Genomic DNA, 63,138 nt, shown 5'->3' with positions numbered 1-63,138 from the left:
GGTCACGCACTCGTCGTCAAACTCTGGAATTTTATAAGTCATAAGGAGAACAATTTAATCATAGAAACAACGTTTTCCGCTGCAGGTGTCGTAAGCGACGAATGCCTTTTCCATTTTCACCGGTTCTTCCTGAGAAACGATTTCTATCTGCTGCAACGTCGCTATCGCGTTCAAAGCACCCAGGTCAAACTTTAATAAAAATAAGTGCAGTTTAAAAGATTCATCAGCATTTCCTGGACAATAATATCATACCATTCCAACCTCAACTCCGACACATTTCAAGAAGCACTAAATTTATAAATGTTATAATAAATTAAAAAGTATTGAGATGAATTACTCAAAAACCTTCAAATTAAGCGAGATTTTCGCAGTTGGAGAGAGAAACGCGCTCACATTCAACAGCATATCGATTTCCTCTGATTTAAAATCAGATAATTTTATAGGATTCAATTCAATTAAATCATAAAACCAGTAGAAATATCCCAAATTTCCGCACATTCGGCCTGCATGGCCTTTTGAAACGTGTTGTTCTTTCTCACTTCGCAGAGAAAATCTTTCTTCTCGGTGCAGTTGGCGGAGGCGAGCAGCACGGATCCGTTTCGAACCTCGAGGTAAACGCAGTCCAAACCGTCTTTCGGGTGTCCAGCCTTCCATTTCAGCTCAGGGTCGATGAAATTCTTGCTTAGCGAGCACCATCGGAAGGTGGAAGGACAATCCTTGTCTGTGCCTGAGAGCCAGAAGTCTCCATATGTCGGAGTTCGAAACCCTTGATTTAAAAACTATACGTGACTCACAATTAAGAATATTTTTATCATACTGGACACGATTTTTGAATAGCAACTTGCTTTTCCCGCCGACTCCATGGACATCAGGGTCAAGCCGACCTTGCAGCACCAATCCCATGCATTTGCCCAGTTTGACTTTAAATTAATAGAACTCGTTTTTATAATAGCTGTGACTTTGGGTGCAACAAATTTGAAAATTATATACCTGGCTTGTTGTAAATATAAGAATGTTCCTGCCACATCCATCATACCAGTTGCCGTATTTGAAATAGTCTAGAATTTTTATTACTGATTATATAATGATTCTAAAATCTTTAATACGTTATAGAAATACCTTTAAGTTCATAACCGTTGAAGAGCGCGAGCTTTTAAATATTTTAATAATTTTAATAAAAATCCAACAGAATTACGAATGATGCAGACATTTCGGTCGCAATTCTTGGTCGGACACGAAGCAACGCACGGCTTTGCAGTTGTACTGATTGGACCCTGAAGAAATATTTAATCAGAGTTACAAAAATTGACTTGATAATTAATCCACCTTGCATGCAAATATGTATTTATTGGCGCAATTCCTATCGGTCATGATGGTGCCTGTTGAATTCAATACGAACCGGAAGTGGACGCAGCTCTCGTTGCTGCCCGCGTTGTCCGGCTGTCCCTTTTCCCAAACCAAATCACCGGAGAGAACGGAGGGACCGCTGGGTTTGCACCACGAAAACTGATTCGGAGGAGCGCCTTTCCACGTGCCGGAAGTCCAGTAATTGTAATTCGCTTTCCAGTTTGCTAGAAATGAAAATTTCGTAAGGGCAAATTACACCATAATGCATCAAACTTGTATTAAAGGCGAGAGAAAATGTTTTCAGGCCTTTTTGCTCGGCCAGGTTTTCAATGTTGAGCGTCTCCATTCCTAAAGCGCAGCAACGGAGGTAGTTGGACAGCCAAGACATCTGTCCAAAAATTATTTAAAAATATAGAATTTAAGGGTGAATTTTTAAAAATACCGGCTTGTTTCCCAGGAGATAAGTATAGTTGCCGATATTGATCCAAATTCCATAGGAAGTTTTATCTAAAGATAAGAAAATTCATAAAAAAGCCAGAGTGTATGATGTCTCTCTATCTACTTATTAAATTTCCAGCCGGGTCAAATAAGGAAACCTTTTAAAAAGGATAAATTGAGTCGTTTTCTTAAGTTCGAACATACATCTTTATCGCATAATTTTGGACAGTCGACGTTGAACTGGCAGATGAAGGGCAGCGCTTCGTCACATTTTCTCAGCGTCATCCCGCTCGCTGCGGCGGCGGAATTTACGACTGCCAGACAGCTTTCGTCGACGGAAGGAGCTTTGGTGGTCGGAAGGAAATATTTGGGCGCAGAAAGAAGCATTTCCGAGACATTGAACCCCGTTGAACACCACCCGAAACTCTCGTCACAGCTTGGATTTCCCTTCGAACCACTCGTCCAAAATGTCCCGGCTTGAATTTAAATCGAAAATTTAAAATTCAGGAAACAAAAATGAGTCGAAACCTTGCAAACTGCTGAGACAGGTCAGTTCCTCAACAGAAGGAACGGTCAGGAGGGACATGTCCATCGCTTTGCACCGCAGTCCTGCTTCATTTCTCGTCACCTTTGAGATTAAAAAAATGAAATAAAAATGGTCGCCCCTATCTAGAAATCTCTACTTTAGCTGTTGAAACGTAATATTGCCTGTTGCCACACTTTGCAGATTTTAGAATTGAGCCATCCGCTAAAATGCAAATTATATTTTTGTTTAAAATGATAGAGGTTTGATGTACTAGGAGATGGTTTTGATGTTGGAGTAGCCTATATAGAAAATTGAACACAATCAGAGATATTTAAATCAAATTTGCATTACCAATAAGAAGTCGTCAAAATCTTTACACGGCAATCGACATGGGATAGGCTAAATTTTTATTTTTCATTTTATTTTACTCAAATTAATTATAATAAAAGCGCCCAATTTACTGTGGTTGTTGTGATTGTTGTTGTCGTGATGGTTGAAGACGTTGGAGCAGGGTTTAATGCTAAAGTTGTTGTTCCAACTGGCGGCACACTTGGTAAAGTTATTGAAGCTGGCAAATTGTTAAGGGATGAGGGCAATAGAGTTGAAGTTATTCCTGATGGTAAATTCAAAGATAATTTTGTTGTGCTTGACGGGATTGGCGGTGTTGGTCCTGGCGTATTTGCTATTCCTCCTGAGGATGAAGACACGGACAAAGAATTTCCCGCAGATCCTGCCGTTAACGGGTCGGCATTGGCGCCACCAGTTGAGGATAAATCAGCTCCTGCCGCCGCTGTCGTTTCAGCACCGTCTGGAATGTTCCCTTGATTGGTGACGTCACTCATTAATGTTGTGACGTCAGTAGGCGCATTATTTGTCCCTTGAAAAGTGCTGCTGACTGCGTTTTCTTGAGGATTCCCGCTCGTATCTTGATAATCTTGAGCTGCTGTTTCCCATATTTTAATAAAATGTTATTAATTTTTCATTTCTACTCACTCGTTTCACTATTTTCTGCCGCATTTTCCTCGTTTGCGTCAGTAGAACTTCCTGTCGCAATGGCCGCTTTTTCCAGAATCGTGGTCGCCAGCACATCGTCATCATTCGCAGAGAGCGTAGATGGGGAATAATTAGAAATGTTTTTGGGTTTGGTCCCGTTTTTAGCTTTGCCCATGCATTTCTTGAAGCCGCAACACTTGATTATATTTTTCCTTCGAACATTCTTCCGCAGATATATTTTAATAGGACCTTAAACAGTATCATTTAATCTATTAAAACATATATGTATAACTAAATTAAACCAAATTAACATTTTTGGCCACTGCGTGTCAGTTTTAGGGTTTTAATTTTAATAATCAATTAAATTTACCAGAATTTCCGTTGATCCGCACTGCCTTAATGATCTTCTTCTTTTCCTAATTAATTTTACAGTGTTCAAATACACATATTATTGAGAAAAAAACGTCACTCACTTGTTTTGCTTGCGAGAGGCTGATCACAACAATCATAAGTGCCAAGAGGATGATTGCACGGATGGAAGCCATTGTTGCTAAAAAGAATTTTGTTGACTAGAGCCGCGTGTCCATATGTCTGCTTTAACAGAAGCAGAATAAAAGCGCAGGCGATTGATCACGCACGCGCAGTGTGTGCTCATATCGTATAGCTCTGTGAATTTTTCACGCTCTACCGGAGCCTGCATCCTGCAACGGTTGACGTATGCGCGGTTTCAGAGATAATTATTTTTCCAACAATTTCCACTGCCTAGTTCAGCAGCGAATATTGAACAGCGGAAAATTGTGGAATTCTTGCTGGTCGACCTAATTGAATATGAAAATTGCCTTTTGAAAGCTGCGAAACATTCAACTATTGAGTAACTCCAAACGTCAAGGAATTCATCTAAAGGAAATTTTTGACTGCACAATTTGACACTCGCCGAAAATGGCTAATGTAGACATGGCCAAATAAAAATCGATTTTTAATATTGATACTTTTTCTGACGATATTTATCGATTTTTATCGATGTTTTATTGTGGCTTAACATGGGTTATATAGGACGATATTTTAACATCGGTATTTTTTCAGACGATATATATCGATAGTCTAAAACATTTTTGGTGATGTCTAGGCTAATGAGGTTGAAGATATTTTTTTTTAAATTGTCAGATGTCCCGGCGTAGCTCAATTTACTTCAAATTGAGCTGGAACGATGCATGGGATGTTTTTTTTATTGAAGATAACACTTTTTAATTAAAATTAATGTATAATATAATTATTTAAAATAAATCCTGTTTTATTTTTTTAATGAACTTTTAAAGTTTTTTTTTCTCCCTTATGACGGTGAAAAATCAATTAGTTTTATTTGCTATATCTCACAGCCCTTATTAAAATAATTTTACATAGTTTAATACGCATGGAAGTTTTATAAAATCGATTGGAATGAGTGCCTGCTAGTTTCTGATTGAATTTTACGCTCTGCTGAGCGCTGGTTGCTGCGGCATTCGTTCGTTTTTCCATGTGCGTCAGCGGTGCTTCCTGTTTAATTTTCAGAAATTTCATAGGCATTATTTTCCTTGAATCGCAATTTGCGTGTCCTCATTTTTATAATAAAATTTTCCACTCTGCTCTTCGTCAGCAGAGAGGCAAAATTTTAATTTTTGAAATCTCATTTCTGTTTTGATTTGCTGGGAGCACACAACTATATTTTAATATTAAATACATTAAGATACAAAAATTATACGTCAGTCAAATTATTCAAGGGTATGATTTTAAGATTATATAATTTCTGTATAAAATTGATTTTTATTTAATTTGAAAAAATTATTTGCATTGCTGAGAGTTGTGGTTGTTGCTTTAATATTATTAATTTTTAAAATTTTTACCATTGCTCACAACTCGCCGAGCAGGATGTTGATTTGCGTCACTGAATCATGGCGATGGAACTGAAAATGTAAACCAGTCACTGCGCCTGTTGACAAGCCGAAAGCGATGAATATCTACTGCTGGAGTCTCTTTTTGACGTTGGTTTTATCGACCGAAGAAGCCAAACATCGATCAGTGAGTCTAATTTAAAGAAAAATTTATTATTTCACGCATGAGTAATTTCCTATAGCCTAACAAAATCGGCGTGGTTAAAATGAACCGCAATATCGGTTTAAATTCTGGTAATTTTTCGAAATTTTTATAATTTATTGAAAAAACTTAGGCTTCTATAGTTCCCATCAAAATTATCGTGCGAAAAGTGCAGCGGAGAAGAATCATCGTCAAATGTTGCGGTTTGAAAAGATGTATGCCGAAGAAAAACGCGACAAAAAGCAAAACATCTTCGTCTCCAATGAACAGCAAGGAAAGCCAAGTATTAATTTCCAAGATTTTTCTATACTTTCTTCAATTAAAACCGACAATTATAATAAAGGAGACGCCAACGATTCCAATAACCTCCTTGCTCTCTGACGCGGCCACTTTTCCAGAGACAGAGGTCACCACTTCCGAAGGGGAAACCACTGAAACCAGTGTCTACATGACAACCGAGCCAGTAACAGAGACAACCACCTCAACAGGGACAACGGATACGTCTTCAACCTCCGCCATATTAACTTCAGAAACTTCTCTAATAACTTCATCAACAGCAATAACTGTCTCAGTATTGGATCCTCCAACAAAAAATACCGTTGTTGTGACAGAGCTCACTTCAATAAAAAATACTGTCTCAATACTCGAACAATCAACGAGTTCAACAACCTCAGTAAGAACCTCGACCACAACAGGAGTAGCAACAACAACTTCAATCAGTACCACAACAACTACAACCACAACAACAACCAAGGTTGGTGCACAACTTGGACGGAAGATTAAATTAATTAATTTTTTGCAGCCCATTCCATGCAAATTGAACTGTACAGCTTATAACTCGTATCAAAAGGTTATAAAATTAAAAACCATCGGATTTAAATATTAAAAAAATATCCATTTCCAGAAAAATCCTACTCCAAAACCGGCTTCAAGTATGCAATTTTTTAATTTATTCTTAAAAGATCGTCTTTGACGAAGTTTTTGAGCACATCAATCGATTCTCCAGGTTCGAATTAGGTAAATTTGATATTTTTTCCCGACCAAGAAGTGCAGCGCGACGTGCGAACTTTTTTCCCGCCAAAACAATATGAATCTTTTTGTGAGAAGTGCGCTTGCGTGAGAGCTGGCTGGATCTGAAAAAGAAGTCATTCGTACAGGCGCTCTCTCTGCAAGTGCTCAAACCTGCTCTGACGCATGCGTACTTCTCGCATTCAAATTGTTTTGGCGGGAAAAAAGTTCGCACGTCGCGCTGCACTTTTTTAACGGAAAAAACATTAACTTTACCTAATTTGACCCTCAAGAATCGATTGGTGTGCTCAAAAACTTCGTCAAAGACGATGTTTAACCGAAAAATTAAAAATTTATTTTTATACAGCGGAAGGATTCATGCAAAACGGGAATAACTGCAGCAAAAATACCCTTTATTACGTATCAAACGTGACTGTGAGTGAATCTTGAATCATCTGCAAAAACAGTTAAATAAAAGAACAACTCAAGGCTACGAGAAACGAAGCCGCACTTCAGTGCAAGGCGATGAACATGACGCTTTTGTCCGTTCCCAGCCTCGAGGCACTAGACTGCCTGAGCTCTTTGAACGCTTCAAGCACCTACTGGACAAGCGGCTCCAGCGAAGACTTAAATTGCGATTTGGAAAAACAGTACGCGTGGTGCTCGACGGGCGAGAACGTTTCTTCCGAGTTAATTTCATCTCCGAAATTCTGGCTGCCGACCACGACCGCCCCTACCACCCAAGAACGCTGTCTCGCTTTCGTCAACTCCGGCGGGAGCGGGAGCAGTGGAATGGTGCACAAAAATTGCAATGATTCTCTGCAGTACATCTGTGTGTATACCGTTGACTGTCCGAATTTGTGCACCAAGAATGTGAGTTAAATTATAATCTAAGTCGGATTAAATATTGATCTTTATCCTGAAGGATTCCTTATTTGACGCCGCTGGAAACTTGATAAGTAATTTTTGTTCAATTTTGTTCCTGCAATCGATTCCTGAGGGTCGAATTTGCTGGGGTGAATATAATAATTTAGGTTATTTAGATCGAAAACAGGTTTGTAAGGCGCGAAGCAAATCTCACGTTTTGCTTTGCGCCGTTGCTCGCACGTCGCAGAACATTTTAAACTCGAAATAATTATTTCCCCCACCTATTTCAATTCTCAGGATTCGATTAGAACTCAAGAAAATTGAAATATTTAATGTTTTAGATAAAACTTCATACGGTGTTTGGATCAATACCGGTAATTACACGTATCTCTTGGGAAACAAACCGGTATAAACGAAAGAAAATGTCAAATCTTTAAAATTTATTAATTAATTTATCAGATGACATGGTTAAATAATTACAAACAATGCTGCGCTTTGGGAATGGAACCTCTGAACATTGAGAACGCAGCCGAGCAGTTTGGCCTGACCAACCTGACCATACCCGCACAGAAAATTATATTCCAAAAATATCCGGAATAATCTTGGGCTATTCGATTTTTATCCGAAAAGATTAATCCGAAAAATTAATCCAAGATTATTCCACGATTATTCCAGGTTAGCCACAGATTATTTAAAGTTCACCCTAAAAATTAATCATCAGGAATATCCCTAGAATATTCCTGGCAGTGAAAATTGTATTAACCATGCATAAATATTCCAGGAATATTCTTTTGGATCATTCCAGGGTTAACCCAAAAAATTAATCTTATTAAATGTTCCAGAAATATTCTTTTGGATCATTCAAGGGTTAACCTAAAAAGTTAATCTTATGAATATTCCAGAAATATTCTTTTGGATCATTCAAGGGTTAACCTAAAAAATTAACCAAATGAATATTCCAGGAATATTTCTTCAAGATGCCCACTAGAATAATTAACTACTTCCCCAGATTTTTCGAGCGGTTCTTAATTATTAAAAATTAAATACACGCATTCCACGTTTTTATAGATTTATCAAACTTGTACGCGCAAAAAATATTCTCGCAAATATTTATTTATAATTTTTGGATGTAGTATTTAATTAAAATATTACGACCAAACAATTTTTTGATTATTTAACTAAAATTTATGAAGCCCCAGAGTCAAAAGTTGAAACTTTGCTTAACTTATTTACTATCACTAAAGCCAAATAAATTTTCCTAGTTAAATATAACGACAAACGGGCAAATCTAAATACAGATCTGGTCATGACGAAGGACAAAAAAGGGTTAAAAGGACGATTTTATTCTGCGCGCGGTAGCGGCGGCTGCACAAGCATGCACGCGCTTGCATGGAATGCCTTCTGCCTGCCTGTGTTATGGAGCGGGGGAGGGGGCGACGGGCAGCAGGACAGACAGGCAAGAACAAGCAGGCGACTTCCACTTCCATAATTCCTGCTTCGCTCTCTTCCCTAGTCTAACGAAAGAGTCAAGCGCAAGCGAGTCGTCAACGGCCGTTCAAAGTTTAAGTTCAAAGTGTTTTAACGGTTTTAACGGACATCGGACATCGCTAGACGCCAAAAGTGATAGTGAAGGACAATCGGACAGCCGGCGGTTCGGACGGATTGCCTGGATCGGCTGGACAAGGACGCGTCGGACGCTTATTTGCCAACGGCTGCCGCGATCCTCAGTTTTGAGTTAGGCCTCAAGATAAACGATACCGGCGTGTTAGAAAATTTTGTACATGGAAAAATTTCAGTTTCCGCCGGACTTCATTGTCACATCTCGCCAGTTCTTATGAGAATCCAACATAAAAGTATTATGGGAGTCTTGCAGGAACTGGCGAGTTGTGTAGCCCGGCGGAAACTGTAATTTTTCCATAATTTTTCGTAATATGTATGTAATTGTTTGGATAAAAATAAATTATGCTATATTTTAAGTAATAAAGATTAAAGTTTTTGCTATTTAAATCGACAATCCTAAATAAAAGCAAAAAAATAAAAATAAAATAAATAATATTCCAGGGTTATTCTCTAGGAACAATCTAGGGTTAACTTAAAAAAATAATCCAGGGATAACTTATGTCACGCTTAAAGTTGTTCAAAGAATAATCGAAAGGTTAACCAAAATATTGTTCCAAGAATAACCCAGGGTTAATCCAAGAGGCAGAAAATAATTCTTCTCCAAGGATATTCCTGGGTTATTCCAGGAATATTTTTTCTGATTAACCAAAAAGGTTAACCTTGAACAAGAAAAAGCGTGACATTAGTTAACTTTGGGACATAAAAAAGTCATTCCTGGCGGTTAATCTTTGGTGAAGATGGTATAGCCCAGGGTTAACTTTGGAACATATTTTTCTGTGCGGGTATCTTTTAAAAGTTTTTACTCTCTTCCAGGAATTCTCTTTCTTAATCATTTCTTTAGATAATTGGAAGGCGAATTTCAACTACTGGACGTCTGGGACGCGAAAGGGTTCGCCATTGATACGTTGGTCGTGGTGCACGTCCGCTGGGCCCGCCCTCTTCGCCCAGGACCTGACCTGGGAGCGCGGACAACCCGACAACAAAGGCGGGAACGAGACCTGCACGCACTTCCGGTTTAATTTCAACACCAGCAAATCCATCTTGACGGATAGAAATTGTTCTAACCTCCTCATTTTTGCTTGCGAGGTGAATTTCAAGAAATAATAGGTTTCAATTTGAATCAGAAATTTAATTTTTCAGAGGGAAATAACTAAAATAACCACCACTCCACCGCCCCTGTGCATCGCGACCTGTCCCACGAGTAACTGCACTCGGGACGTAAAAAGATATTAATTTTAATTGCAGTCAAAATGAGAAAACATGGAATTCAATGTAGGCCTCGCTTTTTGACTCAACTGGAACTGAACTGAATGGTATAAAAGAGGTTTAAAATCAATATCAAATAATTTACCAAGTCTTCGAAGACTTTTTCTCGTATGGAAACTGGTACGACGGGTGCGGTCGCAGCATTTTGACCTACACAAAAACCCCGGTAAATTTAAATTAATTTTTAACTCTCTTCAATTCCCGTTATTCAAGTCAAACTGGTCCACTGCCCGAGACAATTGCTGCAAAATCGGTCTGACCCTGGCCTCGATGGAGACGGCAGGAAAATTAAGCTGCTTCTCAAAAATCGTCACAAGTGTTAAATTATTTAGTTTAATTTGCTGAATTTTTAAATAATACAATTTGTGGCTTCAAGAATTTTCTCCAGCGACCTTAGGCGATTTCTGGATTTCTGGAACGGATCTGGGATGCGATTCCAACTTCAGGTGGTGCTCTCTTGACCGCGGATTTGTGGACGCTGAGCTCAAGTGGAAGGCCGGACACCCTCAAACAGGTTTACATTGCGTTTATCTCGAAGTTAGGAACGCATCCGTGTTGTTGGTCACCGCGAATTGCACGGAGGAAAAAGACTTTTTGTGCGAGATGCGCAAGAAAAACACCATCCAAAGGGCCATGCAGACCGAATGCGCTGAGACTTGGGATATTACACCTGGTTCGAACTCTTTTAATTGCGTGGTTGTTGAAAATTAATTCATTTTCTCGTCTAGAGCAAATTGACATTCTCTTGCAAGCGAGCCAATTTCTTACGGCAAACATCTCCATTAATATGAAGGTTCGTTATTCTATAACTGTTAAAGAGTGTCTTTGACGAAGTTTTTGAGCCCACCAATCGATTCCTGAGGGTCGAATTAGGTAAAATGGATGTTTTTTCCGTTAAAAAAGTGCAGCGCGACGTGCGAACCTTTTTCCCGCCAAAACAATATGCACCTAAATGCAAGTAATGTGCACGCGTGAGAGCTAGTTTGAGCATTTGCAGAGAGACCCCCTGTACGAATTATGTCACGTCCATCCAGCTCTCACGCATGCGCACTTCTCGCATTCATTTTGTTTTGGCGGGAAAAAGTTCGCACGTCGCGCTGCACTTTTCGGTTGGAAAAATTGATCCACTTTACCTAATTCGACCCTCAAGAAACGATCGTAGTGCTCTAAAGCTTCGTCAAAAACGGTCTTTAACCTTTTTTTATTTGACCTTTATGCATAATCTTTTATTTACAGTGCTTTTTGAAATGCATTGGAGTTGAAGTCGGATTGGTAAAGTATTCAATCATTTCTAGGGCTGGGAATTTTTCAGTAACTTAATAAATTCAGTCTGATTTGCCCCGAAGCACTGTTTAAATTTTAATTCTCACTTTCATTTTTATAATTAAAGTTCGACTACAATGCATTGGTTAGCATTGCAATGCTCCGCCAGATAGAATTCGTATCTCAAGAGGATCCTGTAAAACTGCAGCAAGGATTTGTTGCTTACGACGAGTGCAAAGATATAAGTAACAATCATTTATACTTTTTAAAAATCAATCCTATGTATTTATTTTAAAGAATATGACGATGAGTGCGTGACTGCCCACGAGACATACAGATGTGGCCAGGAAAAGGCGCCAAGTATAGTCTCCGACATAATCAAATTAAACTTTGACAATGGAACATTCGTTAGATCCTATATTAAGATTTTTGGTTTTTCAGAAATTCTTTAAATAATTCCATACAGCTTTTGCCTCCGACGCCGTGTGTTCCGTTGCGCAACTTTTGTTGGATGTCAAATTCTACTCCGTGCGAATTAAATGTATCTATAAATTTATGTACAAATATGTATAATAATTTTTTCGATACAGCAAACGGCCAGAGATTTGCTGTACGATTCTCCACAATTATCTGGTAATTTTTCATTAATCTTGATTAAAGTCTTGCGTTTATATTTTTGAAAAGACAAATTTGGATTCCTGAAAACAATGTTGAACAGGACGTATTACGTCGGAAATGTCGATAAGGGTGGAAAGATTGTAAACACGTTTATTCTTTTATCATATTTGTCAAACTTCCAGCATTTCTATATTCTAGAATCCAATTGAAGTGTACAAAATATGTTGTGAGCGCGGGTTCAAATTGTACGAGCCTTCGAGCATTGCGCAGATGAAACTGACCAGTCAAATAACCGGTAAAAAAATCCATTTCTTCATTTAAAGAGCGTCTTTGACGACGTTTCTGAGCACACCAATCGCTTCCTGAGGGTTGAATTAGGTAAAGTGCAAGTTTTTTCCCTCGAAAAAGTGCAGCGAGACGTGCGAACCTTTTTTTCCCGCCAAAACAATATGAACGTATTTGCGAGAGGTGCGCTGGTTTTGAGCACTTTTGCAGAGAGACCACCTGTACGAATGACTTCTTGTTACATCCAGCCAGCTCTGATGCATGCGTATAGTTCTGGCATTCATATTGTTTTGGTGGGAAAAAAAAGTTTGCACGCAGCGCTGGACTTTTTTGTTTGGTCAAATTTCCAATTTACCTAATTCGACCCTCAGGAATCGATTTGTGGGCTCAGAAACTTCGTCAAAGACGGTCTCGAGGAATTAAAACGATTTGAAAACAGGATCAACGAGTTTAACCGTGCCGACCGGCGACACGGATTCGATCAACCAGACGCACGAGATGTGGTGTCGCAGCCGCCAAATTCTGCCCGACTCTTTCTTCAACACTGGGCCTTCCGCCTTCCGGTACCCTTGCGCTGAAATGATGCTGGGAGTGAACAAAAACAACTTCCTGCTGCAAAGATATAAATACTCCAGCACAATGCTCTTCAACCGATTCATCTACCCCCAAAACTACACCCCTGTATCCGGATACTTTTATATTTTTTTGTGTGAAGAACCATAGTTTTGTGGGAATGATTTATCTTTACCTCTTTCAATTATTTGAGAGTGTTAATTTGTGCAAGGAAATTTATTCACATTGAAAATACATAAGTTGGAATTTTTCTTGTTATGCACAAAACACAAGACAAGATATTAACAGTTTGAAAAATTGTATGAAATTTTCTAAACGTTTATTGTTTTGTGAAATCTGCAGCTTTATAGGGACAAAATTTTCTGGCGTTTCAAAAAAAATCTCGGTGTGGGTAGGCGAAAAGATATCCTCGATTGGACAATAACCACAAGAAAATCGTTTTTTTGTGAAATAGAGTTTACTTAGTAAGCGGCTTTTTATCTTTTTATGCGAGAGTCTATTGGACAAAAAATAGAGAGACTTGTTGGTTTCATGTTTGTTTGGTTTTGTGCTGAATAATTTCTTCTTGACAAGTTGTATTGGAAATTAGAAATAAATAAATCGTTTGGTATAAAAAGAGAACTTATAATGTGTTTCATTTGGTCCAAACTGTGCTGTGAAAAATATTGATAGCAAAATTTGGGCTCTGATTGGTCAAATCACACCAAACTCGACAATTTTGGGCATTTTTTCTCAATCTGACCCTCAGGGCCATGTCAGGGTATGAACCTGAGGGTCGGAATCAACCTTCGGTGGTTCAATTTTGATTCCGACAGTGCGTTGAAGTAAACAGGACACTGAGAAATCGACTTTTTTTAAAATATCGATTTCTCTGAAAATTTTGCAAAATGTGTTCTTGACGTTTGTCTTTCAACCTTTTCAGCGTAAGGAACGTTGTTCAGGGTGAAAAACTAGGTTGTTTAATGAAAGTTTCAGAATGATATCTCAACTAACGCCCCTGATCTAAATTTTATGAACAGATATGAGACTGAAAAGCAGTCGACATTATTCATGCAGTCATGCAGGTTGCATAGAGCAAAAATTCTGCAGACGTTTTTCGCATGCCTAGCGAGCGTATGTGAATTTTTTCCGCTGTTTATGAACAGGAAAATGAGATCAGTGAAGCGATTCGAGCTAGTCATCAATTCCATCAATTCAGCAGCAGATGCGAGAGCTCAACTCGATTTTTCAGTTCAGTTTTCAAACTGAATTTCGACGAGAATGCAGTGCTCTCTCTGCTTATACTGGAGCAGTGTTTTAGTAATTATTTTTACCACCGTTGCACACGCACAAAAACAAGTACGTAATTATTTTTTTACTTGTCTTTGAATCGTGTGAAACAATTGAATGACGTGAAGCCCCAAGTGAAGATCATTGTGAAAAAAGGAAATTCTGGTCCAATCGCAATTCACGTGTCAAAGACGTTGCGGAGGAAATATATCATCAAGTGTTGTAGTGGATTTAAGTGCCTGCCGACGCCGACGGTGGATGCGACGACGACGACGATAATTAAAGGGACACCGCTAAAAAGCCAGGCAAGCAAGCAATTTTCATATACAGTCCCAGCAAGAAATTGGATATCCTCTGGTATATCCCATGGATATCTGGAGGATGTCAGTGGGCGGATATCCTCGGATATCCACTTTCTTGCTGGGTGTTTTCTATTCACTTTTATATATAATCGACTATGTATCACACCCAAGTATATTGAAAATTAATTTATCAAATGTTGTAATAACGCGCACTTTCGAGCTATACTTTTCCAAGGATATGAACATCAGCAGCACGCCAGCAACCACTACGTCAGAGAAAAATGCGGCCAGCATGGCGGCAGGAAGCGGCGGAGCAACTGATGCGCCAATTTCCATCGGCACTTCATCGGTTGTTGCACAATCAAACTCTGAACCGAGTAAAATAATTTGAATTTTATTCATCTTGCGAATAAATACGGTCCTCTATAAAATAAATTATTAAATTTCATTAAAAAATATTTGAAATTGAATTATTAATAAAACTATGGTGTCCTCTTCGTTCGCGACTTGGATTGCTTTAAAACAAAGCATTCTCGATTAAAATAAAGATCAAAATTGACCAGTTGTATAAACCCTTAGTGTTCAAAGCCGCCAACGGATGGCGCCACCGTAGACTTTCGATTTTAAGGCACTTCCGCTGCGATTTCAGACTCAATCTAGCTACCGCGCATTCTTAATTTTATATGCTTTCTTTTGAAGTGCTGAAAACCAAAATCAGAGTCCATCCATTCGCCACAGAAACGTTCGAAAAGATTTGAAATTTCAAAAAATAGCTTTTTCACGATTCTACTGCGATTGGCTAAACCGATTTTGGTTTTCAGCGCGTCAAAAGAAAGAAAATTAAGTGAAGAATGCACAGTAGAAGGTTTGAGTCTGAAATCCCAGCATAAATGACTTAAAACTAAATTTATTACGAATGTATACGGTGGCGCCATCTATTGGCGGCTTCGAACATTAAGAGCTTATGCAACTGATGAATTTTCTGTAAAGCTTTTAACTATATTATTAATTTACCCTCTCACCTTTAAATTAATTCCTTTTACATTCAAGATTTTAAAAGCACTTCAACTGCTGCTGATCAAATAATTAATACGAATGAAGCCGAAACATCCCCTTCGCCGGTTGAACTGACCTTTTCCTCCCCACTTGATGATGTCATCAGTGACACGACGGCGGAATCTGAAACCTCTTCGCTCACGACAGTCACGACCTTCATCCCTTCATTGTCAACTGACTCAACAGTTACTTCAACGCCTACACTTTTGACAGAGCAGATCAATTCAGAAACTACCACATTAACAACTTCAACTACAACTACGACGAATCCACCAGCAACCACAAAATTTGGCAATGGATCAAGCGTTAGAACATCTAAGATTTTCAACAATTCTTTAAATATTTTAATGTGTAGCTTTTGCCTCCGACGACGTGTGCTCCGTTGCGCCACTTCTGTTGGATGTCGAATTCTACTCGATGTGAAATAAATGTATAGATTTTATATAAAATAATTTTTGTGTGCAGGAATAATTTTTTTATACAGCAAACGGTCAAAGATTTGCTGTACGATTCTCCACAATTGTCTGGTAATTTTTCATGAATCTTAATTAAAGTCTCGCGTTTACATTTTTGAAAAGACAAATTTGGATACCTGAAAACAATGCAGAACAGGACTTACTACGTCGGAAATGTCGATCAAGGTGGAAGGATTGTAAACACGTTTATTAAATTTATCATATTTGTTAAGATTCCGGCATTTCTATTGTTCTAGAACCCCGTTAATGTGTACAAAATATGTTGTGAACGCGGGTTCAAAATGTACGAGCCTTCGAGCATTGCGCAGATGAAACTGACCAGTCAAATAACCGGTAAAAAAATTCAATTTCTTTTCATTTCAAGACCGTGTTTTACGAAGTTTCTGAGCTCACCAATCGATTCCTGAGGGTCGAATTAGGTAAAGTGGATGTTTTTTCCGTTAAAAAAGAGCAGCGCGACGTAAGAACTTTTTTCCCGCCAAAACAAAATGAATGCGAGAAGTGCGCATGCGTGAGAGCTGGTTTGAGCACCGCCTGTACGAATGACTTCTTTGTCAGATCCAGCCAGCTCTCACGCATGCGCACTTCTTGCATTCATATTATTTTGGCGGGAAAAAAGTTCTTACGTCGCGCTGCACTTTTTTAACGGCAAAAACATCAATTCTAACTAATTCGACCCTCAGGAATCGATTGGTGGGCTCAGAAACTCCGTCAAACACGGTCTCTATGATTTGAAAATAGGGAAAAGTACTTTAACTGTGCCGACCGGCGACACGGAGTCGATCAACCAGACGCACGAAATGTGGTGTCGCAGCCGCCAAATTCTGCCCGACTCTTTCTTCAACACTGGGCCGTCCGCCTTCCGGTACCCTTGCGTCGATGAAATGTTGATGGGAGTGAACAAAAACAACTTCCTGCTGCAAAGATATAAATACTCCAGCCCTATTCTCTACAACCGATTCCTCTACCCCAAAAATTACACACCTGTTACCAATTACTTTCTTATCTTTTTGTGTGAAGAACCATAAGGTTGAGGCAAAAATTGTATTTTTACCTCTTCAAATTGTTTGAACATGTTGATTTGTGCAAGGGTTTTCCTCACAACAAAATAGAGTTTGAAAAATTGTACCATCGCGCGGTGGAGCAGAATGGCGCGATAAAATGTCACCTGAAAATGCGCGAAAGAAAGCAAGTTTTGCTCAATATTGTGACCTAATTTGTACTAATTGCGTCTTTTCGATCGTAAAAACAAACTCTTGACACTCGTACGGCTTTTTGTTTCCCACATTCAGACGCCATCTTGCTTCTGCTTATAGTGCGAACTAATTTTATCGCAAATCTATGGCCCCCGCTGAACTGTATAAATTTTTTTAAACCTGAATTATTTTGTGAAGTGGTTGATAGTGATGGTAAAAAATAAAAATACATAATTTAAGCAGCATGATATAGTGATTATTTATAGTTTTGTTTAAATCCTTACGACGCTAATTAAAGAAACGTCGGTAACAAGCCATGCAAGCACACCTTAATTTATCTTTATTCACTTTATTCACCAATTCGATTCCAAAATTAATGCAATACCATTGTTGTAGACGTAGATAAGGGGATGGATCACGGCAAGCATTTTTAAAAAATATCTGTCGATACTGGGCGATACTTCGATATCGCGTCGTGTTAAAGGATATGGAAACATCAATATATCGCCCAGTATCAACCGATATTTTTAAATTCCGTGCCGTAGTCCGCCCCAAGGCCCTGATTGTGTTTGTTTACCCTTTTAAAAATTTTGGCCTTAATTTTTTTTGTAATCGGGCAATAATGCTTTTTAAAAAATTGCTTTCAACAAAAAATCAACTATCCAGCTGTGCTTTTCAAAGGACATGAACATCAACAGCACGCCAGCAACTGCTACGTCAGAGAAAAATACGGCCAGCATGGCGGCAGGAAGCGGCGCAACTGATGCGCCAATTTTCATCGGCACTGCATCAGTCGCAGAATCCAACTGTGGACTGACAATGAGCAAAAATTTACATTATACACATCTTTGCGAATAAATGTTTTGCATAATATATATTTTTATTGTAATGAAACGCGCGAAAGATTTATTTTTCATCTATATAAGTTCAATAATCCTGTTACGCAAAATATACTTTAAAAATAAATAATGAATTTTAATTGGTCAGTGAAAAAGTAGGGAAATAAAAAACAATTATCTGTAGTGTTATATAAAAAGCTACAATTTTCTGAGCACACCAATCGATTCTTGAGGGTTGAATTATGTAAAGTGGATATTTTTGCAACTAAAACGTTTGCAGCGATCATTTTTCCCGCCAAAAAAAATGAATGCGAGATCTGCGCATGCGTGAGAGCTGGCTGGATCTGACAAATAAGTCATTCCTACAGCTGCGGTCTCTCTGCAAGTGCCCAAACCAGCTCTGACGCATGCGCACTCCTCGCATTCATATTATTGTGGCGGGAAAAAAGTTCTTTGTCTCGCTGGACGTTTAGGTCTGAAAAACATCCACTTTGTCTAATTCGACCCTCAAGAATCGATTGGTGGGCTTAGAAACTTATTAATCAAAGACGCTCTTTAAGTTCCTGACCTGCTTATGCATTTTTTTTTATTTTAGTCGGTAAGCTGAAATTTTTAACTATGATGATGAAGTTTTACAAAATTTCTGACTATTTGTGAGCGCAAAATCATTTTTCCCATATGTCATGCCGGAAGTGCAGTCTCGCCGAACAGGATATTTAGAATACAGAGCACGAAAGCCAGAGCAAAACACTCGCACCTATCTAGCTTTTTATTTTGCTCCTGTGCAAGCAGTGATGTAGATATCAGAGTGTGGTCCATGTCCAGCCTTTTTGGTTCTTTTTAGCAATTATGACTTCCATCTGTTCAATTATCCTTTTATCGGTCATCTTGATTGCAATCACCATCTCGCAAGCTGAACAAGTAAGTCAATTTATATTTAAATGTTTAATAAAACGAACCTACTTTCGTTATTTAAATTTGTTTAATTGAAGAAGCAGATAATTAAGGCGGTGCGAATCAGCGGCAATAATGCGGGTAATCACAATAATTTTAGGATAAATAATGAAGCAAAGATTTTGGTCTAATCGGTAACATAAAAATATTTCATGTTTTTAAAAAGCCCTCAAAATTAAACTCCTATCCTATTATGTATTCATTTTAATGAACAGATATATGTTTAAAAGGTCGTGTGAAAATACGTCTCGTGAAAACACTTCGAAGACAAAATGTAATCAGGTGTTGCGGCTTCAAAAAGTGCATGGGAAAAGCTACTAAAAACGGGACAAAATACAAAACGACTACTCAAACTTTCCCACCTACGCTTCCTGTGACTGACGACGACGGTGCGATACCAACCACGGTTCTGGAAAATGCGGCCATTGCGACAGGAAGTTCTGCCATTACAAACGGGGAAAGTGCTGCTGCAAACAGTGAAATGACGAGTAAGTAGTGAAAAATGAAAATTTTATAATATTTGGTTCAAATGTTGGAAACAGCAGCTCAAGATTCTCAAGATTCGAGCGCGATTTCTACAGAAAATAACGCAGTCAGCATCACATCATCTAAAGGTATGACTATAAATGCGCCTACTGACGTCACCATTCAAGGAAATAATCCAGCTTCAGGAATAACTTCAACTTTAAAGACCTCATCATTTAGCAATTTGCCAGTTTCAATAACTTTACCACCAAGTGTGCCGCCAATTGGAACAACCACTTTGGCATTAAATCCTGCTCCAACGTCTTCAACCATCACGACAACAATTACAACAACCAAGACTTCAACAACAACTACAAGCACGACGGTATTATATTGACATAGTTCAATATTTAATTTGCGGCAAAATATTAATTAAAAAATAATTTAGCCTATCCCATGCTTATTGCCGTGCAAGGATTTTGATGAATTCTTATTGGTGACCGAAAATATTTATTCTTTAATTCTTGTTGAATGCAAGATTTTCTCCATAGGCTAATCCAACATCAAAACCATCTCAGAGTATTCATATAGCATCAATATTTATCAGTGCAACAAAAGGGTTAATTTTGTGTTTCTATAGCTGATGGCTCAATTCTAAAGTCTACAAAGTGTGGCAACAGGCAATATTACGTTTCGACAGCTAAAGTAGAAATTTCAAGATGCTAACGAGGCCTTTTTTAAATTGTTGTATTCAAAAGATGTCGAGAAATGAAGCAGGACTGCGGTGCAAAGCGATGGACATGTCTCTCCTGACCGTTACCTCGATCGAAGAACTGACCTGTCTCAGCGGTTTGCAAGGTTTTCGCACATTTTCATTTACTGCATGTATAAAAAAAGAAAATTCAATTTAATTTCCAGATGGAACGTTTTGGACGAGTGGCACAAAGGGAAACGACAATCCAAGCTGTGGCGAGATTTTCGGGTGGTGTTCAACTGGGTTCAAAGTGTTGCAAACCCTTCTTTCAGCGCCCAATTATTTCCTTCCAACCACCAAAGCCCCTTCTTCCACCGAAAGCTGTCTGGCAGTCGTCAACGCTGCAGCAGAAAGCGGGATGATTTTAAAAAGATGTGACGAAGCGCTGCGCTTCATCTGCCAGTTCAACGTCGACTGCCCGAAATTATGCGATAAAGATGTGTGTTCATTTATTCTTGGAAAACTTTTCAATTAAACTTTTTAAAAGGTTTCCTTGTTTGACCCGACTGGAAATTTATTAAGTATACAGAAATATCACACTCTGGATTATATTTTAGGAATTTGCATATCATTTAGATAAAACTTCCTACGGAATTTGGATCGGGATTGGCAACTACACTTATCTCCTGGGAAACAAGCCGGTTTTTATAAAAACTAACCCTTAATTTTTGTCTTAAATACATTTGGGTAGATGACCTGGCAGTCCAACTACCTCCGTTGCTGCGCTTTGGGAATGGAGACGCTCAGCATTGACAATTTGGCAGAGCAAATTGCCCTTAAAATGTTTTCTCTAAACTTTACTACAAGTCTGATGCAATATGGTGCAATTTTCCCTTACGAAATTTGCATTTGTAGCAAACTGGAAAGCAAATTATAATTACTGGACTTCCGGCACGTGGAAAGGCGCTCCTCCGAATCAGTTTTCTTGGTGCAAACCCAGCGGGCCGTCCGTTCTCGCCGGCGATTTGGTTTGGGAAAAGGGACAGCCGGACAACGCGGGCAGCAACGAGAGCTGCGTCCACTTCCGCTTCGTTTTGAATTCCACAGGCACCATCATGACCGATAGAAACTGCACAAATAAATACATATTCGCTTGCAAGGTGGATTAATTAATAAGTTAATTTTTGTAAATTTGATTAAATATTCCTTCAGGGTCCTAGAAGTACAACCCCAAAACCATGTGTTGCTTCGTGTCCGATTGAATGCAAGCGAAATGTAGGAATCTCGCTTTATTTAATGATTTTATACTAAAATAATATTAAAATAAAATACATAGCAAACGCTCTTCAATGCTAATAATGAGCTTCTTGGTATTTCTAACGAAAAAATATTTATATTGAGTATTTTGATACATATAAACCTCTAGAAATATTTTCGTACGGCAACTGGTACGATGGGTGTGGCAGGAACATTTTAACTTTTACAACTAAACCGGTAAATTACTTTACAATCATTTCAACTGATGTATTTGAACCTGAAATACGAAACCTTGTAAAATTATTTAACTTTAAGTCGAGCTGGGAAAATGCATGGGATTGGTGCTGCCAGGTCAGCTTGACCCTGATGTCAATGGAGTCGGCGGGAAAAGCGAGTTGCTTTTCAAAAATGTCCAGAGTATGTGGCCAAAGTGTCAATTAAAAACTTTTATTGACATTCTGGTTTTATTTTAGCTAAAGGGTTTCCAGCGTACATACTTGGAGACTTCTGGCTTTCAGGGACGGACCAGGGCTGTCCTTCCACCTTCCGATGGTGTTCCCTGAGCAAGAATTTCATCAACCCTGAGCTGAAATGGAAGGCTGGACATCCGAAAGACGGTTTAAATTGTGTTTATCTCGAGGTTAGAAACGGATCCGTGCTGCTCGCCTCCGCCAACTGCGCCGAGAAGAAAGATTTTCTCTGCGAAGTGAGGAAGAAGGCGACCAGCCAGAAGGCCACGCAGACCGAATGTGCAGAAATTTGGGATGTTTCGAATGGTTTTAATCGGGATTTGTGTTTGTTGAAAATTAATTAATTTTGTTCCCCCAGAACAAATCGACATGCTCTTGAACGCGAGCCAATTTCTTACGTCAAACATCTCTATTAATCAGAAGGTCGTTATTATATAAGTTTGAAGCTTTTTTATTTGACCAAACGTTATATTATTTAGTGCTTTTTGAAATGCATTGGAGTGGAAAATGGATTGGTATAGTATTCAATCATTTGTAGGGCTGGGAGTTTTATTTCAGTTATTAAACTGATTAAAATTTATTCTTAATATTTCGTTTTTATATTTTAAGTTCGACTTCAATGGATTGGATAGCATTGCAATGCTCCGCCAGATAGAATTCGTATCTCAAGAGGATCCCGCAAAACTGCAGCAAGGATTTGGTGCTTACGACGAGTGCAAAGATATGAGTAACAATCATTTATACTGTTTAAAAACCAATCCCAGTATAATATTTTATAGAAAATGACGATGAATGTTCGACTGCCTACGAGAATTACAAATGTGGCCAGGAAAAGGTGCCAAGTTTAGTCTCCGATATAGTCAAAATAAACAATAACGATGGAACATTCGCAACCCAGGTAGCAAAAGAGATTGGGGGGTTTCAAAACATCTTGGCGAACCTATAAGATTCTCCTTGAGATTTTCAGAAATTCTTTTTAAATATTCTATAGGTTTTGCCTCCGACGCCGTGTATTCCGTTACGCAAATTTTGTTGGATGTCAAATTCTACTCCATGCGAAATAAATGTAAATAGAAAATTAATTCTTAATACGGCGTATATAATAATTTTTCGATACAGCAAACGGCCAAAGATTTGCTGTACAATTCTTCAACTTTATCTGGTAATTTTTCATGAATATTTTATTAAAGTCATGCGTTCACATATTTTTGAAAAGACAAATATGGATCCATGAAAACATTGCTGAACAGGACGTATTACGTCGGAAATGTCGATCTTTCTGGAGCGATTGTATAAACGTTTATTATTTTATACATTTGACACATATATCCAGAATTTCTATATATATTCCAGAATCCCGTTAATGTGTACAAAATATGCTGTGAACGTGGGTTCAAAATCTACGAGCCTTCGAGCGTTGCGCAGTTGAAACTGACCAACACAATAACCGGTGAAAATTCCCTTTCTTCTTTTAAAAACCATCTTAGACGAAATTTGGAAATTTCTGAGCACACCAATCGATTCTTGAGGGTCAAATTAGTTAATATTCATTTTTTCCTAACAAAAACTGCAGCGCTACACGTGCGAACTTTTCCCGCCAAAATAATAAGTGCGCATGCGTGAGAGCTGGTTATTTGAGCACTTGCAGAGACCCCATTACATCTTTCTCAAATCCAGCCAGCTCTGACGCAGCTCTCAAATTGTTTTGGCGGGAAAAAATGTTTGATTTGGAATAAATAGGGGACCCTGGTACGACGGTGCCAACCGGCGACACGGAGTCGATCAACCAGACGCACGAGGTGTGGTGTCGCAGCCGCCAAATTCTGCACGACTCTTTCTTCAACACGGCGCCGTCCGCCTTCCGGTACCCTTGCGTTGAAACGCTGATGGGAGTGAGCAAATACAACTTCCTGCTGGAAAGATATGAATACTACAGCCCAATCCTCTTCAACCGATACCTCTACCCCCAAAATTACACACCTGTTACCGGATACTTTTATATCTTTTTGTGTGAAGAACCATAAGGATGAGGGAATAATTGTATTTTTATTGTGTGAAAATGTTATTTTGTGCAGAGGATTTATTTTCACATCTAAAATACAGTTAAAATTTCCCGCGTTTTTCATGTTATGGACGAAACACCAAATCAGTTGGCTTTAAAAAATATTTTTTTATGTATTTAGCGGTATTTAGTTTGGATTCGGGCTGAATAATTGTTTAGGATAATTTTGACATGGATTTTTAACGAGATTAATTGAAAATTGAAATAAAATTGATTGGTAAAAAACAGCAGATTGTGTTTCATTGAATCATTTGGTCTAAACTCTCAAGTTCTTTGACGTCTAATCAAAATTCTTTGCGTATACAACGGAGTTTTTAGCTTTTTATAAACGCGATGGCATAAATTCTTCAAACCACGCACCCATGCTCAATGGGGAAGATGATTTTGTTAGATTTCCAGCGATAGTTTGCCTCAGAAATCACGAAAAACGTTAAAAACATTGTATTTTTCGTTCAACTGAGGGGGAACAGGGAGGGAGTAACAAAAAGAGCGCGCTTCAACGCCGAAAAACTCCAACTCCCGGCTGCAACTAATGAGCTGCCGAGTAGCATTCACGTGCAGCCAATGAAACGGAGGGATCTGCGCGTTCGCGGGCCAATCAGCGGCGCGATTTAGTGGGCGTCGGCTATTTACCTCTCTCGGCATTTTCAGCAGTCATCTGTGAATTTGTGTGTTTGCCTGGTTGACAGAGAGGCGGTGCAGAAATGCAGACAATTAATTGAACGGATGCATTTACGCCGATTAATTCGCAACGAGTGTAGAGATTCTTTTGCCACGATTCCCCGCGTAAAATGTCCAAATCAATCCCGTTTCAATGGTGAGTGCAAATTTACAAATTATTCCGCGCAGATTATGTCATACATAATTTGACTGTGCACAATTCAGGACGCCGAGAAAACGAGACTTTGTGTTGGAGAAGAGATTCTTGCGCAGCCAACGAGACGACGTGATGGACCACCCTCTGAGGCCGTTAATCGGACCAGTATTATTGTTTTAATCCGTCCTGATTAATTAATCTCCGCGGCTTTGTTTTGAAGGTGACCGAGAGCAAATCAATCAGCAGGAAAGTGAGCAGCGCCGGCAGCAGCACGAACTCGTCGACGCCCGGCACGCCGCAGCCGCGCAGAAACGTGACGGCGGTGCTGGCGGACCCTCTGGGCGCGGCCCTCGACGGCACCGACCCGCTGAGCCAGTTCGCCAAAGAGGAGCTCGATCCTCTTTCTAAAATCGCCGTGGAGGAGGCGAATGTGGGTTTAATTCACGTCCTGAGAAGAATAAAAATTGAAGAATTTGTTTTTTAAATCAGTGGGAGCAGCCGGAGCGGCGGAAAATCTCGGACAGTTTCGAGGACGACGTTCTGCAGGAGTGGTCGGCGAGGAAGGCGGCCATCCTCACGCGGTTCACCACCTCCGAAAGGCTGTCCATCATGACCAGCTTCTTGTCCGGCGGAGATAAAGTTGTAGCGCGGCCGCAGGCTGTCGGTCCGCCGCAAAACGCGGTCATCGAGAAGGTGAAAAACCGGCTGGAGCAGCTGGACGAGTTCGAAGAGGGCTCGGTGAAGGAGGAGGGCGACCTGACGCAAGGCGAGTACGTCGCCAGGATAGAACAACTCAATTCCGAGCTGAAACAGGCCTGGAATACGGACCAAAGGGTTAAAGCCTTGAAAATCGCCATTCAGGTTTGATTTTTCAAGAGTTTAAATTAATTTTTTATTACTTTCCATTTGCAGTGCTCAAAATTGCTTGCCGACACGAACGTGACCCAGTTTTACCCGAGCAAATTTGTCCTCATCACGGACATTCTGGACATTTTCGGACAGCTCGTTCACGACAGGTTGAGATCCAAGGCTGAAGGGAACAGAGTGTAAGCTTTAAAATGAAATATGTGAATTTAATTAATTATTTCCTGCCAGGAGGGGCAAGCTGCCGGTCGATTTCACGCCCGACATGGTTCCCGAGGCAGCCAAAGAGACGTGCCGCAATTGGTTCTTCAAAATCGCCTCAATTAGAGAATTGGTGCCCAGATTCTACGTCGAAATAGCCATCCTCAGATCCTACAGTTTCCTCACATCCAGGTGAGAAATTATTGAGGAAAAAAAAGCCGCCGAGACCGAAATTAATTAATTTGGCGCCGGAAAAACCGCATTAAATTTCTCAGGTCGCGTGACCTGAAACCTGAGGCAGGTCGGTCCCAGGAAAAGGTGAATAATCATCGCCAAATATGCCTGAAAATTCTGAAAAAGCATAAAAAATGATTTCTGAGTCGATCTCAGGTCGCGGTACCCTGAAAAAGGTCGTTAGGGTACCCCAGGTTGAAGCTCTCTCCAAAACCTGTCCAATGAGGGCTCGTAGTGGAAGATCAGACAAACGGCAGAATTTAAAGAAAAATACAACCATTTTCGTCCCGCACAGAAGAAAAAAAAGGAAAAAATTAATTTTAATTTTTCTATGGGCGCGAAAATTCTGAAAATCGGTTTCCAGACCGGCAGTGGTCCTGCACATGCGATGAACTTGGTAAAACTCTTTAAGTTTCCTCCGTTTTGAGATAAAAAATTAATTTCCCCTGCATTAAGTGCAAAAACACGTTTTTTTCAAAATCCTGCTAGTACTAGGATTTTGATCTAATTGGCTCGTAATTGGTCTCAACGACTTTGATAACCTTTCACGGATCTTGCTCCATCTACTTTCTGCGGAAAATCCGGGAAAATCCATGTCAGTATTTTTTTTTTAAATTTGACTTTTTCAAAAATTAAGACGAAAAAAATCGTAAAAATTCCAAAAATTGTCCGAATTTGAAAAATTAAACACAAACGGATGCGCCCCACCAAGGCGCATCGATTAGTACCAGAATCGGCGCCGACCGGCCCACAGGGGCCCACCTGGGCCCCAAAATCAAAAGTTCGAAATGTCACAAATCGCGTTTTTTGGCTTTAAAAATAAATAACTCAGCTCCTATGGGTCGTAAATTGAAAACTAAAATTATTCAGACTCGCCGTACATTTGTGCGTCTTTTAGGCTCTTTCATGACTTAAAAATTTAACTTTCCTTCGTCCTTTTTAGCGAATTCACTCAAGCGCTTCTGCGGCTGACACGAATGATCCGCGGAATCGGCGATCCTTTGGTCGCGGCCTACGCCAGGTGCTACCTGTGCAGGGTGGGTCTGTCCATCACCAGGGACCGCTCCTTCATCCACGAGAACCTCTACGACTTCCTCGCCGCGCACAAACAAGTAAAATCATAATTATTATTTATTCAGAGAGGAATTTGAATTTTTCTGTCTGCTTACAATTAGCTGTACAGCAGAAGCGTCAGGGCGGAGCTGCTGAGGCAGAAGGTGGACCTGGGCAGCTACCTCACCCTCTACACGCCGGCCCTCGACTGGATTTTGCAGCTGGCCGCCCACCCTGGCACCGAGCAGCAGTTGCTCGACGTTCTCACCATTTGCAAAAATCTCAATGTCAAGAGGTGGGCATTTTTTTGTTTTTAATGCAATGTTTATCTGAAAGACTCGCTTAATTTAATTTATGGTCGTGTACCCTGAATACCCTGATCATCCTGAAGGCTTTAAAAGGGTCAAATCGTACATATTCGGAAAGCTCTTGACTTGGGCAGTCCAACGGTGTGAAAATCTTGCTCATCAGATTAATCCAGAGCCCGTCAGGCGTCGTTAAAGTGGCTTGAAATGGGAATTTTATGTTTTTGACTGATCGAGGGCTACCCTGACGCCAGGGTTCGAGTTCTTGACTGTTCTGATGGTATTTTCTGACCTCAGGAATGATCCCCCAAGTTGTACCGAGGGTAAAAGTCAACCAATTATGATTTTTTTATTTTCTCAAAATTCCCCTGAACCCGAAAATTCATTTTTTCACCGCCTTTGACCCTTTCTATCTCAAAAACTAAAGGTTTCACCATCCTGATTTTTTCTAGGCATGTTACACCCACTAAGATCAACATTTAGACCAAAGTTTGATTTCTTAGCTTTATTTAGTCTTAATTTTGCAAGCTCCAAAAGTCCCGGAAACTCAATAAATAAAATAAAATTCAAACAATGTTACTAAATAATTTGGTAACTGTCCTCAGTGGTTTGGTGCTCAACTCTGTGATGGTTGGCTTCAAGGCCGTGTACATCGCGGCCAGGGCAACGCATTTTGTAGATTTAATTACCGCCTGTGATGATGACGGTAATTGATCATCTGATTTCCGCTCTGGGACAGCCCATTAATTACGAAAATTTGGACAGGATTTCCTCAGTACATCCTGTTCCGGACGCTTGGGCTGTGCGTGGTGGCGGCCGAGCCGCCGCGGGAGCAGCACCACGCGCTGCTCAACGTCGTCTGGAAGGTGGTCAGCCGCCTCTCGGACGTCGGCCACTACGCTGCCTGCGCCGAGGTCTGGATCGAGTTCGCCGCCAAATATTTCGGGGTAGGCAATTCGCTGTTTTATGTTCAAGGGAAAATGATTTTTAATGTTTGTTTTTTTGGCAGAAAAACGAGGTGAATGCGATTCTGCACGACATGATCCGCCACCTGACGCCAAACAGAGCTTACGAGCAGCATTACCCGCAGCTGCAGTCCGTTGTCAGCATCCTCCTCAGAAACACGCAGGACCCGGAAATCCTGTTTGGAATGGTGGGTTTCAATATTATAAGTGTTCCTGTTAGTTACGCCCCCTTGAAAGACCGATTTTGTACCAGAAAAATTCTTAATTAGCCCGGAATTTAGGTTAAATTTATTTTGTTAACGCTTTTTTTCATTTTTCTCTGACAATTAAGCCAGGAGATTTAAATATTGCGTGTTGTAGGCATAAAATACAAAATTTAAATTACGGAAACAGATTAGCGTTCATATCAATTTTAAAAAATATATTTATCGAGGCGGTGAAATTGACCAAAACACCAAAATATGAGTAAATGCACCGGCAAAAAACCAATCTGGGGCCTGGCCTCAGGTCGTGCGTGACCTGAGGAAGGTCAGTGAAAGGCAAGGTTCACAAATCTTCTCCAAGTATCGCCAAATGTGCTTGAAATTAGTGAAAAAAGCATAAAAATTAACCTCGGAGCGGATCTCAGGTCGCGAGGTACCCTGAAAAAGGTCGTTAAGGTACCGGAGGTTAAAGCCCATGCTAAGACCTGTCCAATAAGGGGTCGTGGTCGAGAATCAGATGAACGGCTGAATTTAAATAAAAATAAAACCATTTTCACCCGTGCGCGAACGGAAAAAATTATTTATAATTTTTCTATGGGCGCGAAAAATTGGAAAATCGGTTTTTAGACTGGCGGCGGTCTTAAGCATGCGTTGGAGTCGGTTAAACTCTCGCAGTTTCCTCCGTTTGGAAAAATCACTAATTTTCAAGTTCCCATGTTACGGAGAGAGTAAAAAGTCCCGTTTATCACATTTAAAAATCAGGATTTTGATTGGATCGGCTCGCATTTGGTCTCAAAATGACCCTTGATGAATTTCGCGTCGATTGAAGTTCCAATTTGTTTTCGAAATTTAACCCTGGACCGGAAATGATTGAAAATTTCGACTTTTTCAAAATTTGGACCGAAAAAAATTCTTAAAAATTCTAAAAATGGTCTGAATTTGGAAAACTGCACACTAGCGAACGCGTCTCACTAAGGGGCATCGATTGGTACCCGAATCAGCGCCGTCGGAGCCATAGGGCCCCATCTGGGCCAAAAAAACAAAAGTTTGAAATGTCGCAAATCGCGTTTTTAACTTTTTAAAATTAATAACTTGGCTCCTATGGGTCGTATGGTAAAAAACCAAAGTTTATCAGACTCACCGTTAAATTCTACATCTTTTAGGCCATTTTGCCACCCCCGCCTACCCCCAAAACCATTTAACAATGGGTCAGATTTGGTTTCAGACTTGGAAATAATTTTTTTTGCGTTTCAGGACAAATTTCTGACGTTCATCGACATGTTCCAAAAAGAAGTGGTGAAAGTGGAGGTGTGCAAGCTGATAATGGAGGCGTACTGCAGACAGAAGCAGGACGCGGTGCGCGATCCGGTCGTCATCAACGGCGTCATGTTCCTCTGCAGGGTCCTCCACGACTCCGTCAAGTACATTTAAAGCTTCATTGCAAAGATCATCTGTGTTTAATTTAAATAATTTCAGCGCGATGACGGTGGACGACGAGAAGCGGCAAATTGCTCAACTCATCTGCGGATTTTTAAAATCGGTCGATTTCGGCAGAGATTTCGAGCAGCAGCTCGGCTTTTACGTTGACGCCAGGGCTGCGTTTACCAATCTCGACTACATCCACCTCCAACTCGTCCAGGTATTTCTCCCAGGGCATTTTCCAAGACATGGAACTAAAAAAATAGAAAAAATAACCTTTTTTCGATATTTTTGGTTTTTTGTGCCTTGATATCTCGAGTTCTAACCATTAGAAATGCAAAAATTACCCACCGTTAGACTCGTCTCGACCTCCCCTTACAAGCTTAAGGGTGTAGGGGGTGCTCACCCCCTTCACCTTTCAACCCAATCGCTTTAAATTTAATAAAAAAATTTAATAACGCTTCCACTGGGCTTAAAAACACTTTTTCGAGGGGGTTGATGAAGTATAGCATCTTAGGGGTGGAGGGTTAACACCCCTAAACCCTCCAGCTGGTCAGAGGAGGTCGAGACGAGTCCAACGGTAGTTAATTTTTGCAATTCTGATGAATTTGATATTAAATTTAATAGTTAAGCCGTGAGAATGAAGGTAAAAAATAGGAATGTTATTTTAAAAAGAAAATTTATTTCATTTTTAGAGTGTGAATCGGCTGGCCGTGGAGACGAGGAAGATCGTGGGCGGGCACCACACGCGGAAAACGGCGTCGTTCGTGCGCGCGTGCGCGGCCTACTGCTTCATCAGCGTGCCTTCCATCTCGAGTGTGATATTCCGTCTGCAACTGTACCTGCTCTCCGGACAGGTGGCGCTTTCCAACCAGTGCCTGGGCCAAGGCGAGTCGCAAATCAACCGCAATAAAATTAATTAATAAAAAAGAACAACCTGAAATTGCAGCTGACGCGTGCTTCAAGGCTGCGCTGAATCTGATTCCGGACTTTCCGAAAACGATCGAGGTGGACGGCAAGCCGAAGAGCTCCGACTTTTTCCTCGCCACATATCTGTCTAATTTTATGTCCACGTTGCTAATTGTGCCAGTAAGTATATAGTGATTAGCCCTTTTAAAATCGTGTTTAAAACGTTTTTCGCAGGATCCGCCAGAGCAAGGTGTTCTGTTCCTCACGAGAGGGCTGCTCAACTGCATCAAAAATCGCCAGTGGGACGCTGCATTTTCCAAAACGAATCTCTACTTGCAAGTTCTTTGCCTCTTGGCTGCCTCGGCTCAGGAATCCTATCCTTACCACATCGAAAAAGGTTTAAAAATTTGTTTTTTAATTAAAGAAGCTCAAAATTCGGAATTTTTTGAAGATAGCCGCGCAAAGATGGCGGCCTAAAGTGTCTATAAGGCTTTATAAATATTTTTGTTTATTGGTGCACAGATATAAATAGCCTTTAAGCGAAATCAGCGTCAAAAACTATGGAAAAATGAAAATGCAATCCTTGGATCGAGATTTTAAAACTTGGAAAAAGTATTTTAAATCATTTAATTGGTCGGACGCTATTTGACGCCATCTCGATTGATTCTTCGCATGCCATAATGACTGAATTTGATTTTAAAATCATTTTTCTGAGCAAAGATGGCGGCCGCAAGTGTCCAAGAGACGAGAAAACTTCCCTTTGATCAGAAAATTCATAATTTTGAAATAAATATAATTGAATTTATTGCTTGGACGCTATTCAACGCCATCGTGATTGATTCTGCGCAGACCAAAATGACTGCCCATTGATTTTTAAGTCATTTTTCTGCGCAAAGATGGCGGCCGAAAGCGTCCAGCAGATGAAAAAAGGTCGCATTGATTAGAAAATTAGTAAATTTAATTTAATATATTACTTGGACGCTCACCAACGCCATCTTTAATTATCCTGCGCAGACCAAAAGGACTGCCCTTGATACTAAACAATAAATTTTATTTTCAGTTGACTCGAACGACGCTCTGTACGGCTCGGACCCAAAGTTCATTGCCGAGGTGAACCGCTTGGGCGGCGTCGTGGTCGAAGAGATTTTCACGCAACTGCGCGCATTCGACGACACCACAACCCACGACAAACAAGTGAGTGGTTTTTTATTTTAACTACGTTTTGGACTAAAATGATGCTGTTGAAATTGGCAGGCTAGTCTCTCGTTAGAGCTTTTAAACCGACTCGTCAGCCTCGCGGACCTGAGCCAGCCTTCGTCGTTCAAGTACGCAGGAAAACTGTGGGATTTGTGCCACAGGCACGGAAAACAGGATAGCAAAGTCGTCGTAAGTACATTTTATCTTTTATTGGTTAAAAAATAAATTATTTGTTTTAATTTTATTTCAGGAGAGGACGGTTTGGTATTTGCAGCAGAGGGCTGCCTTGCCAGGCGGAGAAAAGTGCAAAGAACTGCTGGCGCGAATCCAGCAGCCGAGTTGACTACTCTCGTCGGCGTCGGACCAATGAACTAAAGTCAAGTGCCATTCATTCCATCGTTATTTTGGCGACCAATTTTCGTTAATCACCAAAACGCAATAAGCCTAGCTATTTTTGTAGGTGTCTCATTACTCGTGTTTTATTTCATTCAGCGCTCCATTGTTAATATTTTATTATTGTCCACAAATAAATTTATGGCTGTACTCATTTTCAACTGCAGAGTATTTTAATTCTCAAATAAATACGGATGCCAAGCAGGGTGTTTTCCTGATTCAGGTATAAACTACCCTTACAGCTGGTGGTGATTTTAAGGTTGCCAAACCCCCACATGTACAGTTTAGCCAGAGATTATTTTTTTTCATGTTTAAACGACAAATTTTCGTAAATTAGAATTATTTAGAACAAATTAGCGTTCTACTCGCTCATTTAAGTTAAATAAAACGCATCAAAGATAAAGGAAAGTTTTGATTTGGTCGAGTAGAGGCCTGCACGGGTGTAAAAGTGGGAGTTTAAACCCGCGGTTAACCGCACCGTGGGGTGGGGGTGAAAAAAATCCACCCGTGCAGAGCTCTACTTCAAACAAGCGCCAAACAACAACAAGTTTCTCCCGTGTGTCATGAGAGTCAAGCGCTGGCTGATCGTTTTCTCGGCAGACGTCAGCTGTGACGGACGACCAGGGGAGTTTTTCTTGGTAAATAATTCCCAAAAATTGGATATTTCGAATTTTTCAACCTTTATTTGTGTGAGATTACTGCGGAACAAGCTCTCGCAGACGCATATAATTTTATTTCTAGGCCTCGAATTGAACTAAAAAACAGTCAGATAGAATTATACCAGAGCTGGCGTGTTTTTTTATTTCTAGAGACTGATCGATGAAGGCATCTGCTTAAAAATGTGACCCAAAGGAGATTTCACTCTATTCCTTTTTTTGTTTGTTGGGAAAACAATTACATTCCACATTATTTTTTCCTTTTTCCATTTAGTGAAAGACTGACGAGAGATGAAGACTGTTTCGACTCTGAAAAACCTAACGATTGAAGTATTCGTCGATAACATCGGGACCTACGGACCTTTGATTAAAATGATAACTGGTAACAATTATGACGAAAGTCTTTTATTTTATAATCACAAAAGAGATGTGGCGCCACCGTGCATTTATAAAATTACATTGCGTTTTCAGGGTCAATATCATGGCTTTAAAGAATTATTTATCGCATGCCGATCACGGTCAAATCTTTTTTGAAATAAAAAAATATTTCTTGGTGCCGATCATATGGTGTGCAAGTGCAAAAAATCGTAAATTAAAGATTTTTAACTTTTGTTTTGGCGTCTACACAGCTAATCTATCGATTTATCATCGCAGAAACTCATTAAAAGTTGATTGAAGTCGAAAAAGCGGCAAAAATTCTTTGCTCGAAAAATCCTCAAGCTGATTGGCTGACGTACGCGCATGACTGAATCTTCCCGCGTGTTTTTTAGAAGCTTCTGACATTCAGCCAATCAACGTTGAGAATTTCTCCAGCTGAAGAATTCTTCGCTGATTTAATTGAGAACGAAAACGCGAAAATATCTTACGAGTAGCAATAAAATAATTAGAATTCTTTTTGCTTGAAGAATCCTCGACGCTGATTGGCTTACGCCGCTCACTCGTGTCATCAACTGCCGCACGATTTGCTAAAAACAAAAGACCTGTTGCTAGGCAACCGCTATGCAGCTGCTGACGTGCGCGATGCGCTCAGCCAATCAGCGTCGAGAATTCCTTCAGCCAAGAATTCTTGCTTTCTCTTGATATTCGTGTTTTGATTCGCAATTTAACCAATTACGTGAATTTAAAATGACAGAATGTTGATTTTACAATTTCAGAGCCATGTTTAAAAGAGTTGGTGTTTGAAAAAGCGATGGAGCGGATACAACGTTTAGGAACAAAGCAGGTTTGGTCCATGGTTCCACACTTTCTGCTTGGAAACCAAATAACCGAAATATTCAGTTCGAATAAAGTGGCGCGGCTTTTCGGACCAAAAATCAAGCCCTCGGATCGAATCCTTAAAATGACAGACGTAAAATTAATATTCTTCTATTTTTCAATATTTTATTTTGCTCATCGCAGCTCCTGGAATTCTTGCGTTTGAACGCCCCCGAACTGAGGTATCTGGAGATTGTGAATCCTGATCAGTCGTCGACCATTCGAACAATCACCAGCCTGGGGCCACGAGATGAACTGATGATCTGCCAATTGCGAAAACTGACTCACCTCGACATTGTTGAAATCATCATCAGCCTGACGGGCTTCTTGTGCATCTGCAACAGCAGCGGAAGCTTGCAGAAAATCTTTGCAGATTCAGTCTTGATCGACATCGAACCAAAATGTATGAGGCGCCATTTGGACTCGTTCAAAGACGTATTTCACATCCAAAGCTACTTCCATTTGGAAATCGACATGCGTAAAATAAAGAACATCGGCATTCAATTTGAAAAAGAAACAGACAACGCCGAAGAAGCATCACGTACTTTGTATTACAGTCAGGATTTCGTCCCTAATTTCGACATCTGCAAGTCGCTGCCAGATTTAACAGATGTATCGGTACGTAATTCAATGTTAAATTATGCCTCTCTTATTTTGAGCCGGTTTATCATTTTAAATTCGTTATATAATTGCGGATGGAAACACGCAAATAGAAGAAAAGCAGCAATCATTCTTCAGTACGAAGAATTCTCGACGCTGATTGGCTGAGCGCAACGCGCACGTCAGCAGCTCCGCGGTTGCCAATAGCAACAGCTCTTTTGTTTAGCAAATTGCGCGGCAGTTGATGACGCAAGCGACCGGCGTAAGCCAATCAGCATCGAGGATTCTTCAAACAAAAAGAATTCGTGTTACTGATACGTCAGATTTTCGCAAAGTTGAAAGTAATTCATCGAATGTAAACACGCAAATTGCAAGAATTCTTCAGCTCTACGCTGATTGGTTGAACGCAACGCGAATGTCGGCAACTACGGTGGTTGGTTGCCTAGCAACAGATGTAATGTTTTGCAAATCGCGCGGCAGTTGATGACGTAAGCGGCGTAAGCCAATCAGCGTTGCTGCTTCTTAAACTTAATTCATATTCGACGGAATAACTCTTTTTCGCTCCATTATAAGAAGTGTTGCTTTTATTTTTTCAGATTGGATTCTTCACGTTCACTGAGAGGGGCGTGCTCAGACCTACCAGAATACAATCCAAAGTTCTCTTGTACATTTTGGAGAAAACTGGATCACATTTAAAGAGCCTTTCTCTCAACGGACTGATGAAAAAAGCGAACGTTACGTTCAACCAAATCTTCGAGCGTTGCAGAAGTCTGGAATCGCTCACATTAGATGATTCGTACGTGCACGGTCATAGTAAGACTCGGCATTCCATTGACCAATTGCGAAACTTCAAATGGAGAAACTAGTAAGAGTAAATTGCAACTTTTAAATTATTTAAAACTAATTTGCCATCTTTATAGTCGAGATTGGAACGGGAATGTTGTCACCAAGAACTTGATTGCGCCGTTTTGTTGACCTTGAGGTCGAGAAATTTTAAAAATGTCGAATTATATTTTTAAAAATTCAGACTTGGTCTGAAAATATCGATTTGCAATAAAGGACATGAAATTTACTCTAAATACATACGTATATTGATTGGTTTTGTTTTTTAACTATTTAAAAATAATTGATAAAACGCTATCAGACGCCATTTTGCCATATTGAATGATTCTGCGCAGACAAAAAATTCAAACAGGTTTTACAAAACACCGAATTTTGTCTAAAAATTCGGATTTACTTTATTTAAATTTGAAACAATGCATTTTGCGATTTTTATTATTGAAAAATTAAATAGAATCTGTACTTGTTAGGAACTAGCGGCCAGCAGCTCGTTATTTCTGGCCACGATTTCCTCCAATTTTTCTGAGAGTTTGACGTAGCTGTCGGCCACTTCTTTGTGCAATTCCTTTGTCACGGCGTCTTCGTGTTCCATCTAAAAATATTTAATTGATTATGCATTTTAGAAGAATAAATTAATTAGCTTAAAACTGACTTTGATTTTGGTCTGCATCGATTTCATCGCAAGCCTTGGCGATGCGAGGATTTTCACGCAGTCTGCAGGCGACGAATAGTTGCCGCATAAATCCAAACATGCTGAAAAATTAAATTGGTATCAAATTTTAAAAAAATAATGCTTTAAAATACCACAATTATTGGGAAATTTATAAAAACAATTCAAGTTTTTTGGTCTTTTTCGAGTCTTCAGCCGTAGACATATTTTTATTTTATTAATTTGTTAATTTAAAATTTAGTTACAGAGTTCACACGTGCCCTGGGACGATTTTTGAGGAGCATTTCATATTTTTTGATAATTTTAAATAGGACAAAAAGCCAATTTTTTAACCTTTGACCTTGAATTTGAAATAATTGGAACGGAATTGAAGAGAGGAATTTTAACAAACGTTTTAAATTATAAAATGAACCTGTAAGATTCGAATTGTCAAATTTTAAAATATTTTCCGGCCCCGAAAATCCCAAAATAGGAATAATAATTTTTAAAAAAAAAAACAGTTCCTAACTTTGTGCCAAGCTGAGCATAATTTGGACCGCGTCGTTGCAAGTGGCGAACTCGCGGCACCAGTGCGGCGCCTGCGTGGCGCAGCGCTGGGCCCTCTGCAGGAACTGGACGACCTTCTGCAGGGTGAGGGGGGCGTCGGCGTCAGGGCCGGCGCTGCAGAGGCGCGCGTACAGCTGCCACACCTTTGCCTCGTTCGGCACCACGCTCGTCAGCCGGCCGAACAGCTCGAGCGCCTTCTTGCGCAGCCTTCCGGCCTTCACGCCGTGGTTGTCCGGCAGGTCGTCGTTCACCGCCTGCACCACGATGCCCAAGACCTCAGTGTCAACGTGGCTGCCCCTCAGGTCGAGCAGCCGGTGGTACGCCCTGATCGCCTGCCAAAAAATATTCGATTAGAGGATTTAATTATTTTTTTTTAGAAAAAATGCAGGGCTGGTTTTGCATCTTCTTTAATTACTTGAAAAATTGTCAGAGAGAATTTGTTTGATAAATTCAAGAAGAAAAGAGCAATTTTAAAGAAAACAACTACAAATTAGAAGAAATTTTGACCACTCTGACAACAAAAAACGGGTGCAACCTGATTTTTTTAATTAAATTGCTCGAAACTCGTAATTATTTGTTTTAATGGTCCAATTTGACCTCAGGGATGCCTCTGAGCAAGGTTCCTCAGTCAAAACAATTCAATTTGTAATTATTTATATAGGACAAAAAAGTCGGCAAAGCGCAGAAAAATCGTAAAGTGGCTCCTGGACTGATCTCAGGGTGGAGCACCCTGAAAAAGGTCGTCAGGATAGGTCAGGTGGTAGGTGGTAGGGCTCGTTGATTCGATTCGTTTGAGACTTTGTGAATTTAATTTCAAAAACCCGTTGAATTCTTCCATTCGGGTCGAGACAAAAATTGTTAAAATTTTTCTATGGCAACGAAAGACCTGAAACTTAGTTTCAGTTCATTTGGTGACATTTTGAGTAGATCCATAGCAAAAAACTGAAAAATTTCAAGTGGAAGTAAAATTTAATCGTTATCCGAGCTTCCAGCCACAAAGAAAATGAACTATCTGCTCAGAAAAGAAAGAAAGTACCTCTTGATACTCTGCGCAGTCGATGCTGACGACCATGATGTTGTCCCAGACCTGCCAGTTCTCGTAGTTGCACTTTATAGACTCCTGCAGCACCTTCCACGCTCGCGCCTTCTCGCCGAGCTTCACGTACGCTTTCGCCAAATTGTTCCACGCTTCAAAATTCTGAAAATTGGACAATTTCAATTGTTTGACTGTTGAAGAAAAATCAAAACAACCTCTCCGTCCAAGGTGCACAAGCTCCTGTAGACCCTGGCGCAGTTGTGCCAGTCCTCCTTGTCCATGTACATGAACGCCAGCCTGCTCATCACCGTCGGCTGCAGCGAATTCAGCTCCACCGATTTTTCCAGGTGCGAAATGCCCTGATCGTACTGCAGAATTAAATTAATAATAATATTAACACTGAGGTGCGAGTAAATCACGTCTTTTCTGTGGTAGAAGTAGAATCCCCAGTGGCGCTGCGCCTTGGCGCTTCTTTGCCCGGACAAGAGCCACGCCTTCTCGTAGCAGGAGGCGTCGTCGGTGGCGTCGCCGAGCATGCAGTACAGCTTCACGCTCTCTTTCTTTTCCAGCTCAGCCTTGATCACCTCAGCAGCCTGGAAAATAATTTAAATAATTAATTAGGTCAAAGGATAAAATTATACAGATACCGGATTTTTTACTTTTAGACGAAAATGACTAAAAAAATTACGAAAAATATTTTAATGTGGATTTTAACCCTTTTTTAAAAATTTCCTAAACCAGCGAAACAAAGAAGATATGAAATTCCACGCTTAAAAGAAGCATAAAAACGTATTTTTTCCGAGGAACATAAAAAAATTTAAAAATTAGGCTCAACTGAACCCGTTTTTTATATTCCTGTGTAAATTAATTGGCAAAATTGCGAATTTTGGCGCTAAATCAGATCAATGGACGCATTCCGTCACGTGGAAGCATATTTTTAATTCAGAATTCAAATCCAAAATCCAAACCAAAGGCAATTAAAAATCAACATAGAACTTTAAAACAGATCAGATTTTGGGGGCGTTGGGGGCGGGCGGCGGCGGCGATCAAGCCTAAAAGACGCAGAATTTCACGGCGAGACTGATGAACTTTAGTTTTTTACTGTACGACCGATACGAGCCGAGTTATTAATTTTAAAATTGGAAAAACGCGATTTGTGACATTTCCAACTTTTTAATTCGGGGCCCAGGCGGGACCCTATGGGCCAGATTGCCCAAATTTTGGTACCAATTGACGCCCCTTAATTAGGCGCGTCCACCCGTGTTTAGTTTTTTGAAATCGGACGATTTTTCGAATTTTTACGAATTTTATTCTGCTGACATTTTGAAAAAGTCGAAATTTTAACTGACTTCCGCCAGTCCAGGACCAACTGGCTCATCAGTCAACGCCAAATTTATTTAGGATCATTTTAAGACTAAAAACGAGCCGATCCGTTTAAAATACTAAGAGGAGATCAACTTTGACCTTTTACAAACGCGATTTTTGCCCTTTCACCTTATCAGGGACCGAAAATTCGCAATTTTTTCCAAACGGAGGAATCTTAAAGAGTTTTTTCGGCTTTATCGCACGCCAAAGCCCACCGCCGGTCTGGAAACCGATTTTCCAATTTTTTGCGCCCATAGAAAAATTAAAATGAATTTTTTACGGTTTTTTGGCTTCGCGACCTGCAGAAATTGAAGTTTTATTTTTCTTAAAATTCAGCTGTTTGTCCGATCGTGGACCACGAACCCTCATCAGACAGGTATTGGGAAGGGCTTTAACCTGCGGATCTCAAACGACCTTTTTCAGGGTACCCCGCGACCTGAGATCCGTTTCTAATGATTTTTTGGTAATTTTCAGCAATTAAAATGGCATAATTCGTGCTAATTTGAGCGATTGACAGTAGTGGAGCAGATGACAAACCTTATGGCGCAATTCCAACAAATGGTAGCAGGCGACGACGTCGTCCCACTGCTGCAGCCGGAGGAAAATCTCCAGCGCACTGTTGACGGCGCCCAAACTGATGAGCAGATTCGCCAACTCCGCCTACAGAACAGAAATAAATAAACAGCTCCTAACCTGCTTACAATTTATTAAATAAAAACCTGAATCTTCCAGTGGGGAGGAAGGCGAGATGCGAAGAGATACTGCGCTCGGACGGCCGCGGCCGGCAGCTTCTTGAAAATGCTGTCGGCCAGCAGCTGCAAGACAAAATATTTTGTTTTAAAAGGTTAACTCTGGATTTTTGAGAGAGAAATACCTGAGCTTGGGTCATGGAGCGCTCGATGGTGCGTCGGCTGGAGCCTTCGAGTTTGCTGCGCGCCAGCAGGGCCGTCAACTGCACCGACCAGATTAGCGGATTCGACAGCACGCACTGAGAATTTTATTTTTAAATTATATTTAAGTGTAATATAAAATTATAACACTTGCATTTAAATAAGGCATCACTTCTTCTTCAGCGAGTGCGTCTTTTGGTTGCGACTTCACCACGTGAAAGCTGAAATTTTATTTATTTAATATTTTTTTAAAATAAAATAACACATACTAAGAGGCCAAGACGACACACTGTTCGACAGGAGTCAATTTGGGGAATCTGCCCTCGTTCTCGACACTGAAGTGGATCTGGGGCAGCCTCAGGTCGTCGTCCAGCCTCAAATCCTATCAAAAAATATTCCAAACTTGAAGAAAATATAAAATTTAGGAACATACCGTGGGAAGAATTTCCTTGGCATCTGTAGGCAGACCGACGCTGTTGGTGTTCCCCTCGAAAAAAGAGTTCTTCTCGATTTTCAACGTCAGCTGCGCCACCTCTTTCTCCTGGAAATGCGTCCTTTTACCCAGGGCACCTTAAATTAAAATACAACTTGAGGAAAATGATGAAATTAAACAAGAAACGGCGCCTGAAAAATCGCAAAAATGTTTCTCAGGTCGCACGACCTGAGGAAGGTCGGTGACTGGTAAGGGTGAAAAATCACCACCGAGTAACGCCAAATGTACTTTGAAAGTAGGGAAAAAATCATGAAAAACCAGCTTGGGAACGGATCTCAGGTCGGGGTACCCTGAAAAAGGTCACTAAGGTATCTCAGGTAAAAGCCCAATTAAAGACCTATCTGATGAAGGGGCGTGGTTTACAATCAGATGATCGGGCGAATTTTAATAAAAATAAAACCATTTTTTTAAGAATTTTGACTTTTTTGAAAAATCATCGGGGAAAAAATCGTAAAAATTCAGAAACTGGTCAAATTTTGAAAAACCACACGCGGGCGAACGCGCCTTACAAAGGGGCATCGAATGGTACCAAAATCGGCGCCGTTAGGCCCATAGGGCCCAGCCTGGGCCCCAAAATAAAAAGTTGGAAATGTCACAAATCGCGTTTTTAGACTTAAAAAATTAATAACTCGGCTTCTATGGGTCGTAGAGTGAAAACCCAAAGGTTTTCAGACTCAACATGAAATTCTGCGTCTTAATAATCCAATTTCCACCGCGGCCCGCCCCTGATTATATTATTAAATCTGATATTTAATTATGGCCAGTTATAATTTGTAAAATTTTAACTAGAGATTTGCACCAAAATCGCTATAATTTACATAAATTATTCTCTTTTTGAGATAACTAAAATATAACAGATTAATTTTTAAAAAATCTGTAAGATGTAGAGACAGTTTGAAAAAAAAATAACGATTTTTTGGAAAAAAAAAATTAAAAATGACATTAAAAGAAACACACACCTGCGAGGGACATCTGGAAGTGTCCAGCGTCGAGGGCCTGCTCGAGACAGAGCCTGGCCCGGTGGACCTGTCCGTAGAGGAGTCGCAGCTGCGCGACCTCCACCCAAAACAAGGTTCGCATCTCCCTCAGATCCGCATTCTTCAGCTCCGGAAAGATTTCTTCGAGGACCGTTTTGGATTCAGGTTCGAGATCGTGGCAGGCGGCCAGCCAGGGCGCAGAGGCGGCCAGGGAGGCCGTCAGCTGCTCCAGGGTCGAGTGCAGCTGCGTCGAGAGGTCTTCCAGCACGCTTTGGTGCGCGTACAAGGAGCGCACGCCCCACCAGTGCGAAAATACCTGATTCATTTTTAATTTATTAATTTAAAATAGGTTTTTTAAATGACGGACCTTGAGGAATTGGAAATTTTCTGTGTTAAGGAGCAGAATTGCCCGGGCGACGAGCAGCCACTGCGTTCCCTCGACCAGAGGGCTGAGGTTTTCCGCGTCCAGCTCCATCTCGGACCGGATTTCCGATTTTCGGTCATGAAGCCACGCGTCTTCGGCGTCCGAAACCTTCGGACCGGTCCAGTTCAGCTCGATGAAGTACCGGACGGCAGCGATTCCGATCGCGAGAACCTCCAGCTCGCTGAAAATCAGAAAAATAATTGATAAAAAGTTATATTAATGTTTTAAATTGAAGGATACTTTTGTAGAGTGTTTTCTTTCACTAATTTTTGGCAGAAAAAGCTCGTGACGACCGCCTGGACGCTGCGACCTTCCTCGAAAAGGATGGAATTTAATATTTCTTTGCACTTTTCGCTCTGCAGCAGCTCCTTGCTTGCGTTGTTTTTCAGGTACTCCACGAACCACAGGTCTCCTGAATTAATTTATTAATATTTTCTAAATGAAAACAAAGCTTTACCGTCAGCAGCTCCATTTATTTCAATTTTCAGTCCCGAGTCTGCGTTGTCCGGCTCGGAATTCTCGATCAGAGCTGCGTACGAGGCGAATTCTGCCATTCTTTGAGGGTCAAAATACCTGCAGAGCCGATGTTTTTGGGTTTATTCGCGAGAAGTCAGGTTAAAACAACTAAAGATTTGTTGCCCCGGCGTGAGAGCGCAGTAAACTCACGTGTAGCTTGTTTTGTTTACGTCTGAGAACAGGTTACGCCCCCCCTTCGACGCACTGCCTGGCTCCGCCTCTGTTGATTCGCGCATCATTTTTGGCGCGAGGGGAAATGTGCTCTCTTTGCTACAATCTCACAGGTCTGAATTGAATTTTGATAAAAAAAGTGGATTTTAAAACAAAAAAGAGATAAAAAATCCATCAGCTGTTGCAAGTTGTGAACTTTTCAAACCAAATATAATAGCCCAGGGTTGCCAAAACACGCGCTTGTCTGTATTATGCACCTAAAGTATTTCCCGAATTTCCAATTGCAACGATTTTGATTTGGAACAAGGATGTACGAAAAGCGCTGAATTTTCCATCCTTCTACATTGGTGAATCGACCGTTAGATGGCACATCAGACCAATGGAAATGTAACAAAATACGCGGGAATTAGATTATTCGGTCGGCACGCCTCTTTTTCGACGCTTCTGATTGGTCGCTGGACTTTCTCCTGATTGGCCTCCATTATTTCGACGCCATATCGACTTCTGACCGGCGGGAACCAATACAGATCGCAACCTGGCCCCCAGTGGGAATTACGACTGCGCAGAAGGCTTTGATTTGGGTCACGCATGCGCAGTGATAAGTTTCAGACTCCCTGAGAAATGAAGAAGCAATCTGAACATATTGCGCATGCTCAATACGCGCAAAAGTTTAATGCGCAGGTTAAATATGGTCGTATATTTAATCTACTATTAAAAAATTAATTAAATCACATTGAAAGCCTCCAATACTTTGACGCCAGCTTGACTTCTGACTGGCAAGATCTAACAAAAAGATCACAGCTTGGGCCTCGATGAGAATTTAGTGGAAAAAACTTGCGAACCTCTATTTCCAATATTAAAAACCTGTCTACAGTTAAACCGTTGCAAATTATTTAAATATTTAATCATGTTCAGATTAATTCTAAATACCTTTTCTACCATTTTGCGTTTAGCTTGTTGATAGAAGTTTGCTAAAATTTGATTTTGAGAAGGATTAACGATTTCCGCGTGTTTAGGAATTCATTAAAAAACTATATATACATTTACTACGCGGGGATTATTTTTGGTAAGCCAGCAGAGTCTACGGGTTGGGATGCAACCATAATAGAGACCAATCAGCTGACATCCCTAGCTCCCGTGCTCGCCAGCGCCAACAAGCCGTAAATAGAACTAGAAAGAGGTTTGTTTATATGTCCCCTTATTGCAATCAAAGGGTGTTCAACTGCTCTGTCCTTGACTTCAACTGAATTGAAGGTGAGTTCATATTTAAACTTGATATAATTATCTCCGTTTTTCTTATGGGATTACTTAAAACGAGTAGCCGGGTTTCCGTGGCGTCAAATATCACCCGATTGAATCAAAATCTTCGCACTTTTAAATATGCACGCACAAACGAACCGAAAGCAGCGGACTCCGTTTAATTTCAGGCCACCTTCCGCTGCGATTTCAGACTCAATCTTTGTCTTTGAGCTCAAAACCTAAATTGGTTAAGCCATTCACCGTAGAATCGTGAAAACCACTTATTTTTTTAAATAAAAAATATATTCCGATGTTTCTATTGTACATAAGATGTGGGGTTGTTGCCCTGGTTGCGATTCCATTCTTCGGCTGAGGAATGAGGAATTTTATCTGCTACGACTGGGGAAAAAAGGATTGTTGTCACAAATACCTGACACCAGAATATGTTGCGAGATAGAATGAAATAATAAAGAATTTTGAGTAATTTTTAGAATTCTTTATTATTTCTTTCTTTCTCGCAACACCTACAATGAATGGCTGGAATGATTTTGGATTTCAGAACGTCTAAAGAAAATATTCTAGAAGCAGAATGCACAGCAGCAGGATTGAATCTCAAATCACAGCGGAAGTAGACATAAAATTTTAATCTAATTTCAGATGAGTGAAGAGTTTGACATGGATGCAATCATACGTTCACTCAACGAGATGAGGTTACGCAACACCATGCTGAGGTTGGGCCCCTCATCTCTGGAAAATCTGGCATTCAAAACAATTTTGAACAACATCCTTCGCTACAAGGGGCTCCTCAAGAAGAAAGTTTGTAAGAAACGAACGTCAATTAGAGAGAGCACAATGAATTAATTTAATTATTTGAATTTTAGCTCCACCATTCCGGAAAAATTTGTTCGACGCAGTGATGGATAATAGAAGAAAGTATGGAAACAAACGAGTATGGGAACTTTGTACATATCTTGAGCCGCACAGGAGAGCTGAACGTTTTTCGACTATAGAAGTGGAATTTCTTTTAAAATTAAAGGAGAAATCTGGGCAGACTGTAGAACAGGGTTATCGAGTCTCAATAGAAGAAGTAAAAGGAAATGAGTGAAAATGTAGCACTGATTTGATTTTATTTTGTTTCTCTTTGTCAGGTTCTGCGGTACCTTGGTCAATGTGCGCCTAATCTGAAAAAACTGCAGATACGGGACTTTTCGCTCCATACAAAAAGCTACATATACAAAAGCCTGCAGCTCGAGACAAGTGCCACTGATCTGATTTGCCAAATGAAAAATTTGACGCATATTTCGTTCGCGGGTGCTAAATTAAAATTTTCGGGATTTGCGAGCATCTGCGAGGAGATAGAAAATTTGCAGGAAATCAAGGCAGATAGAATTTCGGCTGACGTTGATCAAAAATCTATGAAGATGACCCTGGAGACTTTCGACTCAACATTCGACCACCAAGAGTACGCTTATAACAGGAATTATGCAAAAAAGATTGGCATTATTTTCAAGAAAACCGACGCTGTTGATCACTTCCGGAAAGCTTATCTCAAATTCTGTGTTCTTGATTTGGATTTCCTTGACTCAATTCCAGAGTTAACACATTTGAAGGTATTTAAATTTTATATCTGTTATATAGGCTGTTAAATATATTTTGGATTCGCAGAAAATTAAGCATGATTGGGAAGTAAAGGTGCAGCCAATCCTGAGAAAAGTTGGAGAACATTTGAAACACCTTTCCCTCTATCAAATTCCACATGAATCAAAAACCACGTTCAAACACATTTTTGAACACTGCAAATGCTTGGAGTTCCTCTATTTAGAAGATTCGTATGTTGCTGATGATGACGAGCCGATAAACTCTTTCGGAAAGCTGAAAGAATTCTACTGCAAGCAGCGGTAATATGATTTTAACTGATTTATAGAAATCTGATTCTTATTTTCTTCTAATTCACAGTGAAATGATCCCCATCACACTCAACAGCATTCTTTCAGCGCCACTTCTTCAAAAAGTTGTAATCAAGTCCTTCCATTGCATATTTGAGCTGGGTGACAAAGAGGCACTTTACAATCGAATAGAAAGTGGCGAGATTTTGACCAACGTTCGAGAATTTGAGATCGTAGATTTCAAAGATCACGATCCGAATGAAAATCACTTGAACAGATTGATTAGCGAAGCTGATGATGTGGTTTCTCCCTCATGCATTACTAGCTTGATTGAGAAGTGTTTTCGTCTCGATCAGCGTTATAAAAAATACTATACTTTTCATTCCGGATGCCAATGTAATAATAACTATAATTGAAATTGCGGCAACAGAAATAATTTAATTTTCGCAAATAAATGACGTCTTATAGAGGATATTTCGAATCTAATAAGGTTCGAATTAGGTTAGGCAACAAATTTTTCCAGCCGAGAGTATTCAGAGTTGCGTAGAAATATAGCTTGAAAACTTGTACAGCCTATACAAGGGCTAAATTGTATAAAAAATACTAATTTCCTCCTAAATGTTTTTTTTATTTGGAATGACTCGTTCTTACCCTTTATTTCAGGTGCAAAAAAATTTTTTTGAGTGTGTATCGGTGTGAATAATATAATGTTATAGATTTTATGTTTTGCATGCGCATTATGTTCAGATAACTTCTTCATCTCCCAAAGAGACTGAAACTTGTAAATGCGCATGAGTGACCCAAATTCAAACCTTCTGCGCACTCAAAATTTCCATCAAGGCACGGGTTGTGATCTGTGCTGGTTCTTGCCGGTCAGAAGTTAATATGCCGTCAAAAAAATTGGTAGCTTTCAAGGTGCTTTAGTTGACCTTTTTACAGTTGTTTAAATATATGCCCAGTTTAAAGCTGCGCAGTAAGCTTTTGCGCATCTTAAGCATGCGCAGTATGTTCAGATCGCTTCTTAATCACACAGGAATGCTGACAAATTTTACTGCGCATGCGTGAACCAAATTAAAACCTTCGGCGCAGTGTAAATTCCTACCAGGGGCCCGGGTTGTGATCTGTGGGGGTTATTCCGCCGGTCAGAAGTCAATATGGCGTCGAAATAAAGAAGACCAATCAGGAGATAGTCCGGCGACCAATAAGAAAGTGTCGAAAGTGAGCTGAGGAAACCTAATTAACTTCATTTCCGCGCCCTTTTTTACATTTCAATTGGCCTCATGTGCCATCTAACGGTTGATTAACCAATTTCTGGGCAAATCAGCTGTTTTATTAAAAAAATAACAATATATTCAATTTGTTGATGGTATTTTCATGGGAAATATCTCAAGCCAATTTTGTTTTACGTTTCTATCTCTCTCGCCATATTCTTCAAATAATTAAAAAAGCTGCCAAAACATTAAACCTTGTTATCAAACGGGCAATTTACAGGCGAAAAGAATAAAAACGAGATTTTGATCAATCTCCGTGATATTAAGAACTTCCACTCGTAAATTGAGGAGACATTTTGGGTTTGAGGAAGTGCAAATGGATGGGCTTCTTGATAAGTTTATATTTTCCCGCACTTGCTCAGGAAAACAAGTGAAAATTACTCCGGCGAACCAAACATCAGCTGGGGGTTGCCACATGTGAAAAGTAAAGCAAAAGTATTTTTTAACCATCAGGATTTGGAGCACGGAAAGCGTGAAGATGAGCTCAAATTAAATTAATTCCCCAGATTTGACAGGAAAATGCCCGTTTTGGGAATAAAACACTTAGAAAATTCAGATTTTAAGGACCTATCAGCTGGCAACCCTAGCTCCCATGCTCACAAGCGCCACCGTGCTGAACAAGCCGTAACTAGAAGGTGTGTTTGTTTACATCTCCTCTCGCTATTGAAGAGTCGCGTGCGTCTTCACTGATCTGACTTCAAATATCTCGATTTCATCGAAATTCAAGGTGAGATTTTAATTTATCTTGATGTAATTAACTCAATTAAGCTTCAGAGATTACTGCAAACGTTCAGTTGGGGTCACATACCGTCAAATAAAGGCAGAATCAATCAAAATCTTCACGACTTCAATCACACCGTGCTCGATTCAAACGACTGAAAGCTAAACATTAAAATTTTCACAAACCCTGCAGCTCCTTTGACCCAATGATCCCATCGATTTGTGTTTGTATGGAAATGATTAAGCACACAGAATTTGGAAGGAGCGTAAATTATAAGCAAACCAAAAATATTGGTTTATATATTCGTGAATTATCTGATTCAATCAGCTGGCAAACCTAATGCTATTTATTTTTCCAGATGAGTGGACACGACTCCCTGAGATTCATCCCTGCTCTTCTTTCCCTGCAAGAGTCGGCGATCAACACAATCGTTGAAAATATTGGAGGCTACGAAGAGCTTATTAAGAAGAAAATTTGTATTATAAAATAGCATTTTGTTTGAGATTTATGTTAATATTTATCAAATTTTAGCTCCTCCCATGCGCAAACTAGTGTTTGAGAGAGCAATGGAAAGGATAGAAGAAATTGGAGCAGACCAAGTTTGGGCTGCTCTTCCCTATCTTGACCAGCACAGGACGACTGAAAGTTTCACAACCAGACATTTTGCTAGCATCTTCAGTTTGAAGGGTAAACCCCAGGTGCCATTCTCCGTGGATCCACCGGGGGAATCCCGGGGGATGCGTCCACCGTTTTAGAAGTTGAATTTTCTAACGTAAAAGTCACGCGAAGTTAATTAATATTGCTTAGAGCTATTCTATTTGTAACTTGGATACCGAAAATGACGATAAAAGTGGGTATAAAGAGCGAAAATTGAAGAGAGATCATTCTAGGAGGATCCACCTCGCGGTGGACCCAGCCACAACTTTCCACCACGAAAAAATCCAGATATTTACATTAAATTTGCCTCCAGACAACTCTTCATGTCATGATTAATTGATAAAATTAACCCTCTCACTGCCGAATGCGTTCGGCGGCCGAATAAACTTCATCATTATCAGCCGGCTAAACTTTCGCGCCAAGTTTCTGCCGGGCATGCGTGGCAACACCGCTCATCACCTGTTCGCGACGGAGCATAACAAATGGCGAGCTCGCCGGTCGGGTGTTTATGTTTGTCGTGAATTCTGTTGATTTTCTGCTAATTTATCTTGGAAAAGCGTATCGGCCTTCGTCCTTAAACCTTTATTAGGTGCCAAAGTATCGTTCGGACTACACGCAGCTGTTCAACATCCACGCAAGGTGCGATTTTATCCATTTCATTTTTACGAGTACATACATATTATACGAATTGATTATGTAGTAACTTACTATTTTCCAATTATCATTGCTTTAAATTGATGGGATGACTCACGCTTTTCCTATCACTCACATACTTCTCGCTCTGATGGGAAGAATCAATATCCAAGCGGGTAATGTGAGTTTGGCGAAAAGTGTGAGTCTCGAAAAATTCTGCTATAAATCATGAAAAATAAATTAAAGCTTTTAATTTTGTCACAGAACAGCTGGGCAGCTTCATTAGAACATTAAAAGCGTACTGTTCACCCAAGAGCTTGATGATGGGATATGGGTTGGAGAGGAACATATGAAATCGCTGCAGTTCTTTGGATCACAGAGAGGTCTTTCGTGCAAGCGGAGGTGAGTTTGAGATAAACCAGCCTGAAGGGCGCAAGACAAGTATGCCCTCTGATATATTTTAATATTTTTTCTTTTTGGAATTCCATTTTTCGTATTTTGTTGTTGCCCCTTATTTAATTTAAGCCTTGTTATTAATAATGAGATGACAATATTTGACAGTCAAAGAGCAGGTTGCAAAAATTGCTAGATTGAATTATTTTCTGCGAAAATTAAAAAATGATTTGAAATTTAAAAGTTTAAAATTCAATAAGATCTGAGCATGATTAAACCAAAATATTTTGCGTTATGAACGTTAAAAATATTTGAAATCTTAGAAAAATAACCCATCATCAAGAAAAACTAATTTTGATTGAGAGCAGTTCTCCGGGAATTTGGAGGACGATTTCTCGCAACTTTTTGTTTTGAAAGTTGAAATTGTTAGGTGACAATTAATTATATTTGCTAAAAGTACTTCTTCCTAAATGGATAAATTCCAAGTTTGAAGTTCGGGAATTCCCTATTTATTTCAGTATTTTAAAATTCCCCCAAAATCAAATTCTAAACTGTAACTCTTTACTGCGTTATGTTATCACCTTGAAATTTTCACTGCCCAATCTAGTATTCGATTCTGAACAACTTTTCAATTTGCAAAAAAAAAATGGTAGGTCGAAGGTCAAGGTCTCCTTTTGCGACCTTTTTTCGGAAATTCAAAATTAAGGATAGATTTCCCCCTTCAATTTTTTGTGGGGTTCAAGACTGAAATTTAGCACCTGAAATTCTGCACAAGCACTACATTACAAGTTTTATTGTTTCGGCGATTGTTTTGCTGCAATTCGAATTGGATGTTAAAAAACCGGCTCGAGGCCGCTTGAGCTCGCATAATAATCGCCTTTGGGCAGCGAGTTCGCCTCTCTCTCTCTCATAAAGTATATATTTTTTCGCATTTAATTTGCTTACAAACACCAAGGAGGCCTAAGGTGGACCTATGAAGGTCGAAATCGACCTTTAGGGCCTGTCCCTGACGTGACCCTGACATCAAAAAATTCGAAAATTCCCAATTTCATCGATCTTGGTGTCTTTTTGTTGGTTTTCCCCAATGCAGAGCTCACATATAAAGCAGAAACTACCAAGTGACATTCCTGAAACCGGTCCTTATATAATTGTGGTAGCTATTAATCTTGGCGTGATGTCAAAACACTATTAAAATTTTGAAATCTTTAATTTAAGAAGAAATACAGACCTGAAGTTTATATTTCGTGCTGAAAACTAACGATGTTGTTGCAATGCAAAAAAATTTGATTCCAATAACAAAGAGTATTTAAAAAATTAGGGAACAAAAAGTTTTAATTTGTAACAGTAGCCTAATTGTTATTGCATTTTATAGTCATTATTTTTTACATTGTAAAAATAAGATTATCTAGTTTCAACAGGAAATATGAACTTCATGTGTACAAAACAAGTATTTATTCATAAATAAAAGATTTCAAAATTCTAATAATTTTGTGACATCACGCCAGGATTAATAGCTATCACAATTATTAAAGAACCGGTTTAAGGAATGTCATTCGGTAGTTTCTGCTTTATATTTGAGCTCTACGGAGGTGAAAACCTATTAAAGGACACCAAAATCGATGAAATTGGAAATTTTCGAATTTTTTGATGTCAGGGTCACGTCAGGGACAGGCCCTGAAGGTCGATTTCGACCTTCATAGGTCTACCCTGGTGGTTCTAAGCAAATGCGAAATATATATATGAATATACTCTAAGAAAAAGAGGCGAACTCGCTGCTGACAGGACAGCCGTGGCCGAGCGGCGTTAAGCCGGTTTTTATTTATTTAATTCGAATTGCAGAAAAACTATTGCGATTGAATCTATGAAACTTGGTGTGCTTGTGCAAAATTTTACAGGCTACATTTCAGTCTTTAACCCAAAAAAATCGAAGAGGACTATCATGCTATAGTTTTGAATTTTCAAAGAAGGTCACGAAAGGTGACCTTGACCTTTGACCTGCGATTTTTTAGAAATGCAAAAGATTTTCGGGATCGAAAACTAGGTTGGTCAGTGAAAATTTCAAGGTGATATCTCAACCTAGTCAAGAGTTAAGTCTACCTTTCAATTATAGAATTCAATTTCCGGGTATTTTTGACATGCCGAAAAGTTGGGAACGCCTTCATTTTCGAGCTTTGAATTTGGAATTTCACTATCTATTAACAAGCAATATAATTATTGTCACCTAAAATATCAATGAAAAAATGGCGACATCCAAATTTGCAGAGAACTGCTCACAAGAAGCAGATGCAAAAGGCCTGGAAAATAAATTAAAAAGTTTTTTCAGATATCAAACACAATTGCACCTTCTAATCATTCTCAATATCTGAAATAATATTTTTAACGTTGTTTTTATGCTCAGTAAATATAACAATCTATCTACTTCATATCTGGCAACTCTTTCGAAGGAAAATATTAAAACGGCAGTTTGTTTTTAACCTCAGAATGTAAGAAAAAGGATCCGGCATTTATATATTTAGATTTTATTTTTCTTATACTTCATCCACGTGCAATTATTTCTTTTTAGTCATTTTAAGACCCTCATTTTGACGTGTTCTCTTCATTAATGGCTTGATTTTAGGTACTTCAACCTGCGGGACTACTTCTACTGAAAGATCTTCTCGACGCTCAACATCGGGTTCAACCGCGTGAGCAAGAAAGACCCAGTGACCCATGGCCTTGACATCTCTGTGCACTGGCTGGGCCTGGATGTGTGTCTTCTGGTCGCAGCCTTCGTACTGGTTGGATGCATTGTGGCCACCTTGATCCTCGGGCTGCTGCTGACGCTGACCGTTCTTCTACGCCATCTCGAGCAGCAAGGTGTTCTCGATGGATCTGCAGAGCCTGCCCGACCAGCTGTGTCAGGCCTTGATCACCTACATCCCAAACGGCGCCGAGATCATCGCCCTCGACGCGTTCGATGCGCAGGCTGACGACCTGGTGGATGGCATCACGAGCGTCAAGCCAGCGTTGGCCGGCAAAGTTCCGCCTAGCCTAGCCTCTTTTCTGCTCCAATTGGGCGTGGCGGGCGGATCTCTGCTCAAAAGCGTTGCCCAGAACTGCTTCTCGCTCGAGCTGTTGTTCGCACCGTACCACCTGTTCCAAACACCGCTACCAGCCAGCTGCGAGATTGTGTGGCTGCTGTGTGGTGGTGACGAGCAGAGGACAAGCTCTACCTCTGCTATCAGGAGGAAACGCTGCAGCCGCTATTTCCAGAGCTGCACGAGCTTTCTTGCGGTGACATCCTCTGGATTGACGTCGTCTACTCGCTTGAGCGGCACAGACTCATCACTGAGCTCCTCGCCCTCTCCCTTGAAGTGGTCCACATCATGCAGCATAGTGTGGACCAAACTGTGCAGTTACTTTAGCAATAGTTTGACTGAATATTGATAAAATAAAATAAAAATTTGAAAATAGTGTTTATATTTCTTTTCATGCACGAAATAAATTATTTCGCAAATATATAGCAATTTTCTAAAAATTAATATGGCTGCTCCTTTTTTAACCATATGATCCTCTGCATGTTCCTCTGTTGACCGGATTCAAAGAATACAAGAAATTGAAACAGGAATTCCTGCTTTTCCCTGGCATTCCGGCAGGACAAGAAATTATTTTCAGGAACAGGACATAACGGGAATTTTGTTTCAGAACAATTTCAATCTTGGTCTATATAAATCACGTTTATATCAAAAAATAAATTTGAAGATATGATAATATAGACTTAAAATACTGTTTTACGATGTCCAAAAACATTTCACAAAAATCATAATTATAAATATATAATCTGATATCCCTGTGATAGCAGTGTTGTTACTATATATATTTATAAAGTGCAAGGACCATATTGTAATTAATGGAATTTAATTAAATAAAAATTAAAAATCATAAAAATAAAATCAGAAAAAGCAGGAATATAAGCTGACCGAGCAGACAGGCCAACATATTCGAATAGGAACAGGACAGGAAATTTGTTTCAGGAAAAAGGACAGGAAAAAACCAGAAAAACCTTGAATATGCGCTTTATTCCTCTTCCACCACCTCGTCACTTTATTCCGCATCATCCTCGGTTTTGTTTACACAAGACGAGAAATATCTTTTACCAATTATAACAAGAAAAAATCAAAAATAAAAACATCTGATCAGCTTCTATCATTGTTTGTGGGATTGTGGGCGAGGTGATTGCGATCAGCCGTTCGGCGTGGAGGGGAGCGGTGTTGCCAATGAACCGGCTCAACCGGCTGAAGACGTTGCGCGGCAAATTGAAAAAACAGATCTAAATGGCTTTAATTAACCTCTCCTAATTAACTAATTAGTAAGTTTTATGACTGAAATGCGTGACAAGACCAATAAATATTAAGTTATTTCGCTTTTGGCTTCATATCATGACATTTCTGAGTGATTTTTATGAGGTGGAATGAGATCGAAGGGGATCGTTCTCTGGGGATCCCCCTCGCTCATTCTAAGTCGATTTATTTCCCAAATTAGGGTGAAAAAGTGGGGTGTGGGATCTAAAGTCATCATTTTATGAACAATTAGACCGACATAAGTGTGTTTCATCGCATCAATGGGCAAATTTCACTTGTTTAAGGAGTTCGCCAATTCTCGGGGGAATCCCCTCGCTCGTTCTAGGAGGATCCCCCGGGAATCCACGGAGAATGGCACCTGGGGGATCCCGCCAAAACAATATTAACGTAAATACGAGCACTGCGCATGCGTGAGAGCTGGCTGGATCTGACAAAGAAGTCATTCGTACAGGCGGTCTCTCTGCAAGTGCTCGAACCAGCTCTCACGCATGCGCACTTCTCGTAAATACGCTCTTATTGTTTTGGCGGGAAAAAAGTTCGCGCGTTTTGGTTGTAAAAAAGATCCACTTCACCTAATTCGACCCTCAGGAATCGATTGGTGGGCTCAGAAACTCCGTCAAAAGACGGATTTTAGATGAAGAAAGGGAAATTTTTACCGGTTATTTGATTGGTCAGTTTCATCTGCGCAATGCTCGAAGGCTCGTACAATTTGAACCCGCGTTCACAGCATATTTTGTACGCTTCAATCGGATTCTAGAATATAGAAATGCTGGAGGTTTGACAATTATATTAATAAAAACGTTTACTATCCCTCCAGCTTTATCGTAATTTCCGACGTAATACGTTTTGTTATCATTCGGCAATGTTTTCAGGAATCCATAATTGTCTATTAAAAAATGTAAACGCAAGACGTTAATTAAGATTCATGAAAATATTACCAGATTTTTTTGGAGAGTTGAACAGCAAATCTCTGGCCGTTTGCTGTATCGAAAAAATTATTATAAATATTTATACATAAATTTATATATACATTTAATTCGCAAGGAGTAGAATTCGACATCCAACAAAAGTTGCGCAACGGAACACACGGCGTCGGAGGCAAAAGCTGTACATGGAATTATTTCAAGAATTTCGGAAAATCTAAAAATCTTATATAGGTTCTAACGTATGTTCCATTGTCAAAGTTTAATTTGATTATGTCAGAGACTATAGTTGGCGCCTTTTCCTGGCCACATCTGTAAGTCTCGTGGGCAGTCACGCACTCATCGTCATATTCTTTGAAATACAAACATATAGGATTGATTTTTAAATAATTAATATAATTATTACTTATATCTTTGCACTCGTCGTAAGCAATAAATCCTTGCTGCAGTTTTACAGGATCTTCTTGAGATACGAATTCTATCTGGCGGAGCATTGCAATGCTAACCAATGCATTGTAGTCGAACTTAAAATATAAAAATGAAAGTAAGAATAAAAATTTAAACAGTGTTTCGGGGCAAATCAGACTGAATATTTTAAATTACTGAAAAACTCCCAGCCCTACAAAAGATTGAATACACTTTACCAATCCAACTTCAACTCCAATGCATTTCAAAAAGCACTGTAAAAATGAAAGATGTTGCATATAAAGCTTAAAGGCCATCTTTGACGAAGTTACTGAGCACACAAATCGATTCCTGAGGGTCGAATTAGGTACAGTGGATGCTTTTTCCGACCGAAAAATACAGGGCGACGTGTGAACTTTTTTCCCGCCAAAACAATATGCACCTAAATGCGAGAAGTGCGCATGCGTCAGAGCTGGCTGGATGTGACAAAAAAGTCATTCGTACAGGTGGTCTCTCTGCAAATGCTCAAACCAGCTCTCACGCATGCGCACTTCTCACATTCATATTGTTTTGGCGGGAAAAAAACGGTTCGCACGTCGCGCTCGACGTTTTGGTCGGAAAAAATATCCACTTTACCTAATTCGACCCTCAAGAATCGTTTGCTGTGCTCAGAAACTTCGTCAAAGACACTCTTTAACAGTTATAGAATAACGAACCTTCAGATTAATAGAAATATTTGCCGTAAGAAACTGGCTCGCTTGCAAGAGCATGTCAATTTGCTCTAGACGAGAAAATGAATTAATTTCCAACCCTCCACCACCTAAAAAAGTTCAAACCAGGTGTAATATCCCAAGTTTCAGCGCATTCTGTCTGCATGGCCCTTTGGACGGTGTTTTTCTTGCGCATCTCGCACAAAAAATCTTTTTCCTCCGTGCAATTCGCGGTGACCAACAGCACGGATGCGTTCCTGACTTCGAGATAGACGCAATGTAAACCTGCTTGAGGGTGTCCTGGCTTCCACTTGAGCTCAGCGTCAACAAATCCGCGGTTAAGAGAGCACCAACGGAAGTTTGAATCGCATCCCAGATCCGTTCCAGAAATCCAGAAGTCACCTAAAGTCGCCGGAGAAAATTCTTGAGGCCAAATTTATATAATCTCGGTAAGATCAGAAAAAAAATAATAATACTTGAGACGATTTTTGAAAAGCAGCTTAATTTTCCTGCCGTCTCCATCGAGGTAAGGGTCAGACCGATTTTGCAGCAATTGTCACGGGCAGTGGACCAGTTTGACTATAGGAAAGGACTGTAATTTAGGAGGATCGATAATTGATTAATTTAAATTTACCGGGGTTTTTGTGTAGGTCAAAATGCTGCGACCGCACCCGTCGTACCAGTTTCCATACGAGAAAAAGTCTTTGAAGACTTGGTAAAATATTTGATATTGATTTTAAACCTGTTTTATACCATTCAGTTCAGTTCCAGTTGAGTCAAAAAGCGAGGCCTATTTTGAATTCCATGTTTTCTCATTTTGTGTACAGTTTAAATTAATATCTTTTTACGTTTCGAGTGCAGTTACCAGTGGGACAGGTCGCGATGCACAATGGCGGTGGAGTGGTGATTATCTCCCTCTGAAAATTTAAATTTCAACTTCAAATTGAAACTTATTATTTCTTGAAATTCACCTCGCAAGCAAAAATGATCCCCAGGTGCCATTCTCCGTGGATCCACCGGGGGAATCCCGGGGGATGCGTCCACCGTTTTAGAAGTTGAATTTTCTAACGTAAAAGTCACGCGAAGTTAATTAATATTGCTTAGAGCTATTCTATTTGTAACTTGGATACCGAAAATGACGATAAAAGTGGGTATAAAGAGCGAAAATTGAAGAGAGATCATTCTAGGAGGATCCACCTCGCGGTGGACCCAGCCACAACTTTCCACCACGAAAAAATCCAGATATTTACATTAAATTTGCCTCCAGACAACTCTTCATGTCATGATTAATTGATAAAATTAACCCTCTCACTGCCGAATGCGTTCGGCGGCCGAATAAACTTCATCATTATCAGCCGGCTAAACTTTCGCGCCAAGTTTCTGCCGGGCATGCGTGGCAACACCGCTCATCACCTGTTCGCGACGGAGCATAACAAATGGCGAGCTCGCCGGTCGGGTGTTTATGTTTGTCGTGAATTCTGTTGATTTTCTGCTAATTTATCTTGGAAAAGCGTATCGGCCTTCGTCCTTAAACCTTTATTAGGTGCCAAAGTATCGTTCGGACTACACGCAGCTGTTCAACATCCACGCAAGGTGCGATTTTATCCATTTCATTTTTACGAGTACATACATATTATACGAATTGATTATGTAGTAACTTACTATTTTCCAATTATCATTGCTTTAAATTGATGGGATGACTCACGCTTTTCCTATCACTCACATACTTCTCGCTCTGATGGGAAGAATCAATATCCAAGCGGGTAATGTGAGTTTGGCGAAAAGTGTGAGTCTCGAAAAATTCTGCTATAAATCATGAAAAATAAATTAAAGCTTTTAATTTTGTCACAGAACAGCTGGGCAGCTTCATTAGAACATTAAAAGCGTACTGTTCACCCAAGAGCTTGATGATGGGATATGGGTTGGAGAGGAACATATGAAATCGCTGCAGTTCTTTGGATCACAGAGAGGTCTTTCGTGCAAGCGGAGGTGAGTTTGAGATAAACCAGCCTGAAGGGCGCAAGACAAGTATGCCCTCTGATATATTTTAATATTTTTTCTTTTTGGAATTCCATTTTTCGTATTTTGTTGTTGCCCCTTATTTAATTTAAGCCTTGTTATTAATAATGAGATGACAATATTTGACAGTCAAAGAGCAGGTTGCAAAAATTGCTAGATTGAATTATTTTCTGCGAAAATTAAAAAATGATTTGAAATTTAAAAGTTTAAAATTCAATAAGATCTGAGCATGATTAAACCAAAATATTTTGCGTTATGAACGTTAAAAATATTTGAAATCTTAGAAAAATAACCCATCATCAAGAAAAACTAATTTTGATTGAGAGCAGTTCTCCGGGAATTTGGAGGACGATTTCTCGCAACTTTTTGTTTTGAAAGTTGAAATTGTTAGGTGACAATTAATTATATTTGCTAAAAGTACTTCTTCCTAAATGGATAAATTCCAAGTTTGAAGTTCGGGAATTCCCTATTTATTTCAGTATTTTAAAATTCCCCCAAAATCAAATTCTAAACTGTAACTCTTTACTGCGTTATGTTATCACCTTGAAATTTTCACTGCCCAATCTAGTATTCGATTCTGAACAACTTTTCAATTTGCAAAAAAAAAATGGTAGGTCGAAGGTCAAGGTCTCCTTTTGCGACCTTTTTTCGGAAATTCAAAATTAAGGATAGATTTCCCCCTTCAATTTTTTGTGGGGTTCAAGACTGAAATTTAGCACCTGAAATTCTGCACAAGCACTACATTACAAGTTTTATTGTTTCGGCGATTGTTTTGCTGCAATTCGAATTGGATGTTAAAAAACCGGCTCGAGGCCGCTTGAGCTCGCATAATAATCGCCTTTGGGCAGCGAGTTCGCCTCTCTCTCTCTCATAAAGTATATATTTTTTCGCATTTAATTTGCTTACAAACACCAAGGAGGCCTAAGGTGGACCTATGAAGGTCGAAATCGACCTTTAGGGCCTGTCCCTGACGTGACCCTGACATCAAAAAATTCGAAAATTCCCAATTTCATCGATCTTGGTGTCTTTTTGTTGGTTTTCCCCAATGCAGAGCTCACATATAAAGCAGAAACTACCAAGTGACATTCCTGAAACCGGTCCTTATATAATTGTGGTAGCTATTAATCTTGGCGTGATGTCAAAACACTATTAAAATTTTGAAATCTTTAATTTAAGAAGAAATACAGACCTGAAGTTTATATTTCGTGCTGAAAACTAACGATGTTGTTGCAATGCAAAAAAATTTGATTCCAATAACAAAGAGTATTTAAAAAATTAGGGAACAAAAAGTTTTAATTTGTAACAGTAGCCTAATTGTTATTGCATTTTATAGTCATTATTTTTTACATTGTAAAAATAAGATTATCTAGTTTCAACAGGAAATATGAACTTCATGTGTACAAAACAAGTATTTATTCATAAATAAAAGATTTCAAAATTCTAATAATTTTGTGACATCACGCCAGGATTAATAGCTATCACAATTATTAAAGAACCGGTTTAAGGAATGTCATTCGGTAGTTTCTGCTTTATATTTGAGCTCTACGGAGGTGAAAACCTATTAAAGGACACCAAAATCGATGAAATTGGAAATTTTCGAATTTTTTGATGTCAGGGTCACGTCAGGGACAGGCCCTGAAGGTCGATTTCGACCTTCATAGGTCTACCCTGGTGGTTCTAAGCAAATGCGAAATATATATATGAATATACTCTAAGAAAAAGAGGCGAACTCGCTGCTGACAGGACAGCCGTGGCCGAGCGGCGTTAAGCCGGTTTTTATTTATTTAATTCGAATTGCAGAAAAACTATTGCGATTGAATCTATGAAACTTGGTGTGCTTGTGCAAAATTTTACAGGCTACATTTCAGTCTTTAACCCAAAAAAATCGAAGAGGACTATCATGCTATAGTTTTGAATTTTCAAAGAAGGTCACGAAAGGTGACCTTGACCTTTGACCTGCGATTTTTTAGAAATGCAAAAGATTTTCGGGATCGAAAACTAGGTTGGTCAGTGAAAATTTCAAGGTGATATCTCAACCTAGTCAAGAGTTAAGTCTACCTTTCAATTATAGAATTCAATTTCCGGGTATTTTTGACATGCCGAAAAGTTGGGAACGCCTTCATTTTCGAGCTTTGAATTTGGAATTTCACTATCTATTAACAAGCAATATAATTATTGTCACCTAAAATATCAATGAAAAAATGGCGACATCCAAATTTGCAGAGAACTGCTCACAAGAAGCAGATGCAAAAGGCCTGGAAAATAAATTAAAAAGTTTTTTCAGATATCAAACACAATTGCACCTTCTAATCATTCTCAATATCTGAAATAATATTTTTAACGTTGTTTTTATGCTCAGTAAATATAACAATCTATCTACTTCATATCTGGCAACTCTTTCGAAGGAAAATATTAAAACGGCAGTTTGTTTTTAACCTCAGAATGTAAGAAAAAGGATCCGGCATTTATATATTTAGATTTTATTTTTCTTATACTTCATCCACGTGCAATTATTTCTTTTTAGTCATTTTAAGACCCTCATTTTGACGTGTTCTCTTCATTAATGGCTTGATTTTAGGTACTTCAACCTGCGGGACTACTTCTACTGAAAGATCTTCTCGACGCTCAACATCGGGTTCAACCGCGTGAGCAAGAAAGACCCAGTGACCCATGGCCTTGACATCTCTGTGCACTGGCTGGGCCTGGATGTGTGTCTTCTGGTCGCAGCCTTCGTACTGGTTGGATGCATTGTGGCCACCTTGATCCTCGGGCTGCTGCTGACGCTGACCGTTCTTCTACGCCATCTCGAGCAGCAAGGTGTTCTCGATGGATCTGCAGAGCCTGCCCGACCAGCTGTGTCAGGCCTTGATCACCTACATCCCAAACGGCGCCGAGATCATCGCCCTCGACGCGTTCGATGCGCAGGCTGACGACCTGGTGGATGGCATCACGAGCGTCAAGCCAGCGTTGGCCGGCAAAGTTCCGCCTAGCCTAGCCTCTTTTCTGCTCCAATTGGGCGTGGCGGGCGGATCTCTGCTCAAAAGCGTTGCCCAGAACTGCTTCTCGCTCGAGCTGTTGTTCGCACCGTACCACCTGTTCCAAACACCGCTACCAGCCAGCTGCGAGATTGTGTGGCTGCTGTGTGGTGGTGACGAGCAGAGGACAAGCTCTACCTCTGCTATCAGGAGGAAACGCTGCAGCCGCTATTTCCAGAGCTGCACGAGCTTTCTTGCGGTGACATCCTCTGGATTGACGTCGTCTACTCGCTTGAGCGGCACAGACTCATCACTGAGCTCCTCGCCCTCTCCCTTGAAGTGGTCCACATCATGCAGCATAGTGTGGACCAAACTGTGCAGTTACTTTAGCAATAGTTTGACTGAATATTGATAAAATAAAATAAAAATTTGAAAATAGTGTTTATATTTCTTTTCATGCACGAAATAAATTATTTCGCAAATATATAGCAATTTTCTAAAAATTAATATGGCTGCTCCTTTTTTAACCATATGATCCTCTGCATGTTCCTCTGTTGACCGGATTCAAAGAATACAAGAAATTGAAACAGGAATTCCTGCTTTTCCCTGGCATTCCGGCAGGACAAGAAATTATTTTCAGGAACAGGACATAACGGGAATTTTGTTTCAGAACAATTTCAATCTTGGTCTATATAAATCACGTTTATATCAAAAAATAAATTTGAAGATATGATAATATAGACTTAAAATACTGTTTTACGATGTCCAAAAACATTTCACAAAAATCATAATTATAAATATATAATCTGATATCCCTGTGATAGCAGTGTTGTTACTATATATATTTATAAAGTGCAAGGACCATATTGTAATTAATGGAATTTAATTAAATAAAAATTAAAAATCATAAAAATAAAATCAGAAAAAGCAGGAATATAAGCTGACCGAGCAGACAGGCCAACATATTCGAATAGGAACAGGACAGGAAATTTGTTTCAGGAAAAAGGACAGGAAAAAACCAGAAAAACCTTGAATATGCGCTTTATTCCTCTTCCACCACCTCGTCACTTTATTCCGCATCATCCTCGGTTTTGTTTACACAAGACGAGAAATATCTTTTACCAATTATAACAAGAAAAAATCAAAAATAAAAACATCTGATCAGCTTCTATCATTGTTTGTGGGATTGTGGGCGAGGTGATTGCGATCAGCCGTTCGGCGTGGAGGGGAGCGGTGTTGCCAATGAACCGGCTCAACCGGCTGAAGACGTTGCGCGGCAAATTGAAAAAACAGATCTAAATGGCTTTAATTAACCTCTCCTAATTAACTAATTAGTAAGTTTTATGACTGAAATGCGTGACAAGACCAATAAATATTAAGTTATTTCGCTTTTGGCTTCATATCATGACATTTCTGAGTGATTTTTATGAGGTGGAATGAGATCGAAGGGGATCGTTCTCTGGGGATCCCCCTCGCTCATTCTAAGTCGATTTATTTCCCAAATTAGGGTGAAAAAGTGGGGTGTGGGATCTAAAGTCATCATTTTATGAACAATTAGACCGACATAAGTGTGTTTCATCGCATCAATGGGCAAATTTCACTTGTTTAAGGAGTTCGCCAATTCTCGGGGGAATCCCCTCGCTCGTTCTAGGAGGATCCCCCGGGAATCCACGGAGAATGGCACCTGGGGAAACAGGAGAGATTTCTAAGGGTCGTGTTTCGATGGAAGAGGTAATTATCAGAGCTCTGTTACTAAAATTCAATTTTTTAAATTTTTCCATTGTTTTTAAGTTCCTCCAATACCTGGTTGATTTTGTTCCAAACCTGCGACAGCTCGAAATTCAGGACCCAAGGATGTCATACCTCGAATGGGAAATGCTCGACAGAGTACGGCTGGAGCCACTTGCCACTGACTTGCTCTTGAAAATGGAAAATTTAACTCAACTCTACATTAACGGTGTCCACATCCAATTTTCGGGATTTGTGCGTTTCTGTAGAGAAAGCCGAAACTTACAGTCAATTCAGGCGAATAATATTTTGGTCGATGTACCAAT

At 39.8% G+C, this 63,138-nt stretch overlaps 7 protein-coding genes and 3 long non-coding RNA genes across 11 annotated transcripts; 7 read left to right on the top strand and 3 right to left on the bottom strand.

The window, feature by feature from the left end:
- Nucleotides 1–2,466: 2,466 nt before the first annotated feature.
- Nucleotides 2,467–2,727, bottom strand: LOC135945655 (uncharacterized). Its single transcript, XR_010575451.1, has 3 exons — nt 2,663–2,727; nt 2,583–2,610; nt 2,467–2,533 (listed from the first exon to the last, which is right to left on the bottom strand). It is a non-coding gene; the product is annotated as an uncharacterized LOC135945655 (long non-coding RNA).
- A 4,186-nt stretch (nt 2,728–6,913) lies between these two features.
- Nucleotides 6,914–13,024, top strand: LOC135943114 (uncharacterized). Its single transcript, XM_065489528.1, has 12 exons — nt 6,914–7,255; nt 7,709–7,801; nt 9,686–9,955; nt 10,010–10,087; nt 10,146–10,182; nt 10,234–10,301; nt 10,349–10,451; nt 10,512–10,808; nt 10,864–10,928; nt 11,526–11,643; nt 11,696–11,758; nt 12,741–13,024. Exons 1-12 carry the CDS (start codon nt 6,914–6,916, stop codon nt 13,022–13,024), a joined length of 1,818 nt encoding a protein of 605 aa, XP_065345600.1.
- A 2,493-nt stretch (nt 13,025–15,517) lies between these two features.
- LOC135934256 (uncharacterized) lies at nt 15,518–17,323 on the top strand. Its single transcript, XM_065475858.1, has 6 exons — nt 15,518–15,806; nt 15,857–15,931; nt 15,986–16,028; nt 16,080–16,153; nt 16,214–16,310; nt 16,719–17,323. The coding sequence occupies exons 2-6, from the start codon at nt 15,902–15,904 to the stop codon at nt 17,003–17,005; spliced, it is 531 nt and encodes a 176-aa protein (XP_065331930.1). The 5' UTR covers nt 15,518–15,806; nt 15,857–15,901; the 3' UTR covers nt 17,006–17,323.
- Nucleotides 17,324–19,203: 1,880 nt separating this feature from the next.
- LOC135947817 (uncharacterized) lies at nt 19,204–20,536 on the top strand. Its single transcript, XM_065496770.1, has 7 exons — nt 19,204–19,454; nt 19,509–19,580; nt 19,632–19,816; nt 19,880–19,927; nt 19,983–20,010; nt 20,072–20,136; nt 20,190–20,536. The coding sequence occupies exons 1-7, from the start codon at nt 19,271–19,273 to the stop codon at nt 20,340–20,342; spliced, it is 735 nt and encodes a 244-aa protein (XP_065352842.1). The 5' UTR covers nt 19,204–19,270; the 3' UTR covers nt 20,343–20,536.
- Nucleotides 20,537–21,368: 832 nt separating this feature from the next.
- Nucleotides 21,369–23,992, top strand: LOC135947816 (uncharacterized). Its single transcript, XM_065496769.1, has 14 exons — nt 21,369–21,400; nt 21,462–21,495; nt 21,552–21,619; nt 21,698–21,799; nt 21,856–22,158; nt 22,211–22,275; nt 22,332–22,367; nt 22,462–22,579; nt 22,632–22,750; nt 22,844–22,918; nt 22,972–23,014; nt 23,069–23,142; nt 23,206–23,302; nt 23,593–23,992. Exons 4-14 carry the CDS (start codon nt 21,715–21,717, stop codon nt 23,874–23,876), a joined length of 1,299 nt encoding a protein of 432 aa, XP_065352841.1. The 5' UTR covers nt 21,369–21,400; nt 21,462–21,495; nt 21,552–21,619; nt 21,698–21,714; the 3' UTR covers nt 23,877–23,992.
- A 550-nt stretch (nt 23,993–24,542) lies between these two features.
- LOC135947757 (VPS35 endosomal protein-sorting factor-like) lies at nt 24,543–32,635 on the top strand. Its single transcript, XM_065496692.1, has 19 exons — nt 24,543–24,731; nt 24,800–24,896; nt 24,952–25,161; nt 25,221–25,592; nt 25,644–25,777; nt 25,827–25,988; nt 26,974–27,142; nt 27,206–27,378; nt 27,994–28,094; nt 28,154–28,335; nt 28,398–28,541; nt 29,811–29,977; nt 30,033–30,195; nt 30,671–30,863; nt 30,925–31,064; nt 31,119–31,281; nt 31,945–32,078; nt 32,139–32,270; nt 32,332–32,635. Exons 1-19 carry the CDS (start codon nt 24,706–24,708, stop codon nt 32,422–32,424), a joined length of 2,955 nt encoding a protein of 984 aa, XP_065352764.1. The 5' UTR covers nt 24,543–24,705; the 3' UTR covers nt 32,425–32,635.
- Nucleotides 32,636–36,194: 3,559 nt separating this feature from the next.
- On the bottom strand, nt 36,195–42,882 carry LOC135948238 (tetratricopeptide repeat protein 27). The gene is made up of 16 exons (XM_065497420.1): nt 42,683–42,882; nt 42,466–42,637; nt 42,169–42,406; nt 41,784–42,117; nt 40,765–40,901; nt 40,601–40,713; nt 40,486–40,552; nt 40,316–40,429; nt 40,161–40,256; nt 39,979–40,101; nt 38,496–38,669; nt 38,292–38,444; nt 38,077–38,238; nt 37,003–37,372; nt 36,477–36,577; nt 36,195–36,416 (listed from the first exon to the last, which is right to left on the bottom strand). The coding sequence occupies exons 1-16, from the start codon at nt 42,777–42,779 to the stop codon at nt 36,291–36,293; spliced, it is 2,577 nt and encodes an 858-aa protein (XP_065353492.1). The 5' UTR covers nt 42,780–42,882; the 3' UTR covers nt 36,195–36,290.
- A 5,844-nt stretch (nt 42,883–48,726) lies between these two features.
- LOC135948123 (uncharacterized) lies at nt 48,727–53,548 on the top strand. The gene is made up of 3 exons (XR_010575763.1): nt 48,727–49,325; nt 49,584–49,721; nt 52,330–53,548. It is a non-coding gene; the product is annotated as an uncharacterized LOC135948123 (long non-coding RNA).
- A 1,534-nt stretch (nt 53,549–55,082) lies between these two features.
- Nucleotides 55,083–55,503, bottom strand: LOC135939629 (uncharacterized). The gene is made up of 3 exons (XR_010574768.1): nt 55,382–55,503; nt 55,218–55,327; nt 55,083–55,157 (listed from the first exon to the last, which is right to left on the bottom strand). It is a non-coding gene; the product is annotated as an uncharacterized LOC135939629 (long non-coding RNA).
- Nucleotides 55,504–57,095: 1,592 nt separating this feature from the next.
- LOC135948228 (uncharacterized) lies at nt 57,096–61,906 on the top strand. Of its 2 annotated transcripts, none has more exons than XM_065497399.1 (3): nt 57,096–57,683; nt 57,947–58,079; nt 60,688–61,906. In XM_065497399.1, exon 3 carries the CDS (start codon nt 60,936–60,938, stop codon nt 61,494–61,496), a length of 561 nt encoding a protein of 186 aa, XP_065353471.1. In that variant the 5' UTR covers nt 57,096–57,683; nt 57,947–58,079; nt 60,688–60,935; the 3' UTR covers nt 61,497–61,906. The 2 variants fall into 2 exon arrangements, with proteins under 2 accessions (XP_065353471.1, XP_065353470.1); XM_065497398.1 differs by having other exon boundaries at nt 57,942–58,079.
- The last annotated feature ends 1,232 nt before the right edge of the window (nt 61,907–63,138 follow it).

This window comes from Cloeon dipterum, chromosome 1 (genome assembly GCF_949628265.1).
Source record: "Cloeon dipterum chromosome 1, ieCloDipt1.1, whole genome shotgun sequence".
Taxonomy (NCBI): domain Eukaryota; kingdom Metazoa; phylum Arthropoda; class Insecta; order Ephemeroptera; family Baetidae; genus Cloeon; species Cloeon dipterum.
This window is presented reverse-complemented; position numbering and strand designations above follow the sequence as displayed.

Bases quoted from the DNA above. Each gene is read 5' to 3' on its own strand.
- LOC135934256 (XM_065475858.1), top strand. From the start codon at position 15,902: ATGTCGAATTCTACTCGATGTGAAATAAAT. The intron at 16,154-16,213 runs GTAAACACGTTT...CTATTGTTCTAG, and splicing joins TCGATCAAGGTGGAAGGATT to AACCCCGTTAATGTGTACAA. The intron at 16,311-16,718 runs GTAAAAAAATTC...ATTTGAAAATAG, and splicing joins ACTGACCAGTCAAATAACCG to GGAAAAGTACTTTAACTGTG.
- LOC135948238 (XM_065497420.1), bottom strand. From the start codon at position 42,779: ATGGCAGAATTCGCCTCGTACGCAGCTCTGATCGAGAATTCCGAGCCG. The intron at 42,407-42,465 runs GTATCCTTCAAT...TCTGATTTTCAG, and splicing joins AAAGAAAACACTCTACAAAA to CGAGCTGGAGGTTCTCGCGA. The intron at 37,373-38,076 runs GTACTTTCTTTC...ATTTTTTGGCAG, and splicing joins ACTGCGCAGAGTATCAAGAG to GCGATCAGGGCGTACCACCG.
- LOC135943114 (XM_065489528.1), top strand. From the start codon at position 6,914: ATGACGCTTTTGTCCGTTCCCAGCCTCGAGGCACTAGACTGCCTGAGC. The intron at 10,183-10,233 runs GTATAAAAGAGG...AAGTCTTCGAAG, and splicing joins AACTGGAACTGAACTGAATG to ACTTTTTCTCGTATGGAAAC. The intron at 10,302-10,348 runs GTAAATTTAAAT...CCGTTATTCAAG, and splicing joins TGACCTACACAAAAACCCCG to TCAAACTGGTCCACTGCCCG.
- LOC135948228 (XM_065497399.1), top strand. From the start codon at position 60,936: ATGGATCTGCAGAGCCTGCCCGACCAGCTGTGTCAGGCCTTGATCACC.
- LOC135947757 (XM_065496692.1), top strand. From the start codon at position 24,706: ATGTCCAAATCAATCCCGTTTCAATG. The intron at 29,978-30,032 runs GTACATTTAAAG...AAATAATTTCAG, and splicing joins GTCCTCCACGACTCCGTCAA to CGCGATGACGGTGGACGACG. The intron at 30,196-30,670 runs GTATTTCTCCCA...TTTCATTTTTAG, and splicing joins TCCACCTCCAACTCGTCCAG to AGTGTGAATCGGCTGGCCGT.
- LOC135947817 (XM_065496770.1), top strand. From the start codon at position 19,271: ATGGGAAAAGCTACTAAAAACGGGACAAAATACAAAACGACTACTCAA. The intron at 19,817-19,879 runs GTATTATATTGA...AAAATAATTTAG, and splicing joins CAACAACTACAAGCACGACG to CCTATCCCATGCTTATTGCC. The intron at 20,137-20,189 runs GTAGAAATTTCA...TGTATTCAAAAG, and splicing joins ATTACGTTTCGACAGCTAAA to ATGTCGAGAAATGAAGCAGG.
- LOC135947816 (XM_065496769.1), top strand. From the start codon at position 21,715: ATGGGATTGGTGCTGCCAGGTCAGCTTGACCCTGATGTCAATGGAGTC. The intron at 22,159-22,210 runs GTTTTAATCGGG...TTGTTCCCCCAG, and splicing joins AATTTGGGATGTTTCGAATG to AACAAATCGACATGCTCTTG. The intron at 23,015-23,068 runs GTAATTTTTCAT...ATTTTTGAAAAG, and splicing joins CAATTCTTCAACTTTATCTG to ACAAATATGGATCCATGAAA.